We start from the raw sequence: 72,089 nt of genomic DNA, 5'->3' as shown, positions 1-72,089 counted from the left end.
CTCAGTAAAATACCTTTCAGCTTGTTCAGGCATACAAACCGCAGTAATATTGTCGAGTTCAGCTTTAGGACAATCAATACAACAGAAGATACATTTTACATAACATTCTGAATAGCAAATACACTCAAAAAATAGTTTGGCTCAGTTTCTAGACAATAAACACTCCGAAAATGCACTTGGATTTTAGAGGAAAGAAACAGTAGGAAAAAATTAAACCGATCTGTGATAGAAGCTCAACCAATTTTATCATTCTTTCATTTTTATCATTTTAGAGCATAAATCGATGTACAGTGAATGTCAGGTTTTTTGGCATTCATGTGCTGAAAACGCAAAAAGTCCTCTTCAGTGAATGTGCCACGTTTAGCAAATTTCTTATTTTTATGTCAGATCTGGTAAAAGGACATCCAGGGTGAAAGGGGTTTCAAAGCACAGTTAAAACAGAATTAATGTGACAAATAAGTTGTGACGCTGGCAGGCTAAATGCCACAAAGTGACACAAGAATTCAGGGTCACGGTTGGTGCACTGTCTGTCACAGCAGGACAGTCAAGTGGAGGCTGCCTTTCAAGCTAATTATCCTCAAACATATTTATAATGTACTAACAAATATTGTTAACACATAGCTAACCCTCACATGACCGAGTATGCACAGTTGTGCTTGGTGCACAACTGTGCGTACGCTGCAGTTGAAGTCTGGTGCTGTCTTCTTCTTCTGCACATGAAGAGCAACACTTTTGTTCTCCAATGAAAGTACAGATTCAGGTGAGTGAAGAGAGACTGCATGTATCATGCAGGCGCGTCTTGAAATGTCAGCCTGACAGAATTACATTTGTGGAGGATGTCTCTCTCCCTCTCTCTCTCTCTCTCTCTCTCTCTCCCCCTCACACGCACACACACGCACGCACACACACACACACACACACACACACACACACACACACACACACACACACACACACACACACACACACACACAGCTTGCCTCAGACTGTCACATGATGACTCAATCCACCGCAGAGAACTGTCATTCATCCAGACACCCATGTTTGTGTATGTGTGCACGTATTTGAAACCTCGTTTGTGTTTTGAATTTTCCTGAATGAGGGGATTTGGTGTTTGTTTGTTTTTTCAGTGAAGGAGCTGTTTGAGAATTTAGGTTCAAATTTCAGAGGAACAGCTGCGTGTGTCTACATTTCCACTAATGTTTCTTTTTGGGGGGTTTGGATGTTGCTATGTATGTATGCTGTTGCTCATAAATGATTGACCATTGGGCCCAAAGTTAGGCAACATTTACGTCATAAGACGTTTTATCAGTAACAGTAGCAGCACACGACGTCTTCGGTTGTGACTGTATGTACGCATCAAGTATGACCGCCTGACAGCAGGGCAGACTTTTATTACTGATTTCTTCTCTTTGATAAAGCTTCTGAATTATGGTGTTGACACTTTCTGTAACTTTGTCCAATTAATAGCAATAACTGGTGACACTTTTATTTAATAGTGCTTTTATTATGAAATATTTGCTAGCATACCACAGGCAACAAGAGCCAGATGGAATTAAAGAGAGAGAAACAGATCAGAATGAATCATCAGACGCCACCAATGTGCAAGTGTAAACCATGTAAAGACCCATTTACTGAAAATAATCTTAAAATTAAAAAGTCTGTCTGTGCATTCACATGAATTTCAGTTGTAAATATGCATATAACAGCAGCAGTAGAGGCAGCACCAGCAGTCATCAAAAACTTTACCAGCTTTCTAGTTATTGTAGAGAGGTTTGGAGGAAATATGAAAATTACTCTTTTTAAACATCAATTTTTTTCAGATCAAAAACTCATGTTCATTTGTGAACTTTGAAGGTGCTTGTAGATGAACTTTGATGCTTTTTTAAAAAAAAAAAAATGGCTGTTCTTCTGTGTTTTCAGACTTTGAGCAAAGCTAAGCTAACTGACTTCTGGCTGTAGTTTGTCTGTACTGCTTTGCTGTAACAAAGTATCATGGAACTCTCCAGAGGAAAGACTTTGCCTCTTGTGATCTTTACAGCCCAAATTTTAATAGTATGTATAAAAGGAGTCCATAGTAAGTAAAGAAAGTAGCTTAAAAGTGCACTAACCCACAAATAAATTGAAAATCTTTTTTTTTTTTTTTTACATATTTTTCTAGATACAGAAATGCTGTATCCTTCAAAATTGTAAATGAGAAAAAGTTACACAGAGGCCTTTCATACCACAGAAAATTAATTTTGCGTGCGTTCATAACTTCGTTTTTAAAGGGCTAATCATGCTTGAAAACTTGAAGTATGATCATCACCGTTCCAGCTTTAGTCCAACTTTAAACTTCAACTCTGAAGGCAACCGGTCGTTTTTTTACTGCCACTGGATTTATTATTATCAGAATGCATCTTTTGTCATATTTTTATTTCTGTTGGGTCAAAAAGATTTGATTCATAGTCATTCAGAGTCACTTTCACACAGTGAAATGCTTCTTTTAATTGTTGTATGAAAAAAATTAAAAACAAGTAAAAACTGACAAGTGTTGGGTTTGGTTGTTTTGAACCACAAGCATTATTTTTATACATTTTCATTCATATTTGTCAAAAAGGGAAGTTATTTTCACCAACTGTGATATGATTGGACATCATAAACACAGTGGCATGGTGGTTGCCACTGTTCCCTCACAGCAAGACGGTCCTGGGTTTGAATCCACCCTCTCTCTTGAGCCTTTCTGTGTGGTGTTTGCATGTTCCCTTCATGTCTGTGTGGGTTCTCTCCAGTACTCTGGCTTCCTCCCACAGTCCAAAAACATGCAGTTAGTGGGGTTAGATCCTAAATTGCTCAGAAGTGCATGTGGTTGTCTGTCTCTCTGTGTTAACCCAGCAATAGACTAGTCCAGGCTGTAGCCTGACGCTTGAGAAAGGCTCCAGCCCCCTTGCAACCCTGATAATCAGGAGAAGATGGATGGAAATTTATATTAGGCTATCATGTGTTTTAACCATATTCGTGTGTGTGTGAATATCAATAATAAAACAAATAAAGAATCTAAAAATAAAATAAGTAAAGATTAGCAAGAGAAGCCTTTTTAAAAAAGATCCTCTAGGCAAAGCAAATGTTTCTGGCTCAACGCAGCATGCACACTATAATTTTGCTTGCTTAAGCTGGCGGACAGGACAGGTTATAAAACAAAAAACTAAGAAAAATCCAGTGTGTTCAAAGAGCATGATCAAAGAGAACACTTGTATTCTAGCATAAAGACTTAAATTAGATCCAATAGCTGAGTAACTACAGTTTCAAATCAAGCCTCTCCAGCACGCACAGCACATGTCACATTTCCAGTCTGTGCAGCTAAATGATTTCATGCAACAGCAAAGACGACACAGTGCCAGCACTGAATGAATAACGCTATAAATAGACATATTTTCTAACATGGTGGTTATTGATCTGCTGTAAATACAGTTCATTCCCACATGACCACAGTAGAACGGCTGAAATTATTTCATTTGGTGCGGTTAACCATATCAGTCTGCTATATTATTTCTGTCAATGAAAAGCAGGTAATGATGTTTCTATAAAATTGCACAATTCAATTGAGATCAAGGATGCTCTTGAGAATCTGATCTCAGTGTCAATAAAATTATTCATCAGTTGATATTGATGAATAATATTTAGGTCATGGCACTGTCCACTCACTATTCATCAATGTGTTCAAAAGATATAAAACATCAGTAATACTCTCTTCAAATGAAAAGGAACCAAAGAAGAGATGGAAGGAATGTGTACTAAGAAAACAGCAAATCACTGAGAATAATTCACAGACCATTTGCTTGAGATAGTCAAATAAGAAATATAAGATTTTTAAAACTTTAGATTTAGCTTTGTCCAGAATTTGGCTAACCTTAGCAGTGCTGCTGCTAGCAGCAGTAACCTTTGTTTTTGCCATGCTACCCTCCACACCACCGTGAAGAATATGGTTAAACGTTGCTTTGGTTGGTGGTTATATTCCAGTTTATTGTGACAAACGTGGCATACAACCACTCATTATTTACATCCAAGCACTGCAGAACAATGTGTTACAATTTCCATTCACAGAGAGCTGATTAGCTAACCTGCTAATCCTATAAAACCAAGTATGACTGTAAGTTAGTTGGTTATAGCAGTTTGCAGAGAGATGTCATCAGTCAGAGGTTTGGATGAAAGAAGGTGAACATGGGGATAGGGCGTGTCAGTGTTTATCAGCTGGTCCATTACTTGGTCCAGTCTGTATCAATGTACTGGGTAGATGGACCGGTTATTACTGGTTCCACGAGGTTCTGCACAGCCTGACACTCTGGCTTTCAGTAAAATATTAAATCACTTAAATGTAATTCCTTAGATATTCAAGGAAAATTTGGTGATCTGGCTTTTCATGTAGTGCCGACACATAGATACTAGTGGATGCAGCCTTCTTGAATAATTATAAATAATAATTAATGTTAATCAGCCCTCTGTTGGTGGTTGACCTCACTGTTACCATGGAGACTACAACAATACAAACACAATAATAGTGAATACTAAATAGGTGTGTGTGTGTGTGTTTAATTTCATTTGAGACAAGCATAAGGGTTTTGTAGCTGGCAGCACATTAGTGTGTGAATTAATGAGAATGGATGATGACACACACACAGTTAATGTCTCACTAAATTCTCAAGGATTTGTGTGTGTGTGTGTGTGTGTGTGTGCGCACAGATGCACTGGAGTTGTGTGTTGGAGTCAGAGCTGCCTGACTGATTGGCGATATTTTTCAAAGTGTGCTATTGTCTGATGTTGAGCAGAGAAAGTAAATCATCTCTACGTTGTTTAACTTTGAAAAGCTATCGCTTCCTCTTCCTCTCTGTTCTTTGACTCTGTTCACGCTGTGCCAGCAGATTTCACACGTAAGATCAAAGCTTAAATTAATCTGCAGACGGGGAATTATGGGATGTAATAGTAAGAAGTAGGGATGACATGATACCACTTTTTTATGTCCGATAACGATACCGATATTTTACATTTGGATATCTGCCGATACCGATACAAATCTGATCTTTTTTTGTATTATTTTTAAAAAAAATTTAAATGCATGGATCAATTTTACATAAGTCAACAGTCTCTCACACAATAAAATCAAATTTTTTAGTTGTCCCATATACAAGATTAAGGACTAGGGGGGCAGAGCTTTTCAGGCAGTGGCACCAAAGCTCTGGAACTGTTTACCACTCCATCTCCTTTTAGCTGACTCTGTGGCATCTTTTAAAAAAGTTGAAAACTTTTCTGTTTAGCTATACTTTCTGTTGACTTTATTTTTTATTCTTTTTCTTTTAATATGGTAATGTTATGTTTTTAACATGGTGTTTTGTCTGGTCTTTTTGATATTGTGTTTTAATTATTGTACAGCACTTTGTGACTTTTTGTCTGTGTAAAGCACTAAATAAATAAACTTTACTTACTTACAACAATCATACTATCACCTGAATGCTGTTGCTCCTATGTGAGAAGGTGATGCATTGGCTTATGGAATGTTGAAAATTTCATTAGGGCTGCAACTATTGATTATTTTAGCAATCGAGTATTTTATCGATTATTCCATCCATTACCCGAGTAACTGGATAAGAAATATTTTTTTTTGTATTAACAGTTCATCTGCATATTTTAACTTCCTGCAGTTTTTCCGAGTGTGAAACAAACAGGGTGGATGGAGCAGCTACAAAGTTCTCTTTTCTTCACTTACTGATCAGGTGGTTGATGAAGGACATCCAGCTGTTTCTCAATAAAGGTTTAATGGAGGTTACAGGGGGAAAAGCTTCATCTGGACACTAGAAAAACATTTCGCCTCTTTCCACTTGTGCAGACAGACTGCACGTAAAACAGCTGATTGCTGTTGTTGTGTTATCAGTGTTTATATTGAAAAACTGGGGGCTGTGTGAGCTTAATCTTGTAATGCTTTATATTCACAAGCATTCTCCTAAATACGTTTCTACTGCAGGTCTATATTTAGTCACTAATCAGGGATTAAAGTATCAAAAATATTTTGACGGGGAAGGGGTCCTTCCGGTACCGGACGGTCACCAGTGCTAATAGCTGCGCTCGCTAGCAGTATGTCCGGGAGCTGAAGTAGAGAAAAAAATAACAGCTGATTCTCAGCACAGCGAGCACAACACACAAACACGCAGAGAGCAGTGGAGCCGTGGAAAAACATGTCAGCGATGATCCACTCAGTGTCGAAGGGAATCCGTCGCAGTGATGGAGAACTTTATAGATTCTTTTTTTTTTATTATTAAGGAAACAACTTGTTAAAAGGAAAAACAAGGATAGAATGAGGAACAGAACACAGGAAGAGAAATAAAATATGCCAGGGGTATAGGCTTCTGGAGTAAATACATTGGCACAAAAACAAAAAACAGATATTATAAAGATTACGATAAATTAAAAACATTTAGTGACTTGCAACATTCATAAGTGTTTATAGCTTTTTTGTTTGTACTCTTGTAAATAGAGGATAAGTACAATTCTATTTCCTTAACCAGAACTGTAAAAAAGGGTGAAGATGAAGAAAATTTACATTTGTGGATATGAAATTTGCCAAATATAATAATTAGATTAATTGTTAGTCTTTTGTTTGTATTTGTATTCTTTCCATGAAAACCAAAAATAATATGTTCATATCTTAGTGAAAATTTAGAATCAATATTACAATTTATAAAGTTATTACAGTCTTTCCAACATTTTCTTGTGATGCAACAATTCCAAAATAGATGACTGATTGTTTCTGACCGTTCTTTACAGAACTTACAGTTGGGGTCTATTTTTTTAACATAGTTCATCATGTATTGATTAGTAGGATAAATTCTATGTAACAGTTTAAAGGAGACATCTCTCATTTTGTTGTTTATCAAAAGTTTCTGATGAAATGTCCATACTTTTTTCCACAGTGAATCAGGGACAAAGTTTTTCCAGTAGAAAACAGCTGAAGGTACAGAGACGACATCTTGTTGAAATAGAGCACGAATAATTTTGTTATTCTTACAAGGAGAAAAAAAACAGACTTTACCAACGGTGGTGTTACATTTAACAAAGACTTATCTTCATCAACAACATTATTTCTAAATAGTTCACATATTTCATTAGTTACAGCAACAAACACAGTATCGTACTCTTTAGAAGTTACATCAAAGTTATACTTAAGGTTGAACTCACTGTAACTGAGTAAACACCCATTTTTGTTAAATAGATGACCCACCAGAAGGATTTTATTGTTAAACCAATGAGGGTAAAAAAGTGATTTATTTTTGTAAAGGATATATTGGTTATTCCAGATAAAGAAATTATGAGGAGAAAAGTTATATTTATATATGAGTGCCCATGAAAGAAGTGCTTGTTTGTGAAATGCAGAGAGTTTTATTGGTATTTTCTCTACATTATAATTGGTATAACATTTGGTCAATAGATTTAAGAGTTTGATTGTCTAAATACAGGAAGAGCGCAGAGTAGGTATGCCGTGATATGCCCTCCGCTTTAGATCATAATACTCGTCCTCTGAGGCTCAGATCTCTTTGGAGCCATAAATTAAGGCGTTTTTTGGTTTTATCAATTAAGGGAGCAAAATTTAATGAACATCTTTCCAAATTGTTCTTAGAGATAATTATGCCTAAATAAATTACACTTTTTTTAACAGGAATATTACAGACAGATTGTAACGTGCATTCTTTAACTGGTAGAAGTTCATATTTATTTATATTCAAGTGAAGCCCTGATATGTCAGAAAAAGTTTGGAAGCTTGACTGGTATCTCTTAAGAAAAGAGTAGTGTCGTCAGCTAATTCGGATTTCTTTACCAAAAACATAAATACCTTTCAGCTGATTTGCAGAAACATAGTCAGCAAGAATCTGAGTGGCTAAAAGAAAGAGATAAGGGGAAATTGGGCAACCTTGCCTGATTCCTCGATATAAATTGAACCTAGGGGAGGTACCATTTTTTAGTTTGACAGAGCAATTAGCGTTATTATATAATGTTTTAATTGTATTGCAGAAAAAAGGACCAAATCCAAATTTATCAAGACAGCTGAAGATAAAATTGTGATTAATGGAGTCAAACGCTTTGTAAAAGTCTAAGAAGAGTATGACGCTGTTATAGATTCTGAGGAGGGTTTTTTCTAACTCCTGATCCCCCACTCCATTCCAGTAGGTGGCGGTAATGCAGCTCTAAGCTGGTTTGTTCAACCGCAGACCCGCAAGAAGAAGACGACAACCGAAAACTGGAATGCAGCCACTGTTGCCAACTCCTCAGCAAGGAAAGTAGCTATTGGCTTACCTGAAAGTCACTAGAAGTTGCTATATGACATCATCACCTAATTTGCATAACTGGTTATTTGCATGTAGTTGCAATCAGGGATGTAGGAGAGAGGAATAACATCTTTAGAGAGACAAAAAGTGAAGAAAAACACCCTAAATATGTTTAGAACTACTAGGGCTGGGCGATAAGGACCAAAATAATATCTCAATATTTTTTACCTGGATGGTGATATACGAAATATATCTTGATATTTTTTCTTCACAAATGTATAAACAAAAAGGCACCTCTGAGTCAAAGCTACATGTCCCAAATGTCACGCAGACACTTTTATTAACATTCAGCTGTAGATGTACATGAGAAATAATGCTCCTCAAATAAATTAATGCATTTTTTTCCTCCATAACAAAAAACTCGCAGCTGTGCTATTAAAATGTAAACATAAAAGATACAGAGCGAAAATAGCAAAAGGCTGACTGATTCTTTAAAAAGCCAGTCTGCAGTGAAGCAGACTTCACCAAACTGCTTCCTCCTGTGTAAGAGAGCAAAATATGTAAACAGACTGAATGAACAAACTTCCATCCTTCAGTCAGCAGGATTTGTGAATCCATAGACACATATGCTGACATATCACAGCAACGGCCCCACCCGCTCAGTGCGGCGTCATGTCCGCTGCCTGCATCACGAGGACACGCACAGACATATTAGGACACGAACAGACTCACCTCCGCTATTTTTTTTTTTTTTTTTTTTTTTTTTTTTTTTAGCCTGTCATGTCTGGTAGATCTTGCAAGCAGAACTGTGATCTGAATGCGTTGTTGTGCCAAACATATTTGCTATTTCAAGATGAGCTCTCTAGGTTCTCAATAGGCTCTTCTTGTTGATGTTTTAACCCTTTATTTTATTTATCTGAGTTATTTTTCCACATACTATGTAACAGCCAGAGCTGACAGGCTGAAGAAGAGGAAAATAAAGAGAAGAAAAAGGGAGAGAGAAAGGGAGCAAAAAAAAAGGGGAAAGAGCACAAGTCTATTAATCAGATACTTCATCACTTTAACATATAAAAAAATACTATCAATACTTGCAAAAATAAATTTGTGTGTGAAAAACAAAACTAACAAAGCATGTTACGCACACCAACAATTTTGTTGAGTTGTGATTGAGTGGGCGTTTGTGTCTGTGTCATGTTTGTGTCTGTGTCATGGAACGTACTTACCAATGAGGGCAAAACGCTGCAGCTGCACCCATCAGAAGCCAGAGGCAGGTACGGAAAGCCCCCGGAACCCCAGGCCACCAGCAGCCCACCAAGAGCCAGGAAGACCCCCGGCCACTCAGTCCAAAGACAACTGCACACCTACCCCAGCAGACGGGAGAGGGTGGTCTCAGACAGAGCCCCCCCAGTCGAGGAGCGAGGGCTCCAGGGAACCCAAGGCGATGAGAAGCCAGCCCCCCCCCAGCGGCCAGCCCCCTGCACTGGCCGGCGGCAGGGCTCCCGGGCCCACGGCACCCAAGGACCGCCCGACCCTCCACAGAGCCCCCCCCCACGCCGAAGAAGCCAACGCAGCCCCGCACCGCACCCCCAAGGGGGGCAGGCCAGCACCCACGCCAGAACACCCAGCCCCACCCAGGAACCCCGAGGCACCCCCATCCCAGGGGGGTAGGGGGGAGGAGGCAACCAGCAAGGAGCGGCCAGGAGGCAAGGCACCTCCGCTATTAAGGTCACGTGACTTACGGTACATATCAACAGCCAGGTACTATTGGGGGGCCGGGCGATGCCAAAGCATCTGATCGGACGCAGTACGAAGGTTGTATGTATACAAAACCCGGCGACAGCGGAGGATTTCAGGTTAACAAAAAACTCTCCAAAAGTCGCCAACGTCACTGAGAAAACTCACTAAATTCGTCACTAGTCGCTTTTTGGAAAAAACTCGCTAGGGGGGTCTGAAAATCCGCTAAATCTAGCGACAAAGTCGCCAAGTTGGCAACAGTGAATGCAGCTAATGTGGGTCGGATTGGATTACATTTTTTCCCCCGATTCATGACCTCAGTAATCACTTTCCTGACAAGTTAATGGTATCAACCTCTAGTTTCAGGTCTTACTAGAAGCACAGTTTTGAGTTTGTACACCAGGTTTAGTAGAGAAAAGCATTTTCTTTAGTGCTGACTGGCTTCAGTATCAAAGGCTCTGCTTTTGAAGATGGACCAGAGGCTGTTTAGTAATTTGGTTTTGAGAACATTCATCAACAAATTAAAAGCAGTAAAGAGAGCATGCAAGAGAAGAATGGGAGGACAACCAAAATGCTGACCGTTCTAAAATAATAGCTCCTAGTGGAGCAGTGCAGTCTTGTGCAATAACTGGGCCACAATAACTATGAACACATGACTGATCAGTTGCTGTGCTGACTGATTTCAGTGGTGTTCCTTGGGTGGTGTTATTAAGTGAGTTGTGTGCAATTTAAAATAAGAATGACTGCCTTAAGAACAAAAGATCTAATAAGTATGTATAACTGTAAGATGAAATAAATATGCACCTTTTAGTTTTAATCTAACCCTATTATTACTTTCACAAGCAATATTATTTCAATATATGCTTTAATCTCCCTGAGTTACTGTGTTTCTAAAGACCCAAGGTAATGCAGTATGTAGGAGTCTTTGAATAAAAATTCCTACATATATACTTACCTCAGGTTGATGAGTTTCACCAGAATAAGTAAATTAACTGTCACCCAAAGTTCAGTTTTATGCAGCAAAGAAAATAAATGTGATAAGTAAGCAGGAGTGCATCTGTATGATGAGCTGCCTTATGTTTTCCGTAAGGGGTGAGTCTGCAACATGCTCGGCACTTATAACCCTTTCCATATACATATGTATATGCACACACATACTTTCCATATACATATGATATGTTTTCTGGACTGAAATCTTACATTATTAAATCCAGTATCCAGATCTGAATTAATATTGTACAGGCTTTATCTTACAATGTAAGGTGAGATGAGATGACTTGCTACTCATCTCACTACTCAGAGCAAGTTGATATGAACTGCCTGTGTGCTCCATGGATTAAAAGGAAAAAAAAGTATGACATATTTTCTTTTATATTTTTTAAAAAGTGAAATATTAACAGGGTTCACTAATGAGGAGGATGTAAAGAAATAACAGATTTAGAAGTAAATGAGCTTTTCAGTGTCCATTGATTCTGATGGACAGAAATAACACATACACACACACACAGTTTGTGTTTGGACTCTGACAGGGACTACCCCCCCCGGTGAGTGCCGATGCTTCTCTGGCTGATGAACTTAACTTCTTTGCGTGCTTTGAGGCGGGATGCCGACACCCGCTGCGCTCCCAGCCGGAGGGGCGGAGACACTCGCTGTGATGGAGCGTGACATTAGGAGGGTGTTTAGAAGTGTAAACACCAGGAAAGTGGTTTTAGAGGATGTGTCCTTAAGACCTGCGCTGAGCAGCTGGCACCTGTTTTTACACAGATATTCAACCTCTCACTGAACATGTGTGTGATTCCCACCTGCTTCAAAAAGTCCGTTATAGTCCCAAAGAAACCACACCCCAGCAGCCCCAATGACTTCAGGCCCATAGCGCTCACCTCTGTGGTGATGAAATGTTTTGAGAGACTCATCAAGACATTCATCACCTCCTCACTGCCCACCACCCTCGACCCACTACAGTTTGCATACGGACAGACAGATCCACACACACAACACCATAACCTTCCTCCTCCATAAGATCCTTTCCCACATGGACATTGGTAAGGGGAACTATGTGAGAGAGCTGTTAAGCTGTTGGACCTGGGCATGGCCCCATCACTGTGCAGGTGGGTTCACAGCTTCCTGACCAGCAGACCACAGGTGGTACGAGTGGGTCACCTCACCTCATCCTCCCTCACCCTCAACATTGGCTCCCCTCAGGGCTGTGTGCTCAGCCCTCTGCTGTACTCTCTGTACACCCACGACTGCGAGGCCATCTCAGAGTCCATCGTCATCATAAAGTTTGCTGACGACAGAGACAGCCTACAGGAGAGAGGTCTCCCGCCTGGAGAACTGGAGCCGGCAGAACCACCTTCTGCTCAACGTCAGCAAAACAAAGCAACTGATCGTGGACTTCAGCAGGAAGCAGCAGAGGGACTACCATCCACTTCTCGTCAGTGGTGCTGAGGTGGAAAGAGTGGACACTTTCAAATACCTGGGAGTGACCATCTCACAGGACCTGTCCTGGACTCATCACATAAACATCACTGTGAAGAAGGCCAGACAGCGTCTCTACCTCCTCAGGTGGCTGAGAGACTTCAAGCTCCCACTCAAGGTGCTCAGGAACTTTTACACCTGCACCATCAAGAGCATCATGTGTGGGAGCATCACCACCTGATGGGAAACTGAAAGGGTGGTTCGTTCAGCTGAATGGACCATCAGAACCAACCTTCCCGACCTGCAGGACATTTATACCAAGCAGTGCAGGCTGAGGGCCATGAAGATCCTTAAACAGGCCAGCCACCCTGGACTCTCTCTCTTCTCCCTGCTCCCATCAGGCGGCTGCCTGAGGACTGAGACTGAAAGGTTGAAGAAGAGTTTTTATCCACAACCCATCCGTCTGCTCAACTCTGAGCCCTAAACTGGACTATTATACACTATGTAAATTATTATATTCTGTCTGACTTGCACTTTATCATACCATGCACTTACAGACACAGCTGCAATAACATACCCTCATGTAAAAACAACTAGAATTTTATATTTTTACCCTAGATATTTATATATTTTTATCTTGTGTGCTGTGACGTGTGAATTACATATTTATTCTTATTTATATATTTCTACAATGTGTGAATTAGTTTTCATTCTTCTTGTTTATATATTCGTACTGTTGACTGCAGGTACAACACTGTGAATAACTGTGCATGTGACAAATAAACCTTATCTTATCACACACACACACAAAATATCTGAACACAGATTGATAATCACATCTTGCTAATTGCATTGATTTCATACTATCATCCTGCTTCTGCTGACTGTGGATCAGATAACCTGTATTAATCACGATCCACGTTGGCTGGCATCGAAAGAAGCCGTGCATGCTTGGCTAACATAAAATCGTACAAGAGGTTCTTTAGTGTTATCGAATAAGATAATATGTATAAAAATCACCACTCTCAATAATAATAATGAATACATAAATAAATATAATGAAAATAAAAATACATCATAAATAAATTCCATAACAGTTGTTTTTTTCAGCAAAAAATTAAAAAAAGGTCCAAACTGAAATATTTTTACAGCTTAATCTGCTACCTAACGGGTCCCCTAACCACAACCCTGGTCTCCTGGCAAAAGCTGTGACCGTGATAGAAAGAAATTGCAAAAATAATTTAGTATTTCACAGTATGGCATAGCTGGACACTGATCTCTCTCACACTCTGTCTCTACACACACACACACACACACACACACACACACACACACACACAAACTCATAAGACTGGACAGTGCGACTGTCCAGCTGCTTTGCTGTCATACTGTTTCTCTCTCTCCATCTCATCCTTTCTTTCCCTTGCTTTTGTGTTGCAGGTCATCTGGCTAACGGGTTAATTAGCTGAATGAAGTGCTTTGCAGCAGAAATGTCAGGCTCACTGGCTGCAGTTTGACTTCCTGGATGGGAGGTTAAAGGTCTACGGCAGGTTTACTGAACCTTTTCCCTGTCACCTTTATCAAAATGTCACCCAGGAACCATTAGTGCGCGCTCTGCCGGGACACACTTCATGTGGTAGACTGAAGAACAGATTTTGCAGACACTGACGGAGCCGGCGACCCCCGAGATGAAAGCTCCGAGGTTCATGCAAACAGGAGTCCACACTTCTAGATTCTGATGATGTTTCTGGATACTAATGCATTCAGGATGAAAGAAGATTAAATTCAGCCTGCTAACTCAGCTTCTTGGTGATAAAATTTACTGGAGGTGCTTCAGCTTTCTGACAGATTTCTAAAGATTCTGACTGAAGATGATGAATCCAAAAGACATTTCCTGTACTTCTGCTATCAGCCCAACATTTCTCCTTATAAAGCGCACTGCTCCATGCCCAAGCATGTGGGGAGCTAAAAACTAGATTGATGATATTTTATGTGTAGATTCATAATCCCTGGAGGGTAAACTATGAAGATATAGTGACCTCCTGACCTTTCCACTAGCATTACTATTAAATGTTTCCATTTATGCTCAAAATATTAAATCTGACAGGTCTAATGTTTCTGCTCAGTTGTCATTGTCTTTTCCTTTTTGACTTGTGTCAGCATGTGATTTTTATTAGTGCCAATATACACACAGGTTTTCAGCAAACATATCTTTATATGAATAGACAGATGAGAGGAAACGTGTTGATGGGGCATTCTGAGCTTCATTACTCTCAGGAAACAAAATTTAACAAATATGGAAAATGTAATTTTATGGTTGTTACTCAGGAATTAATCCCAAACAGTAAAAGAGGGTAAAGAATTTAACTAATCTGAGGCTGCAAAGTGCAAAAGAGGTGATATCAGAAATGCCAGAAGGGACTTTTTCTTTATATGTGTGTGTGTGTGTGTGTGTGTGTGTGTGTGTGTGTGTGTGTGTGTGTGTGTGTGTGTGTGTGTGTGTGTGTGTGTGTGTGTGTGTGTGTGTGTGTGTGTGTGCGTGCGTGTGTGTTTGTACAGAAAAAAAAAAACAGATGCCATGCACAGTATTTACTGTGCTGCACTGTGCGAGTAACTTCAAAGACTGACTTCCATCACTTTATGATGCACAATAGTCAATTCTGAGTGTTCATTTACTTTACAAATATCTTGAAATCTCTTTGGCTCAGATTATTTTTGTGTTTGCAGATTTGAATGAGTTATTATTGTGAAACCCCGTGGGTCTTCTTTTCAGAGAGCCTGTAAACCACTGCTGATAATTGGTTGATATTATTTTAAAAGGTTGCTTTTTGTAAAAGATCCTTTCTCATAATCTTAGTGAAAAAAAGAAAACACTCGTAAGGATACAATGCAAATCCACCATATTAAGTTCAATCAACACCCTGCTGCTGCTCATGGCATCACATTCACTTCAGCTTTACAGGGAAAGAATAAAGCTGATTGCTGCTGCTCAAAGTTTACTGTGTCCTTATAATGTGACTCATTAGGAGCATTTTCAGCTGTTTTTCATAACAAATGTTGTTTGGTGTTTCTATAAAAGAGAGAGGAAATCATTCCACTGAGTAATGGGCTTGTACATCGCTGGCAGCTAGAAAATGCACAGACAGGATGGAGAAAGAGTAATTCCACAGATCCTGAATACATAAATTCGCAGCTGAGCAATTTGTCTAATAGTTGTTGAGACATTCAATTCAAGAAGTAAAATGTCAGCTTCATGGTAGCAAAATATTTGTGTGTACAAACATCATAGCAGTTGCATCCAGCCAATGTTGGAACTGGTCCAGTGGAAAGGCTCTGAGAAATTTGAAACACTCATACTGGACACAGAACAAACCACAAAAATGTTTTCATATTCTCTCAGGTCTGCCATGTTGATTTTTTTTTTTTAAGATACCGTTAGAAAAAAAGGGCAACATTTATTTAAAAAAAAATGTTACCATACAAAAGTCAGCCCAGTTTGACTCTGGTGAAAAACATAGAGCAGAATCCCAGAAGAAGTTAGGACAGTCACTTCAGTCACTCAGCCTTTAAAGGGAGAGTCACAGAGCATAATGAATTCAAAGAAGAGGGCCAAAGTGGCTCGGAGAGCTCAGGCAGGCACATTATTGGACATGAACAGTGATGTAAACTTTTGAATGAGGTGAATTTCAACGGGGGAAAACAGAGCAGCACAAATCACCAACCAACAGAGAATGGATCTTCCTCATCAAACTTACACAAAAACGTCATTACTGCAAAAGTGGCTATCCTATTTTGATGCACTGAGGAGCTACAGTACTTTAGAAACAGAAGTACAATAAGTGAAAGTTTCAGATATGATGATCTATGATGAATGTATTCATTTACTTGTAGGCAATTTTTGCTGTGAGTTTCCCAGAAACACCAACAGGGGTTTGCTGGAATGGTACAAAACAACCTGCTGGTGATGCTAGAGGAAAGATTAGAGGATTACTAAAGATGTTATGATTCATCCTCTTCACCATCCATCCACCCACCCATTCATCCATCCATCCATCCATCCATCCATCCATCCATCCATTTTCTTAACTGCTTATCCAGCTTTGGATCGCAGGGATGCTGGAGCCTATGTCAGCTGGCATAGAGCAAAAGACAGTGTAAAAAGAAACGGACAATTTGCGACACACGTTACATCTAAATGACACACTTGTATTTTGAAGAGTTAAACTGGATAAATTCTCAGTTCGTCACAATATTTTGAGTTCTTCAGTACAGATGGTAAATGATCAGGCCATTGACTTGAATCCATCAGAACCTACCTACTTTTGTGTCATATTCATCATCACAGCCCTCCCATAGTCATCCTCACAACCATCAGAAATAGTCTGAAAGAGTCAAGTGAAAACACTCAACTGGGCCGAAGAGGCAGCCTGACCAACAGACATCCCACTAGCATGGCTAAAAAACAGAACCGATGATAGCTCACATCCCACCACAGGAGAGCTGCAGACTCTTCAATATTATCAACTTCCAGCAGAGATTCATTATTTATGCTCTACATTTCTCTCTCTCTCTCTGTCTCACGCACACACACACACACACACACACACACACACACACACACACACCAAAGAAGCCTCTGGAGGTTAATCTAATTTGTCAACAGTGTGTGTTTGTGAGTCTATGTGTTCCAGCAATTTGTCACTCTTTCATACTGCAAATAATTCATTAACTGTCACAGCTTTGGTCTTTTTCCCATGTCACTGTTCCTTCTCTGTTACTCTGTTAAATGTTCTGACTCACATTTATTTACTTCACGTTTTTGTTTGTCTGTCGAGGGGTGATGTGTCTCCGGCTCGCCTCTTCCGTGGCTTCCTGTTACTGTTTGTTGCTACAACCGCAGATTTCCCCTCTGGGATCAATAAAGTTTCATCTGATCTTATCAATTGATGTTTACTGTCAGCGTCTAATTAATTTGGCTCGTTAGCAGCAGGTAGATTACAGATTACAGTTTATTCATTAAAGCAGGGCCAAACAAGGCCGCTGAATGTAAAGCAGCTTCTCGATGAAAGAAAACAAACGGCTCAGCTAAACCGTGTCTTTTTCCTATATGACCTTTGACCTCTACATTCTTCCTGCACTGATAAAACGTAACTTGTTTTACATGGAGATGACGCTACAATAAACTGATAGGGCAACATGTCTGACACACCAGCCAAACAAGAGCAAATGTACTCGAGCAAAACACACAACTCACTGTTGCACACACTGATAAATCCAGAAAATGTACCCAAAAGCTTTTAGGTTTGAACAAGCTTCAGGTCAACAGTGTTTCAGACATTCCCATTTTGTAAAAGCTTAAAAGAACGGATCACTTCCATCTCCATTTGTCCATTAAAATCCAGAACAGCTTGGCCTACTTTAGCACAAAGACTGGAATCATGTGAAATAATGAGTCTTCCACGGTTTGACAGCACTCATACTTTACATAGAGTCCTTTAGATTTAGATAACTTTTACTTTAGTGCTGCAGCAATTCACCAACACTACATTAACTACAGCATACTTCCTGGGTTGGGCCTCAAACAGGTTCAGTTGTTTATGTCATAGATTTAGCAGTTTTTTGGAAATGTTGTTCTTCACATGCTAATGTGTTATCTGTATGTTCCTGCAACCAAAAGTGTTCTTCTGGTGATAAACACATGCACATGGTCAGCAGTGAAACTCAGCCAGGACTTGGCTTTCAGAACATGATTGACTGGCATCAAGGAGCCTAAAAGAGAGCCAAGTGAACTTTACAGCATCACCAGCAGCACCCTGGCTCGACTCATGGATTCATGCTGTTGATGCCAGCCTCTGCAGAAATGAAGATTTATCAGATGAGGTTAGATTTTTTTCAGAATATGCAGTCGGATAATACTGTGAAATTGTTGATATGCAGTCTTTTTTAGTTTAGTACTTTTTTAATAGTATGTGTATTTGTCTGCTGTTGTTAAGTATAGCCATGTATGCATTGATATATATGTAAGTAAACTGCACAGCAATCACTGCTGCCAGCTGCAACTCTAATCGGTTAATTTCAATGTTATATTATTCTTATATACCTTTCAAAGCACACTGAATGGCCAGGTTACCGTTTTCTCTATTCATTTGTGGTATTAATATATTTACTGAAGTTAATGGTAATTCCTGCACTTCATATTTCAAGCCTTTGGTTCTCTTTTATATTTAACTTGTGACCTCTCATCCAATAATTTTAGCCTCGAGCTAAGAACAGTTTGAAATGTTGATTTAAAATGGTTTTCAGATGCAAACAAAAATAATTCTGCACTAACACTGAATAAAAGCAAAAACAGATGTTATTATTTCCTGTCCATTTAATAATTTATTAAACCAAACAGATGTATCACTACAGAGAGCAGATTCCAACTTTGGGCAACAAATAGTGTGGTTCCTTCCAAGTGTCTGCAGACTGTGTTTGTTTCTTTGCTGTCTCCAAAGCACAGTTTCTCAGTGGCTTTCTCAGAACTTATCTGCATATAGCCTTTAGCCCAAACCCACCCAGCACCCTTAAGATGAACCACAATGCCAACTGTGACACTTATAGAGCATAGAGCAGTCCACACTCTTGGTGGACAACCCACATCAGCTGATGGCTCGGCTAATAATCTTCTAAAAATCCAGTTTGCAAACCTTATACAAGCTGCAATATTTAAGCAGTTTTTAGCCTGTCAATAGTTTCTGCACATCTGCGCGTTGCTTTGCAACCCACTCCCACCCCAGCTCCACCTTTCATGTTGTATATGATTTAATCATTGTCATATTTGTTGTCAATAGTGATCTGTTGTCCCTGCGTCTCGTTCAAAATGACAATCTTCTTTTGACACTGGTCGTCCTGAATGAAAAAACCCTCAAAGCACCTATGTCAAATATCTGCTGGAAACACTGAAAAACAAATCTATCATTAAAAAGCTAGTATGCTCAGCTGTCCACATACCTTTGGTCATATACTGTGCACCAAAATCCATCTCGAGGATAAGCTGGAATCTGAATGTTCGGCCCAAATGAGTCTGGTGGGCCTGCAGGTGTCAGGAGGGAAATTTTTAATAATCGCTCCATGGAATGAGTCATTTGTGCAGCTGAAATTACAAATCATTCCTGCAATTTCTCATTTGTCACTTTTATTTTTTTTGCTTTACTTTTGTATACAGTGCCATTGAATTACTTCATTCATTCCCTCGCATTAATAATTCAATAATTCAGTTGAATAATTAATATCCTTATCAGCTTCTTTCCATTTGTCCCTGCCCCCCTGACACCATCACTTTGGACCACTTGGATTAATGCAGTTCAACTTTGCTGAACTCTGATTGGATGTTTCTTGTAGCACAGCTCTCTGGGACTCGTAGTTGACTTCTGCTGTGAAGCACAGTCTTGTACAATTTTTTAAAGTCAATCAAGCAGAAATTTTTTACAGCACAGTTTCTCTTTGTTTGATGATTAATGATGATTATCTGTAGAGGACTGTGGGATTATAATGAATCTTGTTGTTCTTCTGCCAGCATAATTAACTTCATTTCCTAAACAGTTAAGAGTCTGCCCGTGTGTTTCCAACTCACATGTTGCTTTCAGCATATCTGGAATTAAGACAAAGTTTCCTGAACACTTTAAATAACAGCCATTGTGAATGGAAAGTAATAAAACACAGAGGACAAGGTCAAATTTTCCCTCAATATTTTTTTATTTTAATGTGACACTTTATTATATGCTATTACTTTTTTGATTTTGACTGAAACAGCTCTCACTTAGACATGAACCACAGACACATGTACACATGAAAACACTTTTTAGAGGCTGATTTTGTAAACTTGGTCCACAGTCTCATCATCCTTTTTTGACAATAAAAGATGTCTCTCCCTCCCTTCATCATACTGCTCAAAAATTAAAGGAACACTTTGAAAACACATCAGATATCAATGGGGGAAAAAAACCACCATGTTTATATCTACACTGACATGGATGGGTAATGTATTAGGAATGAAAGGATGCCACACTGTTTGATGGACGCTAAAATTATCAACCTACAGAGGCTGAATTCAAAGACACCCTGAAAATCAAAGTGAAAAAAAAAAAAATGATGTAGCAGGCTAGTCCATTTTTTCCAAAATTTCATTGCAGCAACTAAAAAATGGTACTCTGTAGTTTGTGTGGCCCCCACATGTTTATATGCATGCCTGACAATGTTGGGGCTTCTAATGAGATGACTAATGCTGTCCTGTGGGATCTCCCAGATTTGGACCAGGGTATTACTGAGCTCCTGGACAATCTGAGGTGGACCCTAGTTACCAATGGACCAAAACATAATGTCCCAGAGGTGTTCTACTGGGTTTAGGTCATCGAGCATGGGGGCCAGTCAATGGTATCAATTCCATCATCCTCCAGGACCTGCCTGCATACTCTCACCACATGAGGTTGGGCATTGCCGTGCACCAGAAGGAACCCAGGACCTACTGCACCAGCATAGGGTCTGACAGGTCCAAGGACTTCATTCTGATAACTAATGGCAGTCAGGGTGCTGTTGCCTAGCCTGTGGAGGTCTGTGCATCCTTCCATGGATATGCCTCACATGACCATCACTGACCCACCACCAAACCGGTCATGCTGAATGATGTTACAGGCAGTATAACGTTCTCCACGGCTTCTCCAGACCCTTTCACATCTGTCACATGTGCTCAGGGTGAACCTGCTCTCATCTGTGAAAAGCACAGGGTGCCAGTGGTGGACCTGCCAATTCTGGTATTCTATGGCAAATGCCTGTCATGCTCCACAGTGCTGTGCAGTGAGCACAGGGCCCACTAGAGGGCATCGGGCCCTCAGGCCACCTTCATGAAGTCTGTTTCTGACTCTCACCAAAGTCCTGCTGGAGATCATTTTGTAGCTCTGGCAGTGCTCATCCTGTTCCTCCTTGCTCAAAGGAGTAGATACCGGTCCAGCCGCTGTCTACACAGGACAGGAACTAGAAAGAGAGAGAGCTTCTTTGGAAGTAAAAACTGCTATTTCTCTGTCATTCAGCTCTATTTCTGTTTACTGTTTAGTTGCCTAACCTACAATAATGAAATACTCATGTAATTTGTAAGTTTTTCATTTAACATCTCTGTAAAGTATTTGAAGTTGTTAAAATACATGTAGCACAGTAAACCTTCCTTTTCTCTCAAAGATTCTTGAAAGAGTAGTTGTAAAACAGCTAACTGATCATCTGCAGAGGAACGGTTTATTTGAAGAGTTTCAGTCAGGTTTCAGAATTCATCACAGTACAGAAACAGCATTAGTGAAGGTTACCAATGATCTTCTTAGAGCCTCTGACAGTGGACTCATCTCTGTTCTTGTCCTGTTGGACCTCAGTGCAGCTTTGATACTGTGGACCATAACATTTTATTACAGAGATTAGAGCTTGCTATAGGTATTAAAGCAGTGGTTTGAATCATATTTATCTCATAGATTCCAATTTGTTCATGTAAATGGGGAGTCTTCTTCACACACTAAGGTTAATTATGGAGTTCCACAGGGTTCTGTGCTAGGACCAATTTTATTCATAGCAGTCCACTTATTGTGGCTTCACTGTATCGCGGCCGTTACTTCTAGTTCCACTAAAGGCGTAGGCGTATCTCTTTGTCCGAGTTATGAACATAGTTACGGGGTGTTACAGAAATACCAATATACCTCAATATAATGAAAATTCCACAAAACAGAATTAGTAATATTTTTCTTTAAATCCAGGATCCAGTGAAGCTGCAATAACTGAACCGCGATGTAGCGAGGGACCCCTGTATGGATATTTCTGTAATACTCCATAACCATGTTCAGGTCGCAGCAGGTGACCCCCCCTCCCTGAGCCTGGTTCTGCTGGAGGTTTCTTCCTGTTATAAGGGAGTTTTTCCTTCCCACTGTCGCCAAGTTCTTCCTCACAGGGGGTCGTTTTGACTGTTGGGTTTTCTCCATAATTATTGTAGGGTCTTTACCTTACAATACAAAGTGCCTTGAGGCGACTGTTTGTTGTGATTTGGTGTTATATAAATAAAATTGAATTTCTCACTGAAATGTAGAATAAAGGTGTAAAGCCAGCTGAACTCCTCCACTGCTGCTGATGAAAAGAAATGCAAAAAACAAAATGTCCAGCCTTTTGCTCAACAGTCAGCACAACTTTGTAAGCAACTTTGTAGTTCAATAGAATCATGCTTTATATCTGCAGCATGAATATCCAGACTCATTACCAGAGAACTGTTACCTAGGCAATGGAGAAATGCTTCTTAAAAAAAACAAAACAAACAAAAAAACATTTTATTTTATTTTATTTAACCAAATTGTATTCTGTATACCTAATAAATTAAATTAGTAAAATACTTAAAAAAAGTGCAAAAACCTATGACCTGTAAGACTCAAACTTAAGTCTGTCGTATGACTAATTCACCATCAGCCCCACCAAGCTCCAAATGTAGGCTTTTTTTTTTAAGTGGAAAAAATAAATTTTGTATAAATGGACATGAATCAATACAAATAAGACCAAGGAGGTGAAACTTTTAATCCAAAAACACAAATCAATAGATTAGGGGTCACTATTCACTATTCATGAACTGCTGTGAGGCGGTGTTGCAATGTCATATCAATAGTCAGCGCCTGCTCCACTCTGTGCATGGATGCACATGAAAGCACGAGGAGGCGTGCTCCCCCCGCCCTGTGCTTTCTGTGCATGCACATGGAGGGGCAGCGAGGTCCCAAAACAGAGCCGTACCACCAATTATATATTACAGCAGACGGAAATAACAGTCTTCACTTGACTGCTCACTCATGTAGTTTGGTTGTCTTATTTATCTGTTGTGTCCCCCCCCCCCCCCCCCCCCCCCCCCCCCCCCTCCCACCCGGTCACTGCACATGGCTCTATGCCTCCTTAGGCCTGGTTTACTGCAGGTCTCCTCTTGTTAAATGGATGGTATATAAATTAAATTAAACCGAATTAGAGCGGTTCTGGAGGAAATTACATTTCTATACAGTTAAAATGTTTACCTCATTTAGGTGTAAGGAAATCACCGGCTGGATGAACAAAATAGTGACTCAAGTGTCATATTTGTTAAATCTGTCAATCCAGTGGCTACAGCTAATTATTTTCACAATCAAATGATCTCCCCCTTTTCTTATTTAATTGTTTTGCTTATTTTTCCACTTGCTTATTATTTCAAGGTCGGTCACGCCATATTGAAAAGTTCTGGCTATTCTGACCAAAACTGCAGATCCAACGATATTTATTTTACTTCATCAGATGAGAAATAACTACATCAAATCATTATCTGTCTGAAGTGAGAAATAGCTGATTTTTGTTTAAAAAGATGGAATTGTAACACTTCTGTAACAAAACCTCAGTTTGACCAATGTGCACTAAATCTGCAAAAGACACTGTTCTTTTTTTTTTTTTTTTTTTTGGTAAAGCCTTGTCTAATGTAACTAACAGCTGATCACAGTAAACAGCAGCATATTACCATCCATAACTCCTGCAACCACTTCAGTAACTGAAGAAAGGGAACTTTTAAGTCTGAACTAACTTCATAACTGTGATTATGAGTGTGAGTGCAGCAAAGAGCAGCAGAGGACAGACAGAGAATATTGATAAGGATATTATAGCTGATCAGCGGGGTCCACACAGGCTGGAGGGTTAATTACTGTGAGGGATGCTGGGAGACGAAGTCGACCGCAGAGGTTTAAACTCCTCTGGAGACAAACCTGCTGCGGCATGTCTTCAGGAAGAAGAGGAGGAAAAACAAACCAAGGAAACAGACAGAGACTAAACGGTATCGACAGAACTGTTGGCTGCCTTGTTTTAACTCAGTGTCAGTGCCAGACGATTGGCGCTGGTTAACAGAGAACAATAAAGATACTACATATTGAAACTGTTATCAATTTTCTTTCAAACTTTTTTTTTTTTTAATTGGGGCATTTTATTATATCCTTCTCTTACCTGTACGGTGGCTTTTTTTTTTTTCGTCTGGACTAAGTAGTTTTAATGCGCTGTCATACAAACTGTTGGGTCTCAGTCACACAGGCCCCAAGACCAGTTGGTGCCCACCTGACAACAACCATCCCCCAGGGAAAAATGAATACTCCCTGACCAGTTGCACTTGGTTGTTGAAGGTTGAGGCCAGTCTTGAAATTGCTTGCCAAAATTGCGGTCACGCAGGCCCAGCCACCATTCACTGACCCTCTGGTAACCACTGGTTGGTGAGTGGCTGCAAAAATGTATATGGTGCTGCACCAAAACGTCCTTGTGATTGCTTTATCTCTGTCTGACTGCCCCTAATTTGTATGGAAAACACTGACTTGTCTGCAAATCTTCAGTAACTACTCACCAAATTGTAATGAAACTTGCAAAAGGGTGGCACAAAGAGGAAATGGACAACATTTGCTTTCAACATAAAAGTTGTGCCCTAAGTCTGAAATACACCTTTCAAAAGGCACAACTTTTATTTTGAAGGCACTTTTCGCAATTTTCACAATACAAACTACGGGTGACCACAACACTCGGCGAACTACGGGTGACCACAACACTCGGTGTGCGTGGGCAAAATACTGAAGTTCTTGTGTGAATGAGGAATGTTTTATGAAGCACTTTGAGTACAGTAGATAAGGGCTATATGAGAACCAGTCAATTTATTGTTTTAACTTTTCTGGTTGCCATTTAGTCCCCATAAAGTTTTAGGGAATCTGAGAAAATCCATATTTACATATTTCTTCAGGATTTGTCAGGGAAAACCGAGCACACTATTCAAACCTTTTGTGTATGACTGCTAGAGGCTGCTTAATTCTATTTGAAAATGTAAGTCATGGTTGTAAAAATGACCTGTGATGTTTTGTAGCCCTTTGAGACCTATAATAGAACAAGTCTGCCAGACCATATTGTTACAGTTATACATGCTGTAGTACCATCATGTGGAATATTATAACTCATTATACATCAATAGAACCTTCAGAACCTTAATTATAATAATTTGTATGAAGGTTATCCATAGTAACTACATAAGGTAGCTAAAGAATGCACAAACCCACAGAGAAACTGAAAACCATTTTCTGTATCTACATATTATGCTAAATACAGAAACGCCATAGCTGTTCATGCTAATGCACATGATAAAGCACATGGAGTGCGTGTTGTTGTTAGCGCTTTCTACCTGATTTTTGCGAACTCGTTAGACGAACAGCGCTCTAGGACACGTTGAATGCATTATATTTAAGTGGAAATCCTCTGATTTTAAGTGCAAAAAAGACTTGTTGCTGTATTGTATGTCGTTTCAATTTTACCGGCATTTAAAAGCAGTCGGCAGTTGGGAGTGCTGGCGCTCCGGCAGGTCACATGGATTTAAAGGCGGACAGGCCTACTAGAACTGATATGGAGCAGTTCTGCATGGTTATGTTTTTTTTAGTCTTGTCTGTCTGTTGTTGTTGGATTGAGGTCACCTTGTGTCTCTGTGAGATAGCCTTTTATAATAGTGGTTATCTTGCTTGCTATTTTCATCTTTTTGTGTGTTGGGATCTCTCTCTAGATGAGTTTTTTTATTGTTTTCAGTCTTTTTTGGCCTTTCAACTTTATAATGAGAAATGACCCTTGACCCCTAGGCTCTGTGCTGGGGAGGGCACTTCAGAAATCCTTCCATGTGGACTGTTTTACAGTTTTGGTGATGTCATGCTGCACTGTCACAGCCACATGTACTTATGGAATAAAATCAAATGCAGATGACTGACAGCAGCTCAGAGGACTCTTTGTTTATCTTCTCTGGTGTCACAAAGACTTCATGAATAAATAATTGGTGAGCATTATTAGTCAGGATTTCAACGTGATTAACAAGCAGGTAGAAACAAGACTGAGTGGCACTAAGCACATCAATGTATCTGTTTTCACAAATATACTTATAGAGATTGTTTGAAATACTGGTTCTTGGATCATTGCATGATTAAACAGTAGTTCTGTTTTTAGGTTACACTAAAACCACGTAAATCACAAACAAACTGCTTCAGAGTCCATTTGAAAGTAGACAAAGCTCATTATTTTAATCATTTTGAGGCACATTTTTAGCTTCACATTTTAAGAAATATGTAATCATCCAAATATACAAGCATGCATTCAAGTATTAAAGTTATAATATTCGTACAGGCATACTTAGAAGCAAATGGCGAATACGGCACTGTATGTGCCACTTCTGCTAGTTCAGTCATTCACCATGGACATATCACATCACTACATCCATATTTGGGACTTTTTACTCCCTTCTTTTCAGAGGTGACTCAGATTCATGCTGAGAATCTGATGGAAGTCTGTCCGTCCTGTGTTCCAGTTCTGTGGTGTGTCCAGTGTTGGCCTGGGTGCTGGTTTTGCCCTCCAGGGCTCTGCGCCATGTGGCTAAAAACTATGAATTTTCCTGACAGGCAGGGAGTCAGTGGCATATTATTATTATTATTGTTGCTGTTGTTGTTGTTATGGAATTGTGTTTTATTCTGTATTTGACTTTTGTGAATTGAAATAAAGACAGGCTGAGAAATAGGCCCATTCATTTGAAACATTTCTTCTGGGAGGTAAGCTTATTCAGCATTGAAACCACCCTTAAGGGGCACATTGGAGTGGAAAACAAAATCACCATTGTCTATCATACAGTATCTCTGTATATCTTACATCTCTGTCCTGGGAGAAAACTGCCAAGCTTATTGTAACAGATTCCATAACAGAAAAAAAATAAATAAATGAAACACATCCATCTGAGTGTAAGGGAGGAAAAAAGGGAGTGAAGTTAGAAGGAAACATCTGAAGTCCAAAAAGCAACAAGCGTCCAATTTGGTGATAACAGCATTATCTGTTTTTTTGTTTTTTTAGCAGCAGCAAATATTAACTTGATTACATGAGATGTTATGTAAACCCTCATATTTAATTTGTTAATTTATTTGACTGCTTAGGTAGTTGTTTGAACTTGCAGATCGGCAGTCATCAAGGTCTTTATTATGAACACCTGTACACGTGTTTATTCATGCAAATCTCCAATCAGCCAATCATGTAGCAGCTGCACAGCATCAAACTGTGCAGCTATAATTCAAGAGCTGCTCATCCAACATCAGACTGTGGTTTTGACTGTGGTGTGACTGTTTTTATTTCTGAATCTATTTATCTCAGCAATTAATTGAGTTTACTCACAGTCATAAAAAATAAATAAATAAAATAAAATAACCCTAAAAACCATCTGGTATGCAGCAGTTCTGCAAATGAAAGCACCTTTTTGTTGAGGGAGGTCAGAGGAGAATGGGAGTATTGGTTGGAGCTGCCAGCAAGGCTACAGCAGCTCAGATAAACACCCTTCATGGTTGTAGTGGGCAGAAGAGGAGCTGAGACTCACAACATGTCAGACTCTGAGGCCGATGGACCACAACAGCAGAAGACCATGTCAGGTCTCGCTCCTGTCAGAAGCTGCAGAAGGCTCAGGCTCACCAAGACTGTCGACTGGACCGAAAAAATCATTGCCTGGTCTGAATGTTCATGCAGATGGCAGACTCATAATTTATTATCAGAATCAGAATCAGAATCAGAATCAGAAGGTTTTTATTGCCATATGGGTGAACAGGTTCACAGCATTAGGAAATTGCTGCGGTCATCAACAGCATGGAGACATGGAACCAACCTGCATTGTGCAAACAGTCCTGCTGCTGGTACAGTGGTTTTGGGGATGCTTTCATGGCACACTTTGTACGAGTCATATTGACTCATATCAATGGCACCCATTAATATGAGTCAGTCATACTTTGAATGCCACAACCTTGTGTGACTGTTTCTGAGCATATGCGCCCCTCCATGGCCATGGTTTAACATCTTCTACTGACTGCTTCAGCATGGTGATAACTGGTTAACTGATGTCAGTGAACTCCCCGGGTACCAGATCTGATTCCAGTACAGCACCATTTGTCAGCTGCACCAGCCTCCAGAAATGATGAGGTGATTCATGTTGACATGGAGCAGAATCTCAGAGAAAAGTTTCCAACATCCAAACAGAGCCCATTCTACCCCACGCCCCCACTGCACCCCACCCCAGATCTGTGTGCTGTCTCATAGTAAAGTGCTAGTTGGGTACAGATAGATAGATAGATAGATAGATAGATAGATAGATAGATAGATAGATAGATAGATAGATAGATAGATAGATAGATAGATAGATAGATAGATAGATAGATAGATAGATAGATAGATAGATAGATAGATAGATAGATAGATAGATAGGGAAATTATTTCAGCTTAATTCAAAAGTTCTGTTGTGTAAACTTTATTAATCTGAAAGTATTAAACTGCTTTGGTGCTTCTCAGTTTGAGGGTTTTTTTTAAGAACTTAAGGCTGTAAAAGATGATGATGATGATGACGACAACGATGATGGGGTCTCCAAATCTTTACATTTTGACAGTGGACTAAAAACATACGCACATACACAACATCATTCCAAAACAAAACACACATACAAACAACACAAACCTTTCAATGCTACTCATGTCTCGTTTCAGGGCAAGTATTGATAACATAACATTTAAATAACATAACATTTAATTAACCATTACTACAAAACACAGACAAAAATTTAAGTTCATATTAACATTTTTCTAACTGTGGTCAAAAGTTATACCAAATAAATATTGTTTTAACAGTTTTTAAAATGTAGTTTTCTGGTTTCTTGTGTTATTTGTATTGTCCTTCATCACCCTGTATAAAACTGTTCTTCTTGCTGTGGGCAATACAAATAATCCTCTTGTAACCTGTCTGGTAGAATATTTATGTACAGTAAAATACAAGTTTTTACATAAGATAATCGGAATCTTTATAACAAAAATATTTAATAAATACAAGCAAAAATAAAGAAATCTATAATTTTACAGTTAGTCAATTAAGACATTTATGCATTGTTATAATAATTATTTTATACCCACAACAAAGAGCCATTTATGCTGCTTTATTTTGAACCATTTTCAGTTTCTATTGTGTCACTAGACTACTGCAATAATCAAGATAAGACAATATCAATGTCTGGATTAATTGCTTAATTGACTTTGGTGTAAAAGATTTTTTGCATATATTTTAGCTATAAAAATACCATTTCCCATTTTAACGACTATTTTATTAGCATGTTCTGTACAAGGCAACTTACTGTCTAAGATTACACCCAGTTGCTTGGTCTCATGGACTTAATGGAAATCTTTAAAGCTGGATTCCAATTATCATGCTATTTGTCTTAAGACACATTCAAAATCATTTTATTGTTCTTTACCCATTTCACTACTGATCATAACTCAGAATTTACAACCACATTTAACTCCTTTTTAGAATAAGCTGAAATGTATATTGTTGAAGTATCTGCATACATAGAAATAGTAGCCTTATTAAGGATGAGCATCATGTCATTTGTAAAGACAGTATTACAATAGTGGTCCAAGACACCTTCCTTGGGGCACTCCACACTCTACGTGTCTAATATCACATAATGAACTTATTAGATGACTGTCAGGTCCACATAAAGATAATTTACTACTTTACTACAGTGGGACAACTTTAGCAATTTTCCATCCTTGTGGGCATATTCTTTCAATAAAACTCTGATTTATAATATGACAAATAGCAATGATGGAGCCACTCTCTATCAGATTTCTTTTTTCTTTCTTGATTTCTTTTTTAATTTAGTGTCAGTTTTCATACTGACATTCATCATGATTCATGTTATTCTCACCATTTGTATTAGGAAGAAAAAAATGACAACAAACAGCAAAAACAAGGCTCCCTGGAGAGTTTTAACTGTCAAACAGTGCATGCTGGGAAGACTAATATGAGTTGGGTGCACCCACAGTCATATTTTTCAACACAATGATCCTTATGCTACATTCAGTAGTTTTAATTAACAAATATATCTACGTTATTAGGTTAAAGTGGGAGAAAGTATTCCACTAGTTTCCGTTATTAAGTCTTACAGTGTGCAGCCTGAAAGGATGCTGAACATGAAACTGAAAGATGGAAAAATTCAGCATTAGTATGCATTTGAGATTTTGAAGATAAAAGCAAACATCCTGTGTGCTGGTTTGGGTGAGCAGGTGACCATGTGCCACATGGCTGGGCTGTTTGTTGCATGGACACCTTCCTGTCTATCTTCACTGTTACCAATAGCCATTAAAGGCAAAAATGCTCCCAAAAGTATCTTTAGAAAAAAACAAACATCTGATTGAAAAAAGAAACACAATTATTCTATGAATAAATTTAGACTTTGATTGCTAACCAGAAGATGTTCATATTTTTCTGATTTTAGACTTTAGGAGAACAGAAGTACAAACCCCCAAATACATGTGTATTTTTTAATGTTTTGGTGTATATACCTGAATCCAGGTGCACTGGGGGAGGACCATAAGTAGCCCTTCATTACATCTGCTGCAGTTCAATTGCGAATGTAATGTTAAATAAAGGCTGCATGGATCCTAACACACGAGCTATCCTCAACTCTGCTCACCAACCCTCCAATTTCTCTGATCTTAATGTCTCTGTAATTAACCAAAAGTGCAAACTGCTATTTACAGAGACCTTGATTAGCCAGGCGGCAAAGTGGCTACAGTAAATATAGCTCATAAAAGTCAAGCAACATGGAAAATCAACCCTTCTACAAACAGTTATTAATGTTTAGAACACCCCAAATAATTAATAGAGCTCGTCAGGGAGTTCAACAACTGGTCAACAATCCCATAATATTATAGAACATGTTCATCTTGCAGATGTGACTTTGGCTCACCACAATGAAATGATACATCCATCAGATGATGAATAGGATCTTCACCCAATTACTGCCTCATACTTCTAAAGCTTCCATTTAAGAACCATACAGTGAATATCGTTCTGTGTACCCCAAACACCTGAAAACAGTTACAGTTTCAGCCTGTAACTCTACTTTGTTCCACTCCACTACATCACAGTAACACCCACCACCGGCACACCAGTGTGAGAATGAAAGGTATTCTATGAAAACTGTGTTGTTTGATCATTTTTTAAATTTTATTGGTCATTTTTGGATCTGCAGTTATTTTTTGTCCCTTTGTATTCTGCATCCCTTTGTGCTAGTTTTTTTTTTTTTTTTTTTTTTTTGCCCTGTGTGTTTCTCTTGTATCCCCATGGTTATTTTTATTTATTTATTTATTTATTTTGGGGGGGGCTTTTTTCTCATTTTGGGCATTTTGTATGTTTCTGGTCAGCTTGCAGCTTTTGTTCTGTCTCCTCATGATCTTTTTTTCTGGATATTTTGTGTCTTTTGTGAAGTTGTGCTTCTCTCTGTTCATTTGTTAGAAATCTGCACATCAAACAGAAAGGAACCAAAGTGGACAGAGTGCCCTTTGGTTTGTGCCTAGTGGTTCCCGTCCAGTATTTTCTTTCTACGCTGAGGTCGAAATACGCTGCATCTTTTAAACTGCTATATTTATTTATAAACTTCACTGTACAAGTAGATATGAATGATTTCAAATTAGCTACGGCAACACTCTGAAAGAGCATCCTCTAAATCATTAGTATGTTTACTTTTGATACTTTGACTAAAGCTTGCTCACAATACTTTTACCTTCATGTCTTCCCATCTATAATATTGCTGTCCTTCTAATTGAATTTTCTTATGCAAAACTTGTATCAGTAATTTTATGCAGTATTTACTGAAACTGGTATTTGTACTTTTGCCCCACTTAGAGTTCAGAGTTTCCCAGAATAATGACAATAAACGAACATTTCACAGATCTTACGGTAATACGTGGCAGTAATTCAAAGCTTTTCTCTGGGGGGAAGTATTAGTTAAAAGCAAATTATTGAAAAAAATGATTCATTATCATTTTTAGGACTGAGTCAGAAAATGCTGGATAAGAAAGTCTTATTTTCTGTTTAGTTTGCCAAGCAGCAGTAATAATGGGCATCCTAATACATGAACGTTAAAGAATGTGTTTTCAGTTCTCTGTGAATGCTGCTTTGGGATTAGCTCACTAAGCAGATGCACAAAAAGTGAGGCCGGCATATGCAAAATCATAATCCATATGTGCCCTATGTAATATCACTGTACAGTAAGCTGCTTTGGATAACAGCCTCCCCTCCACCACATGCTGCGTTGGGTTCGCGGCTCTCTCAGGCGCTGCTGTAATATCAGCCGTTATGTCCAATAAATAGGCTATCTATATATTTTACACCGCCGGCTCCATTTTGTTACCTTTCTTATGCCGCCTCTGTGCACAGCGGCTGGGAAAAAGCCTCCGCTCTCTTTGCTCCGCTCACGTGCTACTTGTCGACTGTAGGTGGCGCTCAGAGCGCGAGAGACGGCAGCTTTCCTCCTCTGTGCCGGACGCAGCTAAGCGAGAGAGAGAGAGGGAGAGAGACCCATGAATATAATTAAAGAGAGAGAGATGGCAGAAAGAGGTGGAAACATGTATTTACTGTATATATGAGTGAAAATGGAGAGACAGGGTTGAGTCTGAGACTGGGGCGGAGAGCACCCGTCACTGAGAACATGTGAAGGTTTTGTTTTCATCCCTTTAAGCGCATCTTTCATTCCAGGTGATGGATGCCCGGACCTGTGGCTCCGAGGTGTTAAATCCTACAGTTACATTAAAAAGAGTTAAGAATATAATAAGGTTTATCAAAATAAGATACATGCGCGGGTTGTTCACAAATGACAACAGTGGGGAAGTCGCCATATATTTGGTTAAAAGAGAAAAAAGAAAAAATGTTGGGAAATCCACGAAGTTGTTGGGGTGGCTGCTCGCTCCGCCCCCTCCGGTGTAGTGTATAGAGTGTATGGGGGAGGGAGGGGGAGGATGGGGGAGAGAGCGAGATAGAGACCGGGAGAGAGAGAGAGAGAGAGAGAGAAGCGCGAGCGCACTCGTTTGGATTCACTCCACTTTCTCGTCACACTCGGTGCAGTCGCGCGACCTGCTCCGTGCTGGACCGGGAGGCGGACAGAGTTTGTGGTGGCTGAGCAGTGACTGCGCGTCGGAGTGGAAACTAACTGGAGAACCGCTGCGTACAACTCCCGGACCTTGTGTTTCTTGCTTGGGTCGTTTTTAAAAACATTTCTCCCTTTTTTTCCTGCCCCTGTCCCGGTGCTCCGTCCACATCCACCTCCACCCCAACACCTCCCCAAGCGTGCCATCAGCGGAGGACGCTGCTTACTGCTGCCGCTGTCGGTAAAACCCAGACAGTGGTAACGTTTCACGGAGTAACTGAGTGACCCAACTCCTCCCCACCCCTCCTCGCCCGGACGGGTCTCCCCCGGCTGGATTCCAGCTCCAGCCGCTCCTCCGGTGAGAGGAAGGACTGTTGGGCTGACGCGCAGCGCTGATCACGACACTCAAAGTGGACAGATTTTGAGAGAAATTGGAGTAACCACTACCCCTGCCTGTCTGACTGGATTGTTTGATTTGTTTAGAGATTTTATTTTCGGCGTCGTGGATTCTTAATTTTGTGCTGTTGTTTTTTTGTTTTTGCTTTTTTTTTTTGTTTTTGTTTTTTTGTTTTTTTCTGGAGGTCTGGAGCGGCTCCGTCTTGGTACCGAAGAGGAGTGGAGCCTGTAGCCAGGCTGGAGCGCTCAGAGCCGGGGAACCGCGCAGCTCTCACCCGGTCCAGGTAGGAACTTCTTTCCACTGACACGATCCACACGCAATATTATACTTACATAGCTACATTCTCACTAAATTTTTCGAACATTTTCAATGGAAATCCTTCTTCCAGACTGTAGGAGACGTTTTACGCACGAAAATAGTCCGAGTACATTCACTTTATATTCAATTTCGCCTAGATGAGCACTTGTGCCTTAATTAAAAAACACATATTCGATGGAGGTTGAGTCCCTGAAGGCAGCAGCTCCTCTTTAAAACACTTGTTGGTAAAAATAAACCCATTTAGCGCGACTGAACCTTCGTATTCTCCGCCTAATCTCCTCTGATGGCTATTTTACCTAGGTTACACTACAGCGCTATTGATCCGTATCGATCCCCTCCGTCCTCAACATTAGCTAGGCTGTTAGTAATAAAATGTGCGTTCCTGTGGGTCACTTTGGGTTGACTAATCTTTCCGAAACTGGAAATAACGCCACCTTAATCCCGTTAAATGCAATCCAGGAGGAGAGTAGGCTAGAGTGTGCGCGCGGTTCCCTATAGTGCATATAGGAGCATCACGATCGCAGTGGGGCTTCATTATAGCTCGATCCGAGGCTGTGAGAGTTGTGCGGGACTCTCAATCTTCAGAGAATATAAAATGGCAGTGATTTTTTAATTTTTTTTAAAGCTTTTCATTATTATAATCTTAGTTTTGTCTTGAAACATAAGAGCTAAACTGTCTTCGGGGACTCTTGGGGCCGCTTAAAGCAACAAAACAGTCTATTCATCTCAGGATGCTATTAAACTAGACACGCAGACGTGGGAGCATATATCATTAGCCATATCTGATCCTCTGCAGCACCTGAGGCCGCCTTGAGCACCTGTAGCATCAAATTAAACCCCCCTATCCCTCCATTCTTGGCACCATCCCTTCCTTTAATGAGCTTGTTTTCTGGAACGTACGAGCAGTTAACGTGAGTGTAAAGGCGAATAAAGGCACGAGAGTGTCAGTGTAAACTATCAAAGGTGGACAGGAGGGTACGTGACGAAAAACCACCATCCATCCACTGTGTCACCGCTTGGGAATCTAGTCAGTCCGGTCCCACCAGTCTCCGGCTTTCCGGTTCTCCTGCTTCCTTCTGTTGTGTGTGTGTGTGTGTGTGTGTGTGTGTGTGTGTGTGTGTGTGTGTGTGTGTGTGTGTGTGTGTGTGTGTGAAATAGAGACAGAGAAAGACAGACAGACAGACAGACAGAGAGAGACCTGCTCCACATGAAGGAGGGAGGGAGCGAGAGAAAGAAATGGGGGAGTTGGGAATTTACATGCAAACTGCATCTGCCTCCGTCTGACAGTGCGCTAAGTAGTGGTCATTTTGAAACATATGTTTCCAGGGACGTTTTCGTGGGAATCTGACATGTTTTTTCTTCCTACACTTGACCTTTGACCCTATTCCCCACTACCCCGCTGTCATCTTGCTCCCATGATTTCCTGTGAAACTCATGATGTGAAAACATCCAGTCGACTTGGATGCTTTGTGTGTCTCAGCCGGAAAGATGAGACCTTTTATAATCACATTTGGACTTAAGGTAGATGTTGCAGAGTAGAGCAGGTCCAGTGTACTTCCTGAAATAACAGGAGAATCCACTTGCTTGGTGGTGTTATTTAATAAAAGACTAAAAGCACATTAATGAATTAATGTAGCCTTGTTGCTGCATTCTGGTGTTGGACAAACATAAAAAGCCTCTGAGGGTGAGACTGTGGTTTTATGGTCAAGCTGGAGGGCTTCCCCCTGAGCATTCTGTCCAACCTGCACTCCAGTTTCTGCCACTGTAAACATATATCCAGGATTATTGTGCCTAGAAGTGACTGAACTGGAGATACTCTCACTGAGGTTTGTGGCCGGTTTAAATGGCAGGCCTGCTGTCACTTGAGCCTGTCGCCGCATTGAGGCTGAGGTCTGAGGTTTGATTCCCACCTTTAGGATTCTTCTCTGCCTCTTCTAATTTGAGAGTGCATTCATCCGATCTTGATCAGATGAAACAACGGCGAACGTCACGGTCCTTCACGGCTCTGTGGGGTGAGGGATTAGTCAGCGCAGAGAGAAAGGGGATGGAGAAAAATGAGACAAGTAGGAGGGGGAGGTCGTACGGAGTCCGTTCTGCACATTTCTGCGTAAAAATTGGAGATCTGAGCGAGTCGCATTGTTAATGCCCGTCATTAAAATAGGAGGAGGTAGAGTGGAAATGGGTTTCGTGTGTGAAATGAAAGCACGCACACATACATTCACATCCCTGCTCTGCAGGAAAAGAGACATCCACGGTTCAGATTTCAGAGTTTTCACGGCAGGTTTCACTCCTTTTTTAAGTTTAGGTGTGACAACAAGCGAGCGAATGAGAGAGGAAACCAAAAACCGACATTAACACACAGCAGAAAAAGGACAAATTGATGCTTTGTCACGTTATTCCCGTGACATGGCTGGTTACTTGACTAATCCATTGTTTCTTCTTTTATGGCGTCTGGGTATGGCTCATGAGCTGTTAGTCATTACTTGGAAATAACACATCTTTGGCGTTTCAGTGTAATTCACAAACAAACTTTGGTTTTTAACAAGTTTTCAATAAATTTCTGAAGAAAGTTTAACTGGCACTAACATTTCCCAGTTAGTTGATCCGTCTGTTAGTATAACAGCCAAAAAAAAAAAAAAAAAAAACCCTGATCAGGTCACTCAAAGGTGTGGCTACACGAGTCCTGCCAGATATACAGAGACTGGAGTGCCCGATCTTTCTGGCTGAGGTGAAAACATGAATAATTTTAAATTAGACAAACTGCAATAGCAGTGCTGAAAACCTCAACCAGGGTGTGAAATGTCTTATGAGCACGAGTTTCTCCTTAGAGGAAAGAGCTTCTACTTGGGTTGTAAATGCACATTTCATATAAGACTAACCATTCCCAGTTTCATTTTTTTAGTTTATTACGATGACGAGTGTGGAAACGATGGCTCCATTTGGCTTTCGTGATTTGTTATTTTCAGTTTTTCTGAATCAGAGATCAGATATGTCCCCTCTTCCCACTGAAACCCTTTCAGCCTGCAGAGCACACTGAACACGTCGCAGAGGTTTATATCTGCTCGGCAGTGTGCTGCACTCCTCTTCGTCTGTAATAAGGCGAGGAGTCACGGGGGAACTCAGGGCACGATACTGTCACAGCACGTCTGTGATATCCTGGAAGTTGTGACCTGATGGTGGTGCTAGAAAAAAGCTTTCACCCACATTCTCCTGTGCAAAATTTGTTTTTCTTTTTTAGTGGCAAATATATCATATATCAACTAAAGATGGTTGAATACTTGACTTGAATTCTGCCATGAAAGCCATGAACTGTGATGTCATCATTATGGTGGCTTTTATTAAAAACAAGAAATGGTAGAGCCCCTCCTGAGGGAATCATAAACATCCACTGTTAATTTCATGGAAATCAGTCCGGTCGACATGGAGATGCTTTACAGCCTGACAGATGGAAGGGTGTCATTGTTTCCTGTCATAAATGGGACTAAAAGCACTGTTATGGAGTTATATTGCCGTATTGATTTTCTTCTCTCTCTCAGTTCATAGAGGCAATCATTAAAGTGAGTTAAATGTTAAAAACGCGCTGCGTGTTCACACACTGAGCAGCAGGCGTCATTTCAGGCTGGAGTGCAAAATGCAGCGTGTCTACATTACGCAGCTGTACGATAACGGTCAATAATCCATCACAGGTGCCGAAGGCGACGTCTTCGAATTTCTTTTGTTTGACCGGTTTACGGCGGTGTCAAACAGAGAGAGAAGCATCAAATCCTACTTTAGAGAAGCTGGAAGCAGAAGACACTTGTCACATTTTCTTGATAAATGGCTAAAGCAATTTAATCAGTTCTTGGTTGATTAACAGTAATCTGTTAAACTTGCACAGAGCCTCTTTAAGCTTCACCGGCCATCAAGTTCAGAGAAGAATTAAACATATGTATTAATGGGGCTGTTCCGATTCCATTACTGGGCCGCACAGCTTCAGGGGTAATTGACAGCAAATATTCAGAGCCTTGGTTGGGGGACCGGGAGGAGTTAGGTGTGGTGAACATCACTAGCTAAGGACATACATTTTTTGGCTTTAATAAAAGCATAAGCAGCAGTGATTTCCTCTGTATTTACATGTAAAAATGATCACTTAAAAAGGGTTTAAAGACAGAAAGTTGTTCTTTTTTTTCTTACACAGTCTCTCTCTGAGCGACAACGCAAAGAAACAGCGCTGAGCATGTGCACACACTGGATTGATGAGTACCGCTGCCGGCGCCGCTCTGATAATGACTGAGCGGTGTAGAGAGAAGTGTACCTGTGGCCGGAGAGCGCAGATGATATATGCTCTATACTCGCAGCTTTAAAAGGAGCCGTCCAAATCCCCAAATTAAAAATGAAAATCCACCTTTACAGGAGAGACCTGACCAAGGTGGCAGCCAGACAAATACACAGCATTTAAAATAAAAAAAAGGCAACAGATACATTGTGTAGTATTATATGTGCTACAACAGAAACCTCAGATACTCTGAACTGTAGTGTCCTCTCAAGAAAAACAGTCGCATGCGTCCATCACACCATTCTTTATGAAGCATGTTTGAGTTTTGTACTGGAAGAAACCTCCGTTTTCCCAGATCTCTGAAACCCCGGGAACTTCATAGATAATGCACCAGTCCCGTTTACTGCGAGTGGTCAGTGATGACCAAATCATAAAGATTGCAGTGGTGAGTCAGAGACTTGGCATATGTATTGAAGCACAGAGATGCATGGAACGCTGAATCAAAGCCCTGCAAAACTGAGGAGGCGGCATGCATAAACCACACATGATATGTGTTGAAAAGGTGTTTTTTGAATTCAAACATAACGATCGTCATCTTCTTCTGGCTTTTATCACTGAGAGCCTGTTTTCTCCTGAAGCTTTGTGAGCAGAGCAGGAAGCAATGAATGACAGCAAAGAAACCAAGTGTCAACACATCGTCTGTTGTCAAGACTAGGTTAGCAATTTGTTCCAGAAACCAGAAACATTTGGTGGAAAAACAACCATCGCACCCAAGAGTCCGAGACGAGGTCCCCGGCACAAACTCAGAATATAAAATTTAGTCATGTGAGAACAAAGCGTAACGTTTTAGATTCAGCATTTTACATTTTTTTGTATTGCAGTAATTGTCAAGGCTTCTTCTCATTATGTACCTTGGTCACACCCTTTTCATACCATAATTTCTAGCAGCTTTTAAAAATAAGCCCTCCAAAATCCGGCAGGGTGGGCTAGAAAGAAGTGAAATCAGCTCCCTGGTATTATATAAGCATGTCAGCCTGTGTTATCTGGTGCTTATAAAGCAGTAGTTTGTTATTATGTCCTCCTGCCACAGTCTGACATTCATGTGGAATAAATATGTTGCCGTGGATTTAAAACCACGTTCAGATGATGCCCGATCTTTACTTCATACCGGCCTGCTGTTCATCCACCACCCCCTCCCATAATCCCCTTCTGCTGCCGCTCCCAGAGGATCACCGTGTGTGCGTGTGTGTGGATCAGAGGTTGGCACATCCTGTCAGTAGAAGGTCAAACGTTTGATCCCTGAACCAACCAGTCATGCCACAGTGCCTCAGACCGAGTTTCTGGATAAAATCTGCACAACAGGAAGAAGACAATAACATATTGAACCCAGTTGTGGGAACAATAAAACCAGTGACCAAATGCATATGAATCCAGATTTTCCTGTCTGGCGGTAACATGAGCGTCGTGTGTAGCAGCTCGAGGTACACTGCGTGTTCGTGACTCACAGCACAGTCACATTCTTTTCATTTTTAACCCCGAACACCTGATAACTTTCTCTGCTTTACAAAGCTGTGTACACAAGGTGTGGACACACCGATGATAAACCACACCACACAGCACCTGCTGCCTGTGAGGAGAGGTGTGGAGGCATTATAGGTCTGAAAAGCACTGAATATGACTTCTGTACACCGTAAAAATGCTCTGCTTACATTATTGGCATATAAAGTAACAATCAAGTGCAGGTAATTTTAATTCAGAGCGCTCCTATTTGTTAAATTGCTAATTGCTCTGTTATCAGTATTATAGTTCACTGAACGGAAGGTTTTAAAGCTTTTAGTCTTTTTTTTTTAGCTGCCTCGTTTTTATAATAGTCCTGCTCTTTTTGTCTAAGGCTGACTTTTCCCGCAACCAGCGGAAAGAAAGAAAGAAAGAAAGAAAGAAAGAAAGAAAGAAAGAAAGAAAGAAAGAAAGAAAGAAAGAAAGAAAGAAAAGGTGAAAACTGAGGGCTGCTTACTCAAACAACTTTAAGCTCCATCCTCTCTGCCTTTCATTTGCAACTCTGAGGGCAAATGACTGGAGCCTCGTTTGGCACTAAATGAAATGTAAATATAGTGCCCAAATTCTTTTTATTGAATCAAAAAGCATTTCTGAATCAAACTGTGAGACTTCCAGAGATTTACAACCCCTAACAAATTCACACAGAACACATCCAGGTGGTGTCAGGAGACAGAAAGAACTTGGCAAACCCCGACTGTTGCATTTGAAAAGGGAGCATGTGTGTCTGTGTGCACGGTAATCTGGATCAAACAATAGCAGTGAATGGAGTCATTAGAGTAAGCCCTATTGTGTTGGAAGGCAGGGGGACCACACACACACACACACACACACACACACACACACACACACACACACACACACACACACTGGACTGTCCAGAGAGCTCACCTCAACCAAGCACATCCTATCCATCTGAGATCTGAAAACATCAAAGGCTCTTTTGATTTTCTGTGTTTGTGTGTGATGTTTAATTCAGGCCAGATCTGGTATGTGTGAACCTGAAGTGCTGGACATTCAGGTTACCGCATTTTATGTAAGGAACACTCACCTGCACACACACCCAGGTACAACAGCGCGCACCTGCGTGGCCAGATAGAAACTTTGCAAACTGGTTTCCAGTTTGGCTGCTGGGCACCAGCTCCATGCTACCAGATTTGGCAGGATACTTGACATATTTTTGAGCTTGGTAATTGTTCTGATAGACTTCCTGTGTAATTACAGAACACACTATTGCAATTAAAAATGATACCAGAGATAATTCAGCCTTTTATGTAACACAAAGGACTTTATGGTTCTTTATGGTTCTGTCACGCACACAGATTCTCTCTGAAAGCAGTTGAATAGCAACATGTTTCTGGAACAGTATATCACAAGGGCTGGGAAGCACTTTAGTTTTTGTGTGTGTGTGTATATATATATATATAGAGAGAGAGAGAGAAAGAGAGCGAGAGGGGGAGATTTTAACAAACTTTAATTAATTGGTCAATCAATTAGGCAGTTGGGCATTTTTCAGTACCTTGGGTTTTGATTGGAGAAAGGAAGACCTTTGGGTGAGTCGCGTTTAACTTTGGGCTAATGTGATGATGTTTCTAAAATTTTATTGAACAAAGTTTGGTAGCATAACAGGCACATTTATAGCTAGGTGAATAATTTTAGCCTTGGATTTTGGCTGACTGAAATCTATCTAGAGGAAGTAAAGCTCACGGTAGAAGGATGGTCATGGGTCGCCCAGTACGCTTTTGGCAGCTCATCGCTCACCACACTTTTGCTGTGCAGATATAGCAATACATGTGAGCCTGCTGTCATCGAGCGCTCTCTTCATTCTCGTGTAGACCTGCCGATGTCTTGTGGCGGTAGATCAGCTGGGACCAGTAAGAAATCCACCCTTTTGCTTTTTTGTTTTAATTTCATTACCTTAAGTTCACTTAAATAATCAAGATTGAAATATTCAGGATAATAATTGTCATTATAATTGATCAGCATTTGGAATATTTGTAGTTTAACATCAACCCAGTACAAGTGCTCTGGCTTAAGAAGTCAATCCGGATTTTTGTTTGAACACTAGAACAGTTGAATCAAAGACGCAGATTTGGGAATTCAGAATCTGACTTCCCTTTGATGCCGTTTCTCTAGATATTACATTTCAATCAGTGCTGAAGAGGTTGGAAACTGAAGCCTTGTGTGAAATGTGGCGTGTTAAGGTATAAATGTGGAACAATGACAACAGAGATGCAGTGTTTATTTCTGAGAATGTTCTTCAAGGTTTTCGTGACATTTCATCATTCATTCCTTGATGTGTCTGCAGTCAGTGGGACACGTGTAGAGGTACCAGGGCTGTTTGTTATGGAGATAGATGCAGTTTGATGTGGAAGGACAGGCAGAGAGGCAGGATGGTTGGAAAATGCCATTCTTTAGATACACCCACTCGTGCAGCAGGAGCTCATCCCTGCAGATTCACCAGGGAGCACAGACAAGCTGAACAGCTCAAGTCACAGGATCTTTAAAGTTTAACCGGCTCTGTAGAACAGCGCTGAGGTCAGTAGTCCAATTTGTGTGTTAGAAGTTGTGTCTACAGTTCAGTGTGTTCTCGTACATCTTGTCTAGCAATGCTTTGCAAAGCAGCATTTTATATTGTGCTAGCTACCTCTTTACTCTGTCCTATTCTATTTCTTTTATTTTTCATCTATGCAGACTAATGAACAGATTTGCTTTATGGCTATGTTGGATTTATGGGATTTATGCATCAATAAGCTGCATGCTGTCAGGATTTGTCAGATATTTAATTAACTGGATTAGCAAAAAAAAACTTAAATTTCACCTGCTTCTTCCATCTCTTAACACATTCATGGATGATTTTCAAATAGATTTATTTTAAGGCAAATTACAAAAACATAAATACCGTGTATATTAAAAAGTTACATACGATATAATTCTTTGTTTTAAAGGTTTTCTGCAGTTATACAAAATGTGTTGCTGTCTAGTTGGAACAATGATTATTGTTGGTGTGAATTCATTTAGTCAAAGAGGAAAATCAAACATTTGTAGTATTTTATTCTAGTTTGCACAGTTTGTCCTCATGATGGATTTTGTTTGTTCACTGATTCCTGATCAGCTGTTGCGTGTTGATCGGCCAGCCGCTGCTCTGCGCAGCATTTAAAACTGTTAACAAGCAGCTGCAGTCAGACTCTGAGGAGAAGGCAGCGACATCAGTCTGTTAGAAGATTTGAACAGAGAAGAAGTTCTCGGCGGTTTCGCTTAAGAAAATGTGCAGTGCAGAAAGTCGCGTCGTGATGCAAAGGTGTTGCTGTTCATGTAGGTGTAAATCAAAGCTATCGATTCAACTTTACTTTTTGATTGTTATTTTCAGCCTTAAGTGTGCACATTAACTAAAGCTATGAAATAATGCCGTGCAGCGAGGACTATATTTGTGAAGTGGAAAAACTTTCCAGACCTCTCCCTTCATTCTGTGCTGGAGTCGGCGAGCCGGTGTCTTCTGTCTCTATTAAGGAGGAAATACTTAAATGTGAGTTTCACAGTCTTCTCTGGTTTCAAATTGCCACTTAAAAAATAAGATTTGTCATCCTTAGAAGTCCTGCATTACCACGCATTTTATAGATTTAATAAAGCACTGAAAATGTAATGTTTAGACTCAGTTTATGGCATTTCATTTAGCTTGCCATTTTATGATACACTTGTAATTGTTTTACATACCTATTCAGGATATTCATACTTAGTTTTGGCATGAGCGAGCCCAGAGTAGAAGTGTGGAGGGGGCAAAAACCGTAATGTGGCATTTACAGTGGCAGTAATTTAATGCAGCTGTGGCTCCACAGTGATGCAGGTGGGACATTAACACGGAGACACACTCTGAATATTAACAGCGAACACACACACACTCACAGGAGGTGGTTACGGGGGTTTTAAGCTGCTTTGTAATGTATAGATGAGTGCTGTTGTCTGACCCCCCCCCCCCCCCCCCCCCCCCCCCCCCCCCAGTACTTTGTTGTGAGTCTTTGTCTCTCGAGCCTTCCAGCAGCAGACATAGAAGCTGTGAGCCTTACACATGGAAATTTGACTGTCCTTAACAGTCTTTGTCATGTAACACACACACACAGTGGTTCCAGCAGCTAAACTGGTTGGCTGTCTTTCTACACAAATATGCAAACACACACATGCCGAGTGCTTAGTGAGAAAGCTTGAGACTGTGGGAAACAGGACGAGCTGGGCGATCTCTGGCTTACTCGTCTCTTGGGGGGTGTACACACACGCAAATGAAATGCACAAAAACACACACTACATGTGAACAAACATGCAAACGTGAGTTTGTGCGCATCAGCACACAGGAACTCACTGCCCTTTGATACAAACTCCTGACTTTCTTCACATTTTGACCCTGAAGATTTTTTTAGCATCTAATTTTTCTCACGACCTAAGACCCCCCCTCTCTGGGATCAGTGGAAACAACCGGAACAACAAAATCCGCTGATCTTACCTGAGGCCTTGAGTGGCAGGTGTGCAGAAACCAAACACACCTACATGGCTTTTTTGTGCTGAAAAAGTGAATAAAGTGTATGTTCAGATTCTATTTATAACACGAGGCTTTAAAGCAGCGCAGCAAGCTGTGCTGCAAAATGTTTTCAGCTGCTATTTTCAAAATGAAAACGTTGGCCCCAGAGAGCCCCAGAGAGCCCCAGAGGGGATATCAGCACTGTGATTCGATGTGTTGCAGTTTACATTACAGGCCATATAATCCACACTTCACGTGTCAGGTGCGAGTTTTACAGCTGCAAGTTGTGAAATTCACACAAGTGCACATTTTTATCTGCAGGTTTTCAAAAATTCCAAATGTTACAGAAATCTTTCAACATGTTTTTAACGGCACTGCGTTGCATCGAGTTGAGCCAACATGGGAGATCTGGTTAGTTTCTTAATGTATTATTTATTTTGTGCATTTGGAGAGGGTTTGGCTGCTTTGCCTTAATCTGCAAAATGATTTTATAGACATTTATACTTAACCTATATATCTCGCATGCACTCTGGAAAATGTCAGGAGAAAAAGGTTTTCTTTCTTATTCTTAACACACCATAAGAGATAATCCAGGTCGGTTGCACTACTGCAAATGTTAAATACGTCACATGGTTTAGATGAGCGCAGCCCGAGGACAGGAGACGGGTCACAGACCAGCGTGCCACCCGTGAATGCATCAGGCTATTGCCTGCAAATCACAGAAGTTGGACATCCATATAATATTTTGTGCTAAGGAGCTGGTGGGTCAAAAACCGCCACTCGGGTAATGTCTAGAAATCCTCAGGACTCCGGCTCATACGATGATTCCACACAAAATATGTTGAGCTAACTTTGTAGAATATTGTGCACATGAAATCTAATTTAGGGGGCTGAAATTTGAAACACTGAAGAGAAAAATCTTCCCATTGAGGTGTTTAGAAGGAAATCTTAAAACACACTGAAGCCAGTGACTGTGTGCCATCCCATTTGGCTGCACATAGTTTGTTTTCATGTCATCACCATCCTGTATTTTCCTTTTTTATATTCATCTGCTGGGAAAGCATGAGCTCACCATTAAACAAACTGTTTTCAGGAAAAGCGCAAGTGTGTGGCTTCATGCAAACTTACAAGGAAATTCAAATACTTTTCTGAGCATTCACTGCGGCATGTTTACTGTAACTGTAAAGAAAACTCACTTATCTGCTATCGCTAAAAGCAGATGTCGTCCATTCCTCTTTGCGTGTGTGTGTAGCACACTGATTAGAGTATGGCTGCTTTGGTTTTGTGTGGACACACACACTCGTGTTCACCGTTGCCAGACTGGATGCCAGCCAGAAAACCAAGTTGTTGTAGCTCTGTTTCCACAGTGATGTGTGAAATATCACAGGGTCAGAGGTCAGGGGTCAGTAGTTTGGGGTATTTGGCAGCTCTGAAGAAAATATGTGAGAAAGAAACACACATGCATTATTTACACTGTAACACACACACACTGACATTCACACCCCAACATGCACATACACACATTCACAGTGGTACCAGGGTAATTAGGTGCCTGTGTGTCACAGTGGGGAGTAAGACAGCTAACACTCAGATCAGATAGACTACAGCACCAACAGTGTCAGGCTTTTGGTGCTTTTAGTTTGTCAGCTGCGAGGATTTGTTGTTTTTCTCTATTTTATATCAGATGAGTGTAAGATGGCTAATTGGAGGCCTTACGAGTGTAAGATGCACCAAATCCCTGGTTGACCTTTACGTGAAATTGTTCCAGAACAACAGGAGCGATTGTAAATTGCTAATTTGCAGCTTTTTGGACCACCTGCCAGTTTTAAAGTTTGTTTTTTTTTAAATTAGAAACTTCTTTGTCCATTTCAAAAAACTGTGGCCTTTCAGACTCCTTCCACCACTCCACTAAAAGGCCATTAGACAAACCAACAAAGAGAAATCATCCACCCTAAAACGAGATTCTTCCTCAAATTTCTGCACAGCTGCTTGAGTCCAGAGAAAAGATGAAACTAGCAAAGTTTGTCTTGTAATTCATTAAAAACAATGATTTTATCTAAAGTCTCACTTAGCAGGGCGATGTCTGGTGTGGATGTATCCTGATATCACCACAATGCTCTGCTGGGTAACACTTTTTTGCCTTGGTCTGTGTGAACAGATGAGGTGTAATGATGTGTGAAGGGTCGTTTCCTATTCTAATAATATTGTCCTGGTTTTATGTTGGTTTTGTGAACAGAAGAATCTGCTGGAAGAGTTCAGTGTTGATTCATTTAATGTGACCACATTAATTCATGCAAGGTCCGACTTCGCTTTCTTTCACACTTACTCTGTGTGAGATGTAACAGACACAGAAAATAGTCTCTCTCTTAGACACGCACACACACACGCACACACACACACACACACACACACACACACACACACACACACACACACACACACACAACATCATCATCAGAGCTGCAGGGATCTGAAGGGTGAGTCCAGGAGTGCTTCCTGCTTCCTGTTCAGCATTCTGGTCCATATTGGATGTATGTAAGTCTGTGTGTGTGTGTGTGTGTGTGTGTGTGTGTGTGTGTGTGTGTGTGTGTGTGTGTGTGTGTGTGTGTGTGTGAGATACCCCCTCTCCAAATCAAGTACGTGAGGAGGGAAAAAAAAAACACTCTCTTCAGATTAACCTCCGCGACCCGCAGCTGAGAAACTCCTACAGCACGAAAAACAGAGTGGAGTGTCTGTCTGAGATTTACTGCCAAGAAAAGATAATGTGTAGAGACAGAAGAAAGAGAAGGAGAGAAGGAGAGTGAAGTGAATGAGGGGAGAAGAAAGAGTTTATATCAAGAAGAGTCTGGCTCAGATGTAGCATTATGAACACCAGGCCATCAGGTATAAAGTCAGTTTGAGTAACAACATTCAGACTTGATGGCAGAGTCGGCTCTTAGGCGTTCTGTAGAAAAACTTATTTCTTCAGGAAGGTCAAGAAAAGTCTGAAATTTACTTTTTACCAAGAAACTCCTACTTGAAGGTCTTTATATGTTTTGTATAGATTAAAACAATTAATCATTTAATTACTGATGACTTGCTGGACCTCTTGTAAATAATGTGTACTATGCTGGGCATAAGTACGTTGTCCAACAAATAGCACATGATAAAGGGAATGGGAAATATTTTTCTTTATGTCTTGAATTACCTTTAAAGAAATAAGAGTTGCAGTTCTGTTAGACATTTAAAAGGCTTAAATTTGAGTGTGTTATCCTTGCAAACAGCCTTGAAAGCTATAGAACAATCAGAATGTCTGCAAGCATTGAAATATCTAACTTTAGGTTATGTTACAAACATGTTCTGAAAGACACGAAAATGGTCAGATTTTTGGTGCTGTTCTATGAGTGCCGTCCTCCCCGGTATTTTTTTACATACAAGTTGAAGCACCTTGTTACTTTTTTATTCTACTCATGCGCCCCATTACCACTCGCTGCCTCTTGTCTGTATTTTTGGTTGCCTGCAGTAGCATTCAGTTTGTCTTCCTGCCAGAGCGGTCGACTGGCAGGAGGAAGTCATCACTCTATCCTGCTCGGCTGCTCCCTGCACACTGCGGCAGCCGATGAGTTCAGACCCGAAAACTTTCTGTATTTGAGTCCTGCAAGCATATGTTTAGCGGCTGAAGGTGATGAATTCAGCCATCTCTTTCTGAGCAGCCCAGAAAAAAATCTGAGCAGCAGCTCTGCAGATCCAAAGTCATACTAATGTGTTTTCTGTCTCTGTCCCTTTCAGAGCGGTGTTTTCTGGCAGAGACATGGCGGTCCTGAGGTGCGAAGTTTTTCTCGTATTAGCCACGGTCCTGCTGGTGTCTTGCAGCACCGCGCCCACTGACATCCTGTATCGGGTTCTTGAGGAGCGGCCGCCCAACACACTGATCGGCAGCCTGGCGACAGACCAGGGTCTGCCCAACGCTGGACATCTCTACAAGCTCGAGGTGGGCGCTCCATACCTGAGGGTTGACGGCACCACCGGTGACATCTACACCACCGAGATCCCCATCGACCGTGAGACACTGAGAGACTGCCGCAACCTGTTTGAGGGTGACAAATGCTACCTGGAGTTCGAGGTGTCGATAACTGACATGGTGAAAGGTATTGGCTCGGGGCCACGGTTGATTGAAGGTCGCATTGAGGTCTTGGACATAAATGACAACACACCGCAGTTCTCCTCACCTATCCTGACTCTGTCCATCCCTGAGAACACACACATCGGTGCCCTCTTCGCCATCCCTATGGCCACGGACAGAGACTCGGGTTCCAACGGCGTGGCAGACTACTCTCTCAGTAGCAGCTCCGGGTCAGACGCTGACCAGCTCTTCAGCCTGCAGGTCGCAGTGGACACGGATGAGAAACTGCCACAGCTGGTCGTAATGGGCAACTTGGATCGTGAGAAGAAGGACTCGTATGACCTGAACATCAGGGTGCAGGATGGTGGGAATCCTTCAAGAGGGAGCAGCGCTTTGCTGAGGGTTACCGTGACTGACCAGAACGACAATGCTCCCAGGTTTGAGAGAAGTCACTACGAGGCTGAACTACCAGAAAACAGCCCGCCGGGACACTCAGTACTGCAGGTCAACACACACACACGCACACAGTCATTATAATTAACCATATAATTCTTTTTATCTGAACTAGTACAACATTAATTTGGTGAGTTAATTGATAAGCTAATTAATAAAATGTCTGAATCATTTATCGACCAGGATTCTTTGGTCCCAGCTTCCAATTTTCCTCAACTAGTTTTTAATCTTTTTAAATTTAGTGTTCATTGCATTTTCAGTACAATTTAAATATTTCACATTTTTATTGATTGAATAAATGGAAAATTTTTATATGCATAACCATTAAATAAGATGCTGACTTCTAAGTGGGAACAAAAGAGGACATTTAGACAGCAATGCAAACTGAAATTATTTATATTTAATATTTAAAGGTTCAAATTTAAATGCTGAAATATATCCTGAATGGGCAAATTTTCCAAAAATAGAACTTACTTTTCAAAGGAAGTCTCATTCATTTGTTTTGGAAGTACAGTTTTATGTTTAAAGGCATTTCCATGTTGGTGTTCCAAACAGGCAAAAATGCTATAAGAAGTCCAGTCAAGGCCACTTCCTATTTACTCCAAATTGTCCACATTGTGTGGTTTAGGGATACAAGTCTCTGAAAAACATCATCACGGCCCTGCTGTCAAAAATATTGTAGATTTACTCTCTGGTGCTCCGTTCAGCTGGATACTCTCTTCCAGTTCATTGGTTCAGGTAGTTAATTAACCCTCTGAGGTTTAAGTCGTCATCGGTGATGACCCTAACCCTAATTCTAACCCTGGCCAATCAGAATATACAATGTTTGATTCTCCCAAGTGTTAGAGATCAGTGAATAAAGAAAATAATCTTTCTATGACTTGAACCTCAGAGGGTTTGCATCAGGCTCCAGTTGAACAAAAGCTTAAAGATAATGTGGCAAACAGTTTGACATTTTTTCATATTTTGTTAATTAAAAAAGTAATAAATTGTCTCCTGGTAAAACTGTGTTTGAGCATTGATGTTGCCACTCAGGAGTCAATCCAGAGTTTTTATTGTCTGCCAAACATTGCAGTAGAACCTTTGGCCTTGTTGGTGATAACACTGCAGGACAACACGGTGCAGCGACTGCACATAATATGCTGCTCAATTATCCGTACAGACAGATGGTGCGGCGGAGGTGAAGCAGGGCGTGGGATCGCTGTGTGTAGTCACATATTAACCACTGATTCAACTTCACCTTTGAGCCCTCGGCTGGAGCGGCGGTACGTGATGTCGCCGTCAGCGAGCAGAGCAGGAAGGCCCGGTTTGGCTCGGTGACTCCACGGCATCTTCACAAACCCAGTTCACTATGTCATCCTCCACTTTTTGTGCCCCTTCTCCCTGACTGCAGTGCGACCAGCCAGCCTTCCAGCTTGCTGTGCATGACTTAATCTGAGTCAGTCATGAGATTATCCACGGGGCTTATTGGTATTATTGCTCTGGATGTGGCTCATTGCATTTCAGAGAGCCACAGAATTCATTTCACTTAACGTGTGTTTGAGGACTGATGCTTTAGAGGCAGCGGGACGTTGCTGACTGGCGACCCTGACCTGCTTAAATCTTCCAATGGCAGCACAGACATGTATATCCCTGTCTTTTGACTTGTTTTTTAAAGGAACACACTGCTGCTTTGTGATTATTGTTAGTCTCTTCTATTCCTATTTCAATATCAAGCCACCTTTCTTTAGACCTTCAGAGAGCCAGATTATCTCACTAAAAGTAACAATGAAAGTGTGGAAAAATATTAATTTGGTTAAAAAAAAAAAAAATAAAATAAATAAATAAATATATATATATATATATATATATATATATATATAAATAGATTTAATTCTTGGATATCATTTAAAATACCAAATAAGTAATAAAGCTGAAATTCCCTTCAGCCCCGCCCATCCTTTCTGCACCATTGCGTTTAAAGCTTTGTAACTAAGCTCCGCCCACTTCAGCCCAGTCAGAAATGGAAGCTAACCAGAAGGAAAGCAACCAAAGCAGCTTGAAATGTCTTTTGTCAATGTGGGTTCCAATCAGCCATGTCAAGAAGCTGAGTGAGAACAATAAATGTTTTTAGAGCCTTTAATCAAGTAATAAGCATAAGATTGCTGTGACAGCTCCTTCAAATCTAGAGCTTATTAAAGACCAAATAATAGTGCCAGGGATTCCTAATGCACAGTCACTAAATTCCTAAAGATTATTTAAAAAACAATATTATGATGACAAGCTGATTAATCAATTCAAAGAAACAGCCTCAAATGATTTGAAGAGTCCGCACTGAACCACCATGTCATTATAATGTAATTTAGTCAACAATAAACTAGGCAGGATATAAACTGTGATAGATTATCTCTCTGCACTAAGTGTCTGCGAGCTAATTTCTTCAGGAATAAACTCTAATAGTTTTGTGGAGGGGGAGAAAGAAGTCTAATTTGTAGAATGTTAGAATAAATTAAAGGTTTACTGTTGTAAATCAGCTTAAACATGCAGAGATTCTGGTTCGCGCAGTCAGGAAACCAGACATTCTTGCAGGTTAATTGTTAACTGGTAGATAAAGCGTGTTTATAGTTTCCGTATGCCTGGACAGAGTGGTCTTGGAGAGCAGCCAGTGTAGCTCTGTCTTCATCACAGTGGCACAGGGATCCAGCAGCACCACTGTTCAATACACAATTCTCAGAAGCTGTCAATAATTCACCACTCGTTGGTGATGTCGGCTGCTTAAGGCCAGACCGTAGGAAAGGAAATCAATGGGCAGGAGAAATTATAATTTTGCTTTCATGCTTTCTTTAACCTTAACCTCTCTGACTTGGATCAGCAGCTTCTACGGTCACATCACAGTGCTCGTCGTGGTCTGTCACAGTTTGTGATCTTGAGCACAATGAACAACATATTTACTGTGTGGCAGTATGAATTGGAGTCTGTTAAAAAAGAAGAGCCTTCAGAGATTCTGTTGCTTGTAGCCTTTTAGACCCTGATTTTCTTCTAAATTTTGGTTTAAATGTTTGTTGACAGTATTATAAAATCTGTGTCTGGATTTTCCAGCTCTTCATTGAAGTTATGTCAGGTTTACATCATGTTAGATGTTGATTTCCTTATCATTTATAGTAGCGCTATAGAATTCATACTGACATAGCTGGTATTTTAAAGGACCAGTATTTTTGACTTAGATTGTCTTTAGGATAAATACGTAGCTACAGCCAGAAGCAGTCGGCAGTTGGCTCTCCCCGGCACTGGACCAATCTGCCTGTCAACTTTAAAGCCGAATAATTACCATAATGCTTTATCTCTTCTGACTTATCCCTGTAAAAATAAAAAACAAAAAAATCTTGATTTGTCGAATCTGCTGCTTCTGCATTAAAAAAAAAAAAAAATCAAGTAGATAACCCACGCTATTTACATTTTTCATAGTTTTTGCACAGGCAAAAACCCAGTTAAGTGAACTGAAGACATGCTGGTAGATGAATTTTTATTACCTTTGAGCAAAGTCAGGCTAGTTGTCCCCCTCTATTCTCAGTCTTGGTGCTAAGCTAAGCTAACTGTCTTCCAACTGTAGCTGTATCTGTGACATGTCACCAGATGATTACCGTTTTGGACTAATGTGTCCTTGGCCCAATCAACATGTTTCATTGTTTCTTTATTTAAAAAAAAAGCTCAAATAATTTTTTTTCTTGTATTTTAGGAAACCATAGTATTTTGCACTTAAATTTAAGGGGATTATATTACTGAATGCAAGCTTGGCTGAGATCCCAGCTTTAAATGTATAATGACCTTAAAAAAAGAACCAACATAATTACATTACTCTGTCCTGGGTGAAGGCTGCACAAACGCTGGATCAGCAGCACCTGGGACATTTAAATCAGCTGTTCAATAACGTCTTCATTTGAAACAACCTGAACAATCTGAACTGCAGCCATGGCATTGAATGAATGCAATTAAAACGTTTTAGATCTGTAGACAGACAGGTGTGCTAACGAGTACATACAAAGTGTTTTTTTTTTTTTTAATTGACTAACTGCCTCCTTTTACTTTAGGTTTGGATTTATGAAGTCATATTGCGGCTCATCCCGGACTGTCCTGTTCAGTCTCCTAATGGGCCCTGAGGAGCTGCAGCTTTTCTCATAATGAGAGGAACATTAACATTCACTCGTCTGCCCATTAGATGCCAATGACCCGCTGCACGGCCGTTAGATGTTGTTGTGTAGGGGTGTGCAATCAGCTTTGATCGGGTATTATCTTTGACTGCATAAAAACTCCTCCCCCTAAGGAAAACATAAAGGGCCTTGTAGTGTTACATTACTAATGGTCATGACTCTTTATTAGGCAAAGAACCTAACTAATCATTAAAGTTTAACAGCGACTTTAACAGAAACATCACGTGTATTTCCATGATAATGACGAATGAAAACGGGGCATAGCAAAATAATTCTTTTAAGCTCAGATCACTCCAGATTTTTATGGAAAAGTGTAATGTATTAAATATTGAATATTTCTTGCCTGTCAAAACTTAAAAAGCCATGTGTATAAACTAGACAAAAGATCAATGTTTTGATCTTATTTTGATTTTTGATTTCCAGTGCAACTCCAAACAGGCTTTCTATAAATTGTGTCGTTTTCATTGTTTTGTACAGTATTTGGCTAAAAGAGCTAAGCCTGTTTTGTTTTTTTTTCCTTTTTTTTAATAACTCTTGTAGGTCAGAGCCAATGATGCAGACACTGGCATCAATGGAGAGATAGACTACAGCCTCCATCAAGCATCAGAATCTGTCCAAAGGCTTCTGCGCATTGACCGCACAACAGGCATCGTCTATGTCAAAGGTCTTGTGGACAGAGAAGATGAAAACTTCCTCAAGTTCTTTGTGGTGGCCAGAGATCACGGGCCTAGTTCCAAGAGTTCCAAGGTTCTGGTGAATGTAAATGTCAAGGACCAAAATGACAACGCACCAGCCATTGAGATTCGTGGTATTGGCTTGGTAACACATCAAGATGGTGTGGCCAACATTTCTGAGGACATGCCTATTGGTACACCAGTGGCACTGGTCCAGGTATCAGACCGTGATGAGGGGGAAAATGCTGTGGTGACATGCGTGGTTGCTGGTGATGTTCCATTTCAGCTTCGTCCTGCAAGTGAGTCAGCCAATGATCGAAAGAGAAAATACTTCCTGCAGACAACAACCCTGCTGGATTATGAGCATGTTAAGGATTACAGGATTGAAATTGTTGCTGTGGATTCTGGGAACCCAGCTCTGTCCAGCACTAACTCTCTCAAAGTCCAGGTTACAGACATTAACGATAATGCACCAAACTTTTCCCCTTCCACTGTTGAAGTGGACTTTGCAGAAGGCAACCAGCCAGGGGATAAAGTTCTGGATGTTGTGGCAACAGATGCAGATAGTGGCACAAATGCAGAGCTGCTCTATAGCATCATTGAACCAACAGCCAAAAGACTCTTTAAAATTAATAACAGCACTGGAGAGGTTCGTGTGAACCACTCGTTGGATCGGGAACACACAGAGCGTTATGAGTTCCGTGTGACTGCAGCAGACAAGGGTGTTCCTAGTAAAACCGGCACTGCCACAGTGGTGATAAATGTTTTAGATCGCAATGACAATGACCCCAAATTTACGCTGAATGGCTACAGCTTCTCTGTCATAGAGAACATGCCTCCACTCAATCCTGTTGGCGTAGTCACTGTCAATGATGCAGATAAGGATGAGAATTCCCAAGTGAGGCTGTTTGTGGAACAGGACAATGGCATGTTTGTTATCCAGAACGGCACAGGAACCATCCTGTCTAGCATCTCCTTTGATCGTGAAAAGAAAAGCACCTACACCTTCCAACTAAAAGCTGTGGATGGTGGTGACCCACCTCGATCCTCCTATGTGGGTGTGACCATCAATGTCTTGGATGAAAATGACAATGCCCCATATGTCACCAAGCCAGCTAACTCGTCCTTTATATACCTACCAGTTGGCACCCGACCAAACACGCATGTGGAGGTGGTAAAAGCTGAGGACATTGACGCTGGACTCAATGCTGAACTAGAGTATCTCATCATAGGTGGAAATCCATATGGACTTTTCCAAATATCTCCAAATGATGGGGAGATCACAGCAGCACAGGAATTCACTGTAAAGCACAATGGGCTACATCGGCTGGTAGTGAAGGTCATTGACAAAGGCAAACCTCCTCGCCATACCGTTGCACTAGTCCATGTTTTTGTCAATGAAACAAAATCCAATGTCTCCCTCATTGAAGCGCTGGTTGGACACAGTCTTTATACCCCTTTGGACAGGGACATTGCAGGAGATCCCAACTATGCCCTTACTCAGCAAAGCAATATTGTATATGGCAGTCTTGCAGGTGTTGCTGGTGTCATTTTAGTCATAGTAGCTGTGGTCGTCATCAGACACCGGCTGCAGAAGGATACCAAGAGTGGTTACCAGGCCGGCAAGAAGGAGAGTAAGGACCTGTATGCTCCAAAGCAGGGCCCCAAAAATGGCAAAGGGAAAAAGAGCAAGAAGGGGAAAGCTCCAAAACCAGCTAAGCCACTGGAAGAGGATGAGGAGGCCAGTCTACAAAAAGGCCTCAAATTCAACTTAATCAATGACAGCGTCAATGACAGTCCCAGAATTCATCTGCCCCTTAACTATCCACCAGGGAGCCCTGACCTGGGCCGCCACTACCGCTCCAACTCCCCGCTACCATCCATCCAGCTGCAGCCACAGTCACCATCTGCCTCTAAGAAGCACCAGGCTGTTCAGGACCTCCCTGCCACCAACACCTTTGTGGGGACAGGCGACAACAACTCCACTGGCTCCGACCAATATTCGGATTACAGCTACAAGGCCAACCCACCTAAATACAGCAACAAACAGGTAGGAGACTACGCAAACACGCCAATGTACCAAAGGGAGATCTATTGGACCAACCGGGTGTGGTAGTCACGCTGGGACTTATTTGGCAAAGCCAATATTCTTCCACCAAAGCTGCACTGATTTCCCCACACAGCACCCACCTCCTTACGGCTGTGATTCCTTTTATTTGAAGTTTGTTTTTGTTTTTTTCTGTTCACCATTTGTGTTGTGTTCTGTTCTGATCAGTTTTGGGTATTCACTTAAACATGGACACCACAAAGCCACAGAATGAAGGATTGCAGGGTTAGACCATATATGGGATGAATGTTTTTACTGATGATATTTCCCAGTCTTGTATCCAAATGTTTAATTTCTGGAGAATCCAATGAAAAGTACCTATTATATTACATCAAAATAAGTGATTTTTCAAAGAATTGCTAAGAGTGTTTTATAAATCTAATTTTGATAGCATACATTGGATTGAGCCCCCTGTTCAGCTTGGAAATCCCATATGGGTCTATCCTTAGCATCTGTGTTTTTCATTTGTTTGTGTTTCATTTTACCTTTTATTTTTTATGGTGGATTAAATGAAGGACGTTATGAGTTTCCCTATTTCATTATTCACAAATGTTCTTGGAGTTCTTTGAGCACCCATTGAAAGGTTCATGCTGACATCCTCATTATGTCTGAATGTGTTATTCTTTTCTTTTTTCTCGAGAGCTGACTTGAGGCTTAAAGCTGCTCTTTATGGCCGGATCAGCTTGGTGAAGTGTGACAAAGAGTGACTGTGAATTCCTGAGTTAGTTTTCTTTTCTTTTTTTTTAAACCAATTTTTATTGTTTCTTAGCTTTCTTTTGCCAGGAAGTAGACTGGCTGAGCAGCACTTTAGTGTTTCCATCCAGTTCAGACCAATTTAAGGTAATTTCAGCTCAGTCAGGGAGCCAAGCAGCAAAGAAGAAAGAAAGGAAAAAAGGGAATAAGAAGGGTAAGGGAGTGGGGTTATAAAGAGCTTCACCACTATGAAGGAAAAGGTACACTAAAACTAAATACAACCATTTCCTAACCTCCACACGTCCTGTCAGGTTAGCTGAAATACAACTTTTAATTTTGCTGTGTTCCCAATCAGTGGGGCTCAAAAGTCAATTGTTTGCACAGATTAATGGCAGGTAATTTTCCAGGCGCCCGCTTTCGCCTTCTTTTACCCAGAGTGCCTTGCTCTATTCTATTTAATGTACAATAAGGGGAGTTGGGAGGGGGTTGTGAGATGGGGCCATTAACTGTGTGATTGTGACGAGCGTTCACGCCACATCGGCTGTTTTGTGGCTTCACATTGATAGACTTGCAGCTATGAAAAGTGAAAATGTCACATGCACTGTGAAAACCATTGAGACAATCAGATTAAGGTGTTGTAGTGATGTACATACATGTGAATGACATGTCAGTCATTTTGTTTTGTTTGTGCTTTTTCATCTGCTGTTTATGTTGCAACATTACAGTGTGTCTTCTGTGAGCTTAACAAGGGCATTTCACTGTTCTCCCTGCCTTTTAAAGACTTGTGTTGACCATTTGAAAACGTGTACCAAAGACTCACACACCTGCGTTTTCACTGTCGCACCATCATACAGTATATGCATATGAGGCTGAGAAATTGTTTCCTTGTTTGGTCGGTCTAGCAGAATTCCTGCCGGTGTTGGCAGCTTGCTAGCGCTCCTGCTGGGTAACATTTAGCCTGTTAACATGCAGGCCTCACACTGTACTCTAGTCAAATTTAAAGCCACATGGCCTCATATCTGTTCCATCACACATCTACTCAGTCATGTACTCTTTTTCTCTGGGGAAATAAATGTACAGTGTTTTTCTTCTGTTTTTTACAGTTAAAATCCGACTTTATTTCAATAAACATGTTGCTTAAATGTTAAAGTGGCGCTTTTTGTGCATTCAATGGGTTCTTGAATTGGGAATATTGGGAATGCTGTGAGGAGAGGTACACTATCCCATTTTCATCTCCATTTTTCATAATTGGAGAGAAAATCTATTTGGCCCAGAATGTTCTCAGTTTGGTAACTGTACAGTCTGAACATGGTGCTTGAAATTCCTTTAGCCCTGAAGTTGTTCCAAATACGTTTTCTCTCCATAACGGCTGACTGGCACACAGTCTGTCTGTCACTTTAAATTTACAGCTGCCTACCTGGCGGTGTGTGGCTTCTATGCACATAAAACACTTTTAGACTTTGAACCTACAGTAAACAGCAGAAAGGATGAGATCAAAACAACTCCGAGCAGGTGTTGAACCCACCGGGGTCAAAGGTCAAATATCACTCAAGAACAACTATTAACAATAAGGAGTGAAGAGGCCAAAAGGTAACAGGTCTCCCGACTCCTCCCCGTGTCTGGATTCCACATTAACAGTCCGGCGGCGTCCTTCCTGCTTTTACGCTGACCAGCTCAGCCGTTTCTATGGCAACACAACGACCTCTGCCTGTGTGTGTGTGTCTGTGTGTGTGTGCTGACTCATAGTACTGACCAACCTCCCTCTGCCTCCACCAGCCCCCTCCTTTCATCCAATCCAACACAATCCTTCCTTCTATGGAAAGCTCTGCCCTTTGAATGAAGGGATGAGTGCGTGCATGCATGTGTGTGTGTGTGTGTGTGCGTGTGTGTGTGCTGCCTGTCAGTTTATATAAACTCTGAGCTAAACGATTTTTGGTTTGTAACATTTCAACTTATATATCACCATCAAACAGCTAAGCATTTCAGTTTTAGTACCATCCTAAAAATGTGTTGCAGACATTTAAACTGTACATTTAAATAATGTATCAAATATGAGATGATTAAAGTATTTCTTATTTTATTTGAAGCTTTTTGGAGATATCGTAATGCAGAATCAGTAGTAATATTGATGAATGGATATGAGTGATGTCCAGGATGAACTTTGGACAACTAAAACATTTCAAGCCACAACACTTTTGAAACATTGGATAAGTAGCTATAAACACTTTCACGGGTGATGTCAGGCCTTGTATGAGTGTTTTGTTGTAGTACAGCATATCTCTGTACCAGCAGCCCAAGTGTCATATCGTGGCGCCGATCAGTTGTTCAAAGAACAGAAAAATGCAGCCTGTTTTCACAACCACCACTTCTTTCATATCTGCATTTTCACTCTGCTGTTTGAGTTTGATTCATGATCTGCTGTACACAACCAGCAAAGCAACACTATCTGAGCGTTATGCTCTACAAGCTTACAGGCTATGCAAAAGCCTCATATGGCAAGTTTAGTTTGTCTTAAATCAAAAGCTTCAACATGCTTCATATCCCACACTAGTGGGATTATTCCAGTTTTTATCATCCCGTTTTTGGTGGTGGGCTAGGGCAGAAATATGTCCAAAATGTATTTATTTTTTAACAATCCCAAATAGACAATCTAACGACTGTGCTCATGAACAAGCTGCATGGGAGCAGTTCTTAGGTGTTGTTTGACAATTACTGTATTGAGGGTCAGGTTGCATGAGAAAAGAGAGAAGAGTCAAGACATCAGAAGAGAAAGGTGTTGCTATTGCTTCCAAATGATCAAACCTCGCTTGCCGAGAGAAAGCCAACTGTTCGGAGAATCTCTCCAGAAGAGTCAAGTTTTATTTCTAGACATGCAGTGAAAGTTTCCCAAATCTGACGCTTGGAAGAGGGTGGTGGGAGGTGGTTCTGAGAAGTGCGTTTGATGGTTTCAGAAACAAACCAGCACTGCTGTGGTGTCATCCAGCAACTTATAATTGGCTAGTAAAACATGAGCAAGTGCTAGATTATCCGGATAGATTACTTGGTCATCTTGCATCTTAAATCAGGTACTTATGAAGATCAGTGTGCTGAAGCAGCTTCAAATCTAAGGAGTCACAATGTTATGAATGTTATCCATCCATCTATTTACACATCCTCTACTGTTTATCAGGGCTCTGGTTGCAGGGACAGCAGTCTTTACAGAGGTACCCAGAACCTCCCTCACTCTGGCAACCTCCTCCAGCTCTTCTGGGGGGAGCCAGCTGCTAATCAGATCCCCAAACCACCTCAACTGGTGTCGAAGGCCAGCAGCTCTATTCTGGACCTTCTGGAGTCTTTAGGAACATGGTGTGAAACAAATACTATTGTTGTAGATTTTTGTTTCATATTTTATTCAAAATTTGCTTTTGTTTTTGTGAAATATTTGATATTACAGCCTCCACAGGCTGAAAAAACAAAAAGGTCAGCACAAGCAGAGAAGGAAAAATCAATCTTTCTTTTTTCTTTTTTCATTTTTTGTCCATATCATGCATAATTTTCATGGACCACCAAGTTAAAAAGACTGAGACTCACTGGTCTGTAGCTCAAAAATCAAATTTTCTCCTTGAGTTATTGGGGTGAAAAGAAAAAATATTACCCTCTTTCAGCCACAATAACAATCAGACTGTCAGCCCCATTCGCTCGATGCTCAGCTTTCAGCGTGTCAGCTTCACAGAATTATGAGTATCCGGGAAAATGACACGCCTAAAGCCACGGTGAACCAAAATCTGGATTCCATCTCACTGAACCTGTTAATGTTCACACTCAATGATCAGCTTTCTCAGCTACAGTTACAGTTCATTAAAGGACAGGCAATTCTAAACAGGTGTTTTTAATCAGTAGCATGTGTTCCTGTAGTGTGACTGACAGAAGACTTCCTGTTTCTCTGCAGTCCAGCTCACTGTCAGGAAAGGAAACTGTAATGGCAGTCATTAGTCGGGCAGCTAGCAGCTTTTTCTCCCCAGAAAATTACTGTAATTTCATGGCAGCGGCTAAAATATCATCAGGCTGGGACAGAGTGCCTGTCATCAGTCAGACTCAGCTTAGAGGAAGGCAAGGTTACAGATACTGCCACAGTACTCGCACGTTACTTCAGCTGTACAATTTAATTTGCCTAAACATTCATGCAAAATAATGACATCTTGTTCTTTAGAATTTGGAGTTGTTTTAATTGTTGAATAGCTTCTCTTGAAATCTTGTTATAAACTCAGGATCTTCACCCATCCGTGTCTAGGTTCTGTGGCCTCGACATGTACCTGGTGATACCCAAGGAAAAGCCCGGGAGCTATCAGGACCCAACCCGTGCAAAATTAGGAGTTGTTGGGATCAAAGTGGAATAATTTTCAGAACTTTAACTCTTTCCCCCATAAAGACAACATTTGGTGACCTTCCCTGGAACCTTAATGACAAGTTTTGACACCTCAAAATAGCAATAAAAATGTGGTTTGATGACCATTAGAACAGGTTCTGGGTTTTTCCAAGGGTAGCCCCAGTAAGCTGTCTAGGCAGCGATCACACTCACTGACTTCTGATGCACACCCAGTCATTTTGTTCTGGAAGCAGGACTGAAATCTGACAGAAACCACTCAGTTCACAAAAGAGAAACAAGGGTTACCCCCCGGAGGCTTCGAAGGAAGAAAGAGTTCAACAAAAGTGACGTGCTGTTGTTCAGTTCTGGTATTTAGTTACAGAAACAAGTTGGACAACATTAAGATGGAACATAAAATTCCACCTAAGGTCTTAAGGGTATTAAATATTTTTGATAAATCAGGGAGCAACATAACAGCAGAACCAAAGAAATTACTTAGCTAGTAATGATTTTGTTTCTGTATATAGCACTGTTCAGTCAAGATGATTGCATTCTGACATTTCTTTACAAACAAAGTCATATCTAAAGTTAAATGACAGATGTGGAGGTGCAAAATAACGATGCCATCACCTCATGGGGGGGTTAAAGGGTTTATATTATTGATTACTAACTGTATGAGCATAAAGTATATACCCAGGAAGGCTGTGCATATTCACTGATTAGAACAGGTGCGCACGCTGCTCATAATGGTGAAGGTGAGGGTCCAGAAGGGAGGGGGGTTTCATCACAAAGGGCCTTTGTAACACTGACACACAAACACAGCCCTACATCACATTTCCTACAACATACACATTCCTAAACCTGGGTGTCTGTCAGCACAATGTAATCCTCTCAGCTTGTGAGTGTGTGTGTGGATGGTTATATATATTAGCTACATATACTGCAGTGTGTCTGTGTGTGTAAGACTCATCTGACAGGTAGAAAACACCTCAGTCCTTCAATTACATCAAATTATTGGATACCCAGTTCTAGCTCTCCTTGAAAAAGCTCCACACTCTGTCTGGCGTCAGATGATCATGTTATCGTTTCTCTCAGGTGTTTCCAGGAGACCTTAAAGGAGCCCAAGGTGCTGCAGGAGATTCACCTTCACCAGTTTGAGAGGAATAAAACTGTTTCTGCTTTTTAACATTCAACCAAAAAACAGCAGCATTTTGATCCGGTGGGGTTTGGGTGTCACCCTATTTAACTCTGAAAAACCCTTAAAAATAGAGAGAGCATCTGTCTCCTGAATCCAGACTGGGAGCTGGTTTCACAGGAGAGGGGCCCAAAAGCTGAAGGCTCTGCCCCCTTTTCTACTTTTAGATATCCTACAAACCACAAGTGAGTCAGCAGTCTGAGTGAAGTTCTCTATTAAGAATATGATAATGATGCTATGAGGTCTTACAGTGACATTAGAGTCACAAAAAGTGCCATCAACTGTTAACAATAACTCACATTAGGTTTGAAAACATTGTGCAAGGCACCAAAAAATGAGGAAACGCAACAAAATGTTCAGTTTGTACTGTTGTACCTCAAAAATTAGCATCATTAGCACAACTCATTTGGTTTGAGCTAAATTGTGATGGTGGGTAGTTAGCTTGCTAACTCCATTGTTCTAGGTACAACAATGTAATACATTTAGTACTTAGATTCATGTTCTGCTTATGATAAATGATAAGTTTGGTGACTTGTAGTTATGTCTACAACCAATTAGCACGCCTGTTAGGAGATCAGAAAATGTCAGCATGCACAAACATGGAAACAGCAGGGTGAACGTGATGCTACCTGCTAAACATCAGAATCCTACCACCCACCGTATCAGCTGTGAGCACGTCAGCAGTTTAGGTCAAAGCTTCACCGAGCCGCTGTCTTCACGATAAACAGGTTGAATGTAAAATGTAAAACAGGGACCAACGCATGTAGGGATTCAAATTTATCAGGAAACCAATAAAATAAAATATCTTTTAAAAATCTAGATAAAATCATTTTCTTTTATTTTACTGTCCCCTGAACCTTAAATGAACCTCCCCTGAATCAAAATAGAGCGATGGTGTAAAAACTCTGGTTTCCTGCCGGAAGTGTATTCCTGTATTCAGATAAAGAGTCAAAGGATAGATGCACCACTTGTTTCACTCGGAGGAGCCGTTTGTCCAATTTAAAGCAGCCAGTGACACAATGAGGACTACGACAATAAGCACCAACATTTTTCATCCACTTCAATCATGGTTTGGCACTTCAGCGGACACCATCAGAACGTTCCTGCCTGTTCTCAGTGAGGAAGAAGAAGAGGACAGAAATGAAATCATCTTTAGAAAACATAAAATCATCTAAGCCTTTTCAGATGTGACAGCTTATTTTAAACAATCCATAGTGAGCCTCGAGATCCGTGAAGGAACTCTTATTCAGCCTCTCTCTCAATCTCCGTCTATCTCGGTCGCCCCCTCAGGGCTGTGATTGTGTTCGAGCCAGTGAGACGACTCAATACAAAGATCAGTGTGTGTGTGTGTGTGTGTGTGTGTGTGCATGCCTGTTTTACTTTTATGTGGTGCCAGAAATCAAAAACACAAGAAACATAATTTTGTCATTGTGTTATTGTGTGTTCAGTGGATTTATATATATTTCTGTGTGTGTGTGTGTGTGTGTGTGTGTGTGTGTGTGTGTGTGTGTGTGTGTGTGTGTGTGTGTGTGTGTGTGATGTCTTGCCACCTGCTCCAACAACACAAGTGAAGTGGAATGGAAACCTGCCTCAGGGTTCACACACACACACACACACAAACACACACGCGAGAACAAAACAGGCGACAGTAGCATGGTGAGAGGAGGGGGAGTGTAGGCTCAGTAAAGAGGGAAAAATGAGGAGGTGGAGGAGATGATGAAGCTGAGTGCAAACCCACACACACACACACATATATATGTACATATATACACTCACCTCACATGTCAGGATGTATGTTGTTTGTGAGTTTTTGTAACATGGCTGGTAGCAGGTGGAATGACTCAGGAGAGAAGACTGCGGACGTGCACCACATAAACACACATGCATCCACATACACACCTGTAGGCAGGGTCAAAGGTCAGATGCTGTACAGCTGCTCTGCACGCCAGGCTGCTGAACTCTATCTATCTGCAGGAAAACACACACAAACACGCACACACAGACAACATGTCTGCTTGTTGTTATCACCAGCAGCAGCAGTTCAGATGCTGCCTGCAGTGTTACTGTGTTGTGTTGATAGAAGCAGAGAAGGATAACAGAAATGCAAAAAGATGGGCAGGGTTTGGTTTGGTTCACGTGTTGTTGATTCGGATCTCATGCTGTGAGTTGATGTGGACTCTTTGTTCCCTCCAGGACACAATGAAAGCTGAAGTCTGCTTCATTTTCAGCAGATTTTAGGCTCCCACAACTGGACATTTGTCATAAATAACAAGGAGTTTTGTCATTCATTTTTTTGGTGAGGGGCACTTTGACAAAACTCAGCTTTCCAAGCAGAACTGGATTCCAAATTGGCAGAAGAAAATGCAAATGAATGCAGGTTTCCATCCACTACTGTCATGTGAACAGTGAAACTTAATTCTCCAGTTGTTGCCATTAAGCCGATGCAGAAGAAGAAGAAGAAGACAGAGCAGAGATTCATTAAAGGAGCTCCAGTCAAAGCACAAACGATGGAAAACTCTGCGGAAAAGATGACTCCTTCCACTATTTTTCAGTCTTAATTGGAGTGAGGTTCACCTCTGTGAATAACTGAAAGCAAGCTGATATTAAATTAAATAATGTAAGTGACTAGATTATTGGCATGACAAGTGAACTAAAAGCTGAATAAATATTTTGACAAATGATTTCTCATATCTAAAACTGAAAGAGCATCGGTATCAGAAGTCACAGTAGCTGTAGCATAAGTACTGGGTAGCTGTCAAAGTAAGAGTAACAGTATTATCAGTATCACTGGTCACAGTAGCCATAATAGTATCAGTATCAGTATTTTCAGGAACATAGTGCAGTAATTGGCAGCAGATGCTAAGTGACAATCAGGACTGTCAGCAGTGAGTCTCCAGAGAGTTGTGTTAGAGAGAGAGTGCAGCTCGATGTGTTAGAAGACCTTCTGCCAAGTGTACAGTCACAGGCAGTCACTGCGGCAACCGCCTCCGTCTGCATCCTGACTGACAGGTGACGATGAGGGAAGTGACAGCTACCGGAGCGAGCGAGAGAGAGAGACAAACATGACTTCATCAATCAGGAAATAACACATAATCACCAGCAGCCCTTTGCTTCCTCTTGTTATTTGATTATAATGCCATCCTCCAACAGTAATTGATCATTACACGGAGGCTTTGGTCTGCCCTGCTGCCTTCATTTGTGTAGAACTTCCTATTTAGTGTTTAGTTCCTGCAGCTCTCTCTCCGTCTGTCAGATAGCAGCCTCATTGTTTGACCTGACAAACAAGAAGAAGAAGCAGCAGAATCGGTGAGCTGAGCTGCAGCCTCCATCAATGTCTGTCCACTCGTGGTTCATCTTCTCAGTCTGATCTGAACACAAACAGCAGAAACACATTCACTGTTTACACTGATAGCCAGATGTCACAGTGAAGAGGTGCAGTATGGGATTTTTTTAAAGTAAGAAAGTAGTACAGATTTTCCAGTGTTGGAAAACAGCAGGAAAATCACACTAGTTTCTGAAATAGTCTCTCCAAACCACAATTCACCAGCTACATTTAACAAACTTGTTAGTGAAGCACTTAGGAGGAGGGTTAGGTTGCATTGTATTCACATGCTAAACATAGTTTCAAAAACGGGTTGACTTTAAAGTTTTACTGTTACAAGAATTTTATTTGTGTATACCCACAAAATTCCAACATGGTAGATATAAACTCCAACTTCTTAATATTCACCAGGCTGGTTTGGGTTCAAGCAGAGGTTCAAGTATCGGTTTAAAATTTGTGTTTAAAATGTTCCAATGTCAGTTATTTTTATTAAAAAGTTTCACATAATGAGTTAGGTGTATGTAAAGTCATCCCCATGAAGGCAGTTCAGCTCACCGGACTGATTGCTGCCCATTGGCAGGCGTCCATAAAGTGGCCAGTCTAAAGTAGCTGGGCTTTTAGGCAGGAGGTGAAACAGCCTGTTTGAGACACAGGATGAGCTGATGAGCCAGTATGATAAAAATCTGGATTTTTTTAAAAAGTATAACAATCTGCAGAGCTACTCTAGTGAAGTCCTAGAAAAAAACCTGAACTGGAATTGAGGAGAACAGGTTCACTTTAAAACCCTCAAAACCCACATGGAGGTTTTTGAGGATTTAAAAAAAATCACATCTTCAGGTGTTATAGCACTAAAAATGAGCTTTAAAATGTGGAGGAACAGCTGAAAGTGCTGTAGCTACAGCTAACATCCAGCCTTTACTAGCCTGCGTGATTGACTTCCTGTTGTTCTCATGCCTACATTAAATGTTTCATGGCGAGACAGGCTCTTTACTCAGTTTGACTTCAGTTCTGACCGTTTATGTTGGTAGTGATTTATTTTCTGCTCTTCATCACATTCAGTCTGCTTTGTCATCTTCGTCTTAATCATCCTCATCCTCTGTACACACTTTTACACTCTGCAGACTTCAGGCACAAAGACTGTTTTTACCTCTGTATGCTACTTTGTCTCTTCCTCCCCAGCACACGCGCATCAAATACACACACACACACACACACACACACACACACACACACACACACACACACACACACACACACACACACACACACAGCAGGCCGCCCTCTGCCCTCGTCACGCTCTGCCCTGCAGGGTCCAGGGATTTTATGACTGGCAAAGTGTGTGTGTGTGTGTGTGTGTGTGTGTGTGTGTGGGTGTGGGTGTGGGTGCGTGTTGAAGACTGTGCAAGAGAGTGTGTGTGTGTGTGTGTGTTGGTTAACTGCTTCAGCGCTGAGGCAGAAAATGACGCAGCGGTCGACTGAGCTCAGAGAGATTTTATAGAGCAAAGGGGCTTCCATCCTTGTTGGCAAAATACTTGTTCATCCTTCCTTCCCTCCTTTCTTCCTCCACTTGTCCTCTCTCGCTCCATTCTTCTTCATCCTCTTCTTCTCTCCTCTCTGTCTTTCATTTCTTTTCCTCCTGTCAGTACTTTTCATCCTCTCCTCTTCTCCCCTCATTAGTCTCCTTTGTTACCTTTTTCCTTCATTCCTGCTGTTTTATTCTTGCCTTGTCCGGCTTTTTTCACGTCTCCTGTGCCTCCCTCCTTCTATTCTTTCATTTTGCTCTGGCCTTTTTTCTTAACTTCCTATCTTGCTTTCTATGATTCTTTTTCTCATCTTCTGTTTTCTATCCTTTTTACCCATTTCTTACTTTTTCCTTACTTTTTCTTTCTGCGGGCCTTGTCTTGCGTCCCTTCTTTCTCCCCCTTCCCGTCTCCTTATCGTTTTCTTGTTACATCATATTGTGCCTCACCTCCACTTTCCTTCTCTCTTTCTTTCCTTTCCTCTCTTTGTCCCCCTGTCTTCTCTCTTTTTATTTAGTATGACCACCTCGTACTTCACCTTGAATCACCTCTTCTTCCTCTGCTCAGACTGTGGAGAGGAGATAAGAGAAACAGAGAGAGGGAGGGAGATGTTGTCGTTCTTTTACTCGGCATTTTCTCTCCATATCATCTGAAGTGTCTGTTTGGATGGGAAACACTCGTCTCCTCTCTCCCTTCCCCCTCTTTCCCCCTCTTTATCTCTTTCTCTCATCACCTCTCTGCTTTTATCTCACCCACATTCCTCATCCTCTCGCTTTGCTCTTGCTTCCTCTTCTTCCTCGCCTTCTTCCTCTTCCTGGTTGCATTTTGTATCCAGTCAGCAGGGTGCAAAGAGTCCTCCATGTTTTACTCATGACCACCAGTTTGGATAATTTGACCTTTTTTTCTGTGAGCTCTGTATTGTATTTAGACCATAAGTAGTGGCGGTGACTATTAAGGACCGGAGATGCTGACATTTTGCAGGCAAAAATTAAAAAGGGTTTCCCTATCAGAAATATGAGTATGTCGTAGTCTTTTAAGGCACTGGGTATGCCAGATCCCATTTCCCCCTGACCAAAGCACTGTAGGCTGGTCACAAAGCACTGGAAACTCCTCCCAGATAATTGTTATGTTGATGATTTTGACTAATTGCTGGAACTGATGATCTTCCATACACACTAACTCTATTTTTAGCTCTTTATATTATTTTCCCTACTTGGCTGATGTCATATCACATGACCACCAGAGGTGGTGCACAAATGAATAATCAGCATTTCTTAAGAATTAAAATAAATAACTTTCCCTTTATTGTGTCACCTGATAACTGCACAAAATGCTTGTTTGGTTTAGCCACAAAATTAACAGTAAGAATGAGAAACTAGCTGCTGTCTCCACTGAGCATTTTGTGGACACATCCATCCACCCCAGTGTAACCCCTGACTTATTAAGTACCTCAGAACAACTCAATTATCTTAGACCAGATGCTAGGTTCGGCAGGAGTACAATGGAATCAAGGTGAGTGCGAAATGAATTGGCTGGAGGCAGGAAATGAGCAAAAGACAGTTATTATTTTGAGCAAAAATGAAATAACAACACAACGTAATCAGAACAATAATAATAACAACAAGCCGGCATATCAAAATCAAAACACAGTCTTACTGAGCTCAGTATTTCAGCTTTGTCCTTTTGGTCGTTAGTCAAGTCAAAATATGTTTGTCTTTCAAGTTCAGCTCCTTTTTTCAGTCAGTGGTTTGTATTGTTACCACGTAGATGTTAACACAGAAGAGAAGAAGGGGACTCCTCGACCAATGTTCAGTTCTGCTCTGGGCATAGGCTCGCCATCTCCGTCCGGAGAGAATCCAAGGATGCGATCCAGCAATCCAATCCAACTTCTTAATCAGCAAATCAAACCTAGCCTACACACAATAATGATATTATTGCATACAGCTAAATAAAACCCAATTTCCTATCTTATTCTTACAGCTATAGCTTAGTCTTTTTTCTTCATTTCCCTTATTACCACAGTAATATTTTACATGCATGTTCTTCTTCAAAATCTTTGTAGTCATGAAATTATCTCCAACAACGCAAACAATAAATGAAATTATTTTTTAATCAATTAAATGATTGATTCTTAAATCATTTTTTAAGCTTTTGCAAACATGAAATGCAACTAATTTCTCACTCCTTGAATGAGCATGTAGTATACCTAACTCCAATATTCTCCTTAAGTCATCCTCTGTATCAGTTAAACCCTCTCTGGGCTACTGGGTTCATCATTACAAATGTTCTGCAACTTTTTCCTTATAACTCATAAAAAGATACATTTGCAATTAACAAACATTATATCCAACTGAAGAAATAAGTGCAAAGAAAAGAAAAGAAAACTTAAAGTGCGTATTGTAAACTCAAACCATACTTGGTAAAACCATATCTTAACAGAAACAACATTTCCAGGGCTCTTAAGTAGAAAGGAATCTACCCGCGACTTAGCGTTAGCACAATGCTAATTTTAGCATGACGCTAGCTCCAACAACACAGGGTCTCACTCACCAAGATGAGGTATCAATAAGGACACGGCGACGGTCAGCCACACAGCCTCTCTAGCTCGTGTTCCATCAACTTAACATAACAGATATTTCAGATTAGCTTCTGTAAATGCAATTACTTGTTGAGAATACTTTTCTGCATTAAAACTCACCAAGATGACTGATAAAGTTCAGCACAGCGGGTCTACGGCCTGCCACCTTCAGTTCAAAGTGCCGCATATAGCGAGACCGGAAGTAAGGTTAAGACGAGGGAATCACACTTCCTCTTTTCAAAATAAAGGTTTTTCAAAATAAAACAGTACAAGTGTATTGATATAAATAAAAGAAGAGAAAAGGGGACGCTTTCTCTACTGGGTTACACACTCCCCTGCTAAATGTCATGCACGTCCCGTTGCATGTGTACCCAGTACTGTCTTTCGTGACTATTAAGGGACTCGGAGAAGGCTGTACTCAACCCTTGAAACAGAGATTTCACGACCGTCACTAATGGATTTCCTAAATTAGGATACTCAAGTCTTTTAGGAGGTTGTCTGGTTCTTTCCGATCGTCGTACTGGTTGAGTTGTAATGGGATCAATACTATCTGTTTCATCAGGCACCTCAACTGATTGGCTTACTGGATCTTCGACTGAATCTCCAGGAGGTTCATCCAGCATGGTGATCGGTTCATTTTCCACTAGGTCGTCAATTCCAGTATTGGTTCCATCCGGTTGGGTTCCTACAAGTGAGCAATCCGTAGGTTCATCTCCATTTGGATCTTTCTCCATATTTGGTTCTGCATTGGCAGTGGTTTCAGATAAGTCACAATCAGGTGGGTGTGTCACGTCCGGTTTTTGAGAAATTTTTGGATATTCGTGCACAGTAGTAAATCTGGCTATCTCTTCACATGGGGATTCCTCAACCCATCGAAGCAGAGGTTCATCGTCAAGTTCGGTTAACTGTTCATGGTCATTATTTCGTGAAACAGCAGTCCGACGTGTCTTGGAACAGCGAATCGGTTCTGGTTCAGATGTGTCTGCTGCATCGGCAGGAAGACAATTGCAGGGAAGCAAAAGGTCTCTGTGTAAAGTTCGGGAGGGACCTTGCTTTGACTCAGGCTTAACCGTATAGACGGGTAAGTCACCAGCACGTTTGACAACTACATGGATGTCTGCCTCCCATTTATCAGCAAGTTTATTCTTACCACGCAGCCTCACATTTCTAACTAAAACCCTGTCCCCAGGTTCAAGTTCAGAAACAGTGATTTTGTGGTTAAATCTGGTCCTATTCTTGTCCGCCACTTTTTGAGCGTTCTCTGAAGCTAACGCATAGCTTTCCTCTAGCCGTTTCTTGAGACTTTCAACATATTGCGAATGTGTCACTTTTTGATCTTTGTTGAGAGGAAGTCCGAACGCCAGATCAACTGCCAATCTGGGTTTTCTGCCAAACATTAATTCGTAGGGAGTAAACCCTGTCACGTCATTGCGTGTGCAGTTATACGCGTGTACCAGCGGCATAACATACTCTTTCCAGTGGGACTTTTGTTTGGATTCAAGTGTTCCTAACATGCTAAGCAATGTTCTGTTGAACCTTTCAGTGGGATTACCCCGTGGGTGGTATGGGGTAGTTCGTGTTTTCTTAATGCCTGAGATCTCACATAACTCTTTTATTAGTTTTGCCTCAAAATCAGGACCCTGATCACTGTGCAGGCGCTCAGGTATACCGTAGTGAACAATGAATTGGTCCCACAGGCACCTGGCAACCGTTTTTGACTTCTGGTTGGGGGTAGGCAACGCAAGAGCAAATTTAGTAAAATGATCAGTTATTACGAGGATGTTGCTCGTATTGCTGCTGTCTGGTTCCAGACTAAGAAAGTCCATGCAGACTAGTTCTAGAGGTCGTGTGGTGGTTATGTTAACCAGTTTAGCTGCTTTTTCAGGGGGACACTTTCTTCGTATGCAGCGATCACATCTCTTTATTTTCTGCTCAACCTCCATCGCCATACGAGGCCAAAAGAATCGTGCTCTGACCAGGTTAAGTGTTCTGTCATAACCTAAGTGGCCCATGTCATTGTGCAAGCTTTGGAGTACTGGAGCTCTGAGCTCCTCCGGAAGAACGAGTTGGTGCGTCACTTGCTCTCCATCTTGTCTCCTCCTATATAATACCCCATCATGCATCTCCAGTCGATTTAGCTCCCTGAGCAAAATAGGAAGATCCGGGAGTTCTTTCCTAGCAGTTGGTGGAGGAGTTACACCATGTTCGATTTGTTCAATAACTTGCCTGATTGTCGGGTCTGCTCTTTGTTTGTCCATTATTTCTGATTTGGACAAGGCAGGAATAGTTGGTAAACCAGGGTGTTCCTCTGAACCATAGATGTCTGGGATCGCTTCTGCAGAGATGGTAAGTGACTCCACAAGTGTAACACCACTATCATGACTGTCACTCCTGATTTTGACAAGGTGATTCTGACAAATGGCTTGGACAA

At 40.9% G+C, this 72,089-nt stretch overlaps 1 protein-coding gene across 1 annotated transcript; it reads left to right on the top strand.

Annotated features, from left to right (window-relative positions):
• Positions 1 to 33,431: 33,431 nt before the first annotated feature.
• On the top strand, positions 33,432 to 57,829 carry LOC115786409 (protocadherin-1-like). The gene is made up of 3 exons (XM_030738535.1): positions 33,432 to 34,128; positions 48,251 to 49,088; positions 53,765 to 57,829. The coding sequence occupies exons 2-3, from the start codon at positions 48,273 to 48,275 to the stop codon at positions 56,012 to 56,014; spliced, it is 3,066 nt and encodes a 1,021-aa protein (XP_030594395.1). The 5' UTR covers positions 33,432 to 34,128; positions 48,251 to 48,272; the 3' UTR covers positions 56,015 to 57,829.
• The last annotated feature ends 14,260 nt before the right edge of the window (positions 57,830 to 72,089 follow it).

Source organism: Archocentrus centrarchus, chromosome 10 (genome assembly GCF_007364275.1).
Source record: "Archocentrus centrarchus isolate MPI-CPG fArcCen1 chromosome 10, fArcCen1, whole genome shotgun sequence".
NCBI classification, from domain to species: domain Eukaryota; kingdom Metazoa; phylum Chordata; class Actinopteri; order Cichliformes; family Cichlidae; genus Archocentrus; species Archocentrus centrarchus.
The sequence above is the reverse complement of the archived record's forward strand: the minus strand, read 5'-3'. Positions and strand labels throughout refer to the sequence as shown.

What these genes read in the sequence shown, in the direction of transcription:
- LOC115786409 (XM_030738535.1), top strand. Translation starts at nt 48,273, where the DNA reads ATGGCGGTCCTGAGGTGCGAAGTTTTTCTCGTATTAGCCACGGTCCTG. An exon ending in CGGGACACTCAGTACTGCAG is followed by an intron (nt 49,089 to 53,764) that starts GTCAACACACAC and finishes TAACTCTTGTAG; the next exon opens with GTCAGAGCCAATGATGCAGA.